Source organism: Rhipicephalus sanguineus, chromosome 11, assembly GCF_013339695.2.
Source record: "Rhipicephalus sanguineus isolate Rsan-2018 chromosome 11, BIME_Rsan_1.4, whole genome shotgun sequence".
Taxonomy (NCBI): Eukaryota; Metazoa; Arthropoda; class Arachnida; order Ixodida; family Ixodidae; genus Rhipicephalus; species Rhipicephalus sanguineus.
This window is the reverse complement of record NC_051186.1, coordinates 110238906-110310994: the sequence shown is the minus strand read 5'-3', so window position 1 is coordinate 110310994 and position 72089 is coordinate 110238906. Positions and strand designations below refer to the sequence as shown.

At 49.4% G+C, this 72089-nt stretch overlaps 1 protein-coding gene across 1 annotated transcript; it reads left to right on the top strand.

Annotated features, from left to right (window-relative positions):
• The first annotated feature begins 40590 nt into the window (after positions 1 to 40590).
• On the top strand, positions 40591 to 55960 carry LOC119375318 (uncharacterized). The gene is made up of 10 exons (XM_037645497.2): positions 40591 to 40773; positions 52707 to 52872; positions 53064 to 53132; positions 53207 to 53269; positions 53348 to 53398; positions 53720 to 53761; positions 53824 to 53883; positions 53964 to 54026; positions 54177 to 54242; positions 55121 to 55960. The coding sequence occupies exons 1-10, from the start codon at positions 40591 to 40593 to the stop codon at positions 55489 to 55491; spliced, it is 1134 nt and encodes a 377-aa protein (XP_037501425.1). The 3' UTR covers positions 55492 to 55960.
• Positions 55961 to 72089: the final 16129 nt, after the last annotated feature.

Here is a 72089-nt window from a genome sequence, read left to right as displayed (position 1 = left end):
AAGCTTGTTCCTAATGTAAAAATAAGTCCTTAAAGAGACCTCTAGTCTAAGCGATAAAGGTCCCGCCAAATTGACAAAGCTGTTCGCTGGTTGAGGTCATGAGTTTATGAACAGGAAAACCAAACACGAAGCCAGTCACGAGAGCATGAAGCAGGGTATTCGCCGCGAGATCGGGCTACAGATGGCAGCACCGTCGCCGCGCTAGTGTGGATAGGCGGTTGTTGGCGCTTATACAAACGCACACAACAGCGCTTTGTTGTGAGCGATTTGACCCGATTTCCGGCAAACAAAATGCGTTGACGGCAGTTTCTGGTAATGTGTGCGCTCTTCATTCCTGAGTTAATGCACGAAGCGCGCCGCACGTAACTATTACTTGTGAGAGAAGCGCATTCTGCCAATGAATGGTTTGATCGCCTTCGGAAACAGCCGGCGTTTTCGAAATGGACGACGTTTTCTTGATGTTTTATTTGGACATGTTTAGCTTGTGTTCTACCTACTACGCACTGCTGTAGTGCGACTGAATTAGGTATTTTCTTCTTGCTCATTTGGATACTCCCCCAACAAAAAGAAAGCCCGTATTCCTGCACGATGAGTTCAAAGCACTATGTGCACTGCGTGCTCAAATATTCATTCGCATTTCTTCTTCAGTTATTCATGACATGTGGGACACTTGATAAGTTTACTGAGGAAAGCCTGACAGCGCTTGATAGCTACGGAGACGTTTAGCGCGCACACGCTTGTTTTTATTCAAGTAACAGCACACAAAGGTAACATTACAGCACGGAACTATCTTCGATTGATTACTTGCACGACAGTAATGGAACAAAGACCCGGTTATCTCACGGGACCAAAGTACGTTTTTTTTCGTGCGAATAATGACCGCTGCCTTTCGTCAATCTCTAACAGCGCAACACAAACGCTCAAGAAAACAGATGCGGCTTCGCGTGAAATAATACGACATAAATGTAATGTACGCCGTTTGGATTAATTTTAACCATCAGGGCTCTTTAACGCGCACCTTAATCTAGGTACACGGCTGTCTTTGTATACATTACGCCACAAGTTATAATTGCGCAAGGTAACTCAATTTGGCGAGCCGTGCCATTCCATTTTCTGTTCTGTTTAGGGGCCAATTTAAGTACCGATGTGTCAGACGTGACTTGACAGAATTATTTCTCTGCAGTCGGACCAGGACCGTACACAACTGAAACTCGTCGCGTTACCTATAAACGACCGTCCGGAAGTTATACACCTAACCACAACGCGCAAGTGCATGAGAGCCCTTTTTTTACCACCGAGCCGCTAAAAGATAGTATTCACGTAAGATTTATTACTTCTCATCCTTTGGACAACACCAAGTGCACTTTGCAACGAGCTTGGACGGCAGAGCCCCCACTTCAAACTAAGAAGGTGCTTCCGCCCCCCACAAAAAAAAATTTCTGCCGATGCCCCTGCTGCACATGACTGAGGATGAACAGCGAATATTTTGTAAGTGCTTTGATGAAAAGTTGTAAAAATATTTCTGCCGATGCTCCTGCTGCACATGACTGAGGATACGTAGCGAATATTTGTAAGTGCTTTGATGAAAAGTTGTAAAAAAAATCTGCCGATGCCCCAGCTGCACATGACTGAGGATGCACAGCGAATATTTTGTGAGTGCTTTGGTAAAAAGTTGTAAAAAATATCTGCCGGTGCCCCTGCCGCACATGACTGAGAATGCACAGCAAATATTTTTGTAAGTGCTTTGATGAAAAGTTGTAAAAAATATCTGCCAATGCCCTGCTGCACATGAGTGAGGATGCACAGCAAATATTTTGTAAGTGTTTGATGAAAAAGTTGTAAAAATATTTCTGCCGATGCTCCTACTGCACATGACTGAGGATGCGCAGCGAATATTTGTAAGTGCTTTGATGAAAAGTTGTAAAAAAATAGCTGCCGATGCCCCTGCTGCACATGACTGAGGATGCACAGCAAATATTTTGTAAGTGCTTTGATTAAATGTTGTAAAAAGTATCTGCCGATGCCCCTGCTGCACATGACTGAGGATGCACGGCGAATATTTTGTAAGTGCTATGATGAAAACTTTAAAAAATCTACTGATGCCCCTGCTGCACATGACTGAGGATGCACAGCGAATGCTTTGTATGTGCGTTTATGAAAAGTTCTAAATAATGTTCCGTAAGATATCTTATGTGAAGGAATGCAATAGACGTAGGTGGTTCTAGTGAGTTCAGAATGTTTTCTGGAACTTTATTCACAAAACGAAGACGTTGTTTCCATCTTTCTGTCATGCCAGTTTTTACAGTCAAGTTTCTGAATAAATCAACTAAAAGAAGTGTCCCTGTGATCTCAAATTTGGATTTACGAATGTTCCTAGGTGTTCTTATACACTTGGCGCCACGAAGGCAGAAGAGGGCGCGCCATCGGGCCCTCGAACACCGGAGGGTGTATACTACGTTGATGTGGCAGGGCCATCGCCCACCGGATTCTACACGGCCGCCGTAGTTCACCAGGACCAACGCGGTAATGGGCTCTCCTATCGGGCTATCAACTCCGCGCCGGCAGAGGAGATAGCAATAGCGCTTTCCGTCTCGGACACGAACTCGAGGGTAATCATCACAGATTCGCGCAGAGCATGTGAAAACTACCTAGCGGGCGAGGTCTCACCTTTAGCCTACGAAATTCTAAAGCGAGCCGTGAGGGATTCGGACCCCTCACCTAAACGCATCATTTGGACTCCGGGCCACCAGGGCCTTAGAGGTAACGAGGCTGCGGACGCGGCCGCCCGCGCGCTTATCCCCCGGGCACCTCACCCCGGCTTTCCCGGCTCAGAGATGCAACCGCTTCTGTTTTAGGGGCGAGCTCCTCTTAGTCTAACCTTGTCACGTCTCCGTTGTCCGGCGTAAACGGATCTCCCGTACAGTACGTGATATGTATCGCCCTCTTTCTCCTCTCCTACGCTCCCCCCCCCCCCCCTATCTTGCCTCGCGGCGCAGCGGCGCCGACGCAGGCAGCGTCGCGAGGCAGCGTCGCGGCAGCGTCTTGATTGAAAAAACCGACCGCTCGCGCTGCACAACCGTTCACTGAACACCCCGTATATATCGGCACTGGATTTTGACCTCCAAGGTAGTGTGTGTGTGCGATTTCTCCTGTGCGTGATTAAACAATGAAAGTTCACAGCGTACATGTAAAGTTAAAGTGAGCTGCAAGTCGGCATAACTCTCATCGAACCTTTAGTATAAACGCGCCCGATCTCACGTCGGTGATGATGTACTGGGCAGAATTCACGGAAGATTCACGGTTTACCGATGAACCTCCGCAGCTTCGCCTACTCATTATCATTCACTCGGTGGATATGCTGTGATTTTTTTGAAAGAAATTATGGCTCACTATTGCGAACACTATTTCCCGGTCCCTGCAAAGGGCGTGAGTAAAGCCGATGAACGAACCTTAAGGCGCCTGCAGACCAACACCTTGCTGTGTCCTGCAATAGTAAAACATTTTGACCCTAAAGTTGATGGGTGGTGCCATCACTGTGGGGAAGTCTCCGATAACTTTCACATGGTTTAGGCATGCCAGTTGAATCCTTCAATTCCCCCTAACCTTTCCCCTACTAGAGAGGCATGGGAGGCGGCCCTACTCAATTGCTCAGGCCTGGAGTCTCAACGGGCTCTAGTCCAACGGGCGCGGTTAGCGGCGTTGTCCAGCGGAGTCCCGGAATAAGGACTGCCCCTATGTAAAGGGTCCGTTTGGGCCTGCAAACTCTCATTTTATTGAATACCAGTTTTTCACACACATACACTTGGCCCTACTTTTCAATGAACATAGTATTCTTGCATGTGAACTATATGTTTAAGGAAAAACGGCACAACTTTTCATTCACAATCATTTGCATTGGCTGTGCAATGGCAGTGGTTACGAGTGATAGAATAAAAGCCCTGGTGTACCATGAAAGCTTTTTTTGTTTTAATAAACAGGTCTCCCGCACGTCTGCATGAGATGAGAAAATTTGCGCGATATTGCTTTGCACAAGGTTCACAGATTAGTAGGTCTGAAACCTCTGTATGATGGTAAGGTGAAACGTTCACGAATACTTCGAACCACGGACGATGGTAGTACGTCTCGGTTATGGCGCCCGAGGTAATCCCATATCCAACCTCTTAAAATGGCGGTACGACGTGTACCTCCACTTCCTGAAAGAGATTTCTTTAAATCATATATATTTAAAATGGCCGATGTAATAACATATCACCCTCTTATATTGTCGGCAAGACGTGTACCTCCACTTCCCGAAATAAACATATATTTTTTTAAATCTTATGGAAGTAGGAATGCGCTTGAGAGAGGGCCGTACTTGTGGTCGTCCCCGATGCAATCGTCCTCGCCGTTGTGGTGCACATCGATAAACGCAATTCTAAGGACAACTTCGTCGAAACACAGTGTGCGGAAGATGGGCTGTATTGTGATGGACGCACAATCCTGATTGATTTCTGCGTATTCCCAGCAGTAAGTAGATTCGACGGCTGTGGGCATCACTATGCAGTAACGTCGGCGTCTGGGTCAGTTGGTACATGACGCTGAGGCAAAAACCAGTCAAAAAGACGCCGGACAAGGGGAAGAAGTGACACTTCTTCCCCTTGTCCGGAGTTTTTTTTACTGGTTTTTGCCTCAGCGTCACTATGCAGTTTTTGCATCTGCACCTGCATATAAATAAAACGATTGTAGGATAAGCTGATGAGAAGGTAGAATTACTTACCAATCTGCATTCTGTATGCGTGGCGCCTGCGGTGGAGGCGGTGGCCGTCCGTCGTATTCGTCGCTACCGCTGTCGTCTGTCGAAGCATGTCATTGTAGCGCTATTTGATAATGGTCCAAATTCTCAGCTCACATGCGAGCCAAAATATGTTTGTATAACTCGGTCAATTTATCAAGCGACGACACACCAAAACCATCCAACTACGGCGGCACATGAACTACCATACTTGAAATGTCGATCTCGTGTGAAAGCGTGATTTCGTTTTCGGAAGCTTAGCTAAAAGGAGAAAAACGACCTGTGTACAGACGAAGCACTTGCATTACAAGCCTCAAAAGAGCGCTATAACTATTGTAAAATAAATTAACAAGCTAGCAAGCAGCAGTCGCGGCAGCGTAGGCTTCATTTTCATCACTACTGCCGTCTAATCGCTATCGCGCTCACCTCCCACTGTTTGCGGCATGTGTATTTACCACTTCATAATCGCCGCAGATCGAAAAATTCAGAATATAAATGTTATGCGGCGTGTTCCGCGGTACCATTCCGTGATTAGAAGCACTGACCGGGAAGCTTTCCATTGCACTCATGAAACGGGTACCACCAAAATTTGTTGTCAGTTCCTTTAAGGAAACGCGGGCTGTGTAATTAAATGCAGTTTGCCTCAGAGCGGCGTGTTAGTCAAAGTGTGGCTTTATTGGAAAAGCTCTATTCCTCGGAGCTAGGTTATTTATATCTTCTGGTTGGTGCATCTGTTCTTCGCGCTTGTCAGTTTTTTTGCCCCCTCGTTTTAGTTTCCGCTGCTCACACCACTGTGGGTTTTTTTAAGAACGCCTTTCGCGGAGCTACTGTGCGCGTTAGGTACCTTCGAACACCGAAGGTGGGTAATGCCAACCATGTATATCATGCCTGAGTACACTGAGGAGACCGACCTTCCCCAGGCATGACGTGATTTCCGTTCAGGCTGCTAAACTAACGACATATTCCCTTTATCTCTGGAACCGATGATATAGATCTGAAGGGTTGGCCATGAGCGTACCGCAGAATGAATGCGCACAACAAATGGGATGACGCAGGCAATATCACTTCCATATAATCCATCTTGCGAGACAATGGTGTTTTGCTCACCAATCTTTTATTTGCTTTTTTTACCTACGCAGCATTTAAAGCGAGAATCGTCGGATGAAGCACGGGAGCTGTTGTGCTCAGTTGTCGAGGTCAATATCCGCGCGGTCGCGCAGAAACACTAAGGGTTCACTAGCTGCACTGAATACCTATTTGACCTTTCCCTGTGCATTGATGTGTTTATGCGAAGTGAAGAAAAAAAAGCTACGGACGTCATCAACGACGTAGAAAACGACGCTTCCCAAATGCTCATGGCAAACAACCCGCGCAGGTTCAGCGACTACATTACCCTTTACTCTGTAAAAAGGGTGGAAGAAACTATTGCATTCTATGCACAACGCTATCGCACCATGACGGCGCACAGTGGGGTCTGACCAACAACTCTCTCAATCGGTCCGCTGCGGTCGATAGGTGCGGTTCTTTTTTCGAGTAAGTCAAGCAATTTGTTAAAGACCCAGCGGAGCTTGAGGCATCAGTTATGGCAGTCTTGCATGCTTCCGAGTTCTATTGCTTCCCAAACCGCAGTGTGTCATACAAGACATAGTCGCTGGCGTAGATCTGCTCATTCCTCAGCCGCCTCTGTGACCCTTCACATTCACATACGCTATGGTCATTGCCATACCCCGACATCCTCCGCGTACAGGTGCAAACTGTGCGCAAACAAACAGTCACTGCCAGCAACTGCAGCCTTTGCGCTCAGCATGGCACCAATTTTCTCAGTTTCTGCCTCCAGTGGGAAACATGAAGCCAAACCTAGGCCAATCTCTCTTTGTCGCTATATTGTATTCCTCGCGCGCGACTTCGCTGCTGGCGGTCCTCGTGCCCTTCTGATCCTTTGAGGCGAGAATACAATAGTTTGACCTTTCCCTTCCGCTCTGCAGCTGCCTCTCAGAGCCTCAAAGCCTCGCCACCTGATCCCTAACCTTCCGTGCCCATCGCTCTCGTGCTATCCAATGATGTTTCTTTCTCAATTCACGCGCCGTCTGATACAACAGGAAAACTAAAGAAGTCAGTTCTAGAGGCAACAACTGTGCTCTCGATGAATTAGCTCGAGGCCCCATTTATTTACAGTGGCAGCGGTCATGAGATCACGGAACATCTGATTGGGGTGGCTGAGTTGTCGAACGCTATCCATCGCAGCTGTAACGCACAATGCGAAAAAAAAGGGAGTTCGAGCTGGATTTGAACAAACGTACTCCGCGTTTAATTCGAGTATTCTTTCACACAGTCACTCTTACGCTTAAAACAACATAGCGTAGACATCCATTACCAGGTATATTGTTGCGTGGCATAAGTAAAAAACAACCTCCAACGTCACCCAACCTGAAATGCGCAACAAGGATGCGCTGAAAGCTGTGTACCCATTACTAATGGCTCAGCAAAAATTCCACCTCAGCCACAGCATCCACAATGTACGCCGGTATGCAGGTGCTCATATTGCCTTAAACTGCAACCCCACGGCGCACGTTTTTGCTACCAAAAAGGCAACGCACGGCGAACGCCAGCGTTACAGTCGACGCAAAAGCAGCCACACGGAAGAAAAATTAGTTTTAGTTTGACGTACGTGGGAGTTCACGTACGTGGACTTTTCCACGTACATGGCTCTAGACGCGGGGCTCTCGTGCTCTCCTTCCCTCGCTGAAGAATCCCACGACGACACCAATGACATAGACTGCAGAGAGGCAGACGCATACGATCTTGCGATTTTGCGGGAGTCGAATACCTTGGACGCCGGCAGTTCCACGCAGCGGGAGCTGGATGGACACTGCAAGACAGTGCTGATTCTACGCCGGAGGAAGGCACAGGCTCGAGAACGCAAGAAAAAAAAAAATACACTATCTCCCGCTAAAGCTGACCATCTCCCCGCTACTTCGCATCCAAACATGGTTCCCTTTAGCGGGAGAATGTTTTTTTTTCATTCAACTAACCCAAACTAATGTTAAAGGATGTGCACCTTGACATTTCTGGGCTGCTCAAACGCAAAATATCACGTTTTTGTTTGTTCTTTTCAAAACATTGGAATAGACTACTTGTTATTGAAATGTCTTCCACAGCGTCAGAGAAACAACTGTCTTCGTTTCGCCTGCTACAGCTCCTTGGTTTCGGAAAACTTCCTCGCTCGAGCAGGTTACCCCAAACATGTCTTCCATTGGAACGATCCTTCAGAATCAGTCTCCGATCAGGTGACTTTTCCCATCTTTGGATAAAGCCAGGCATATGAGTCGAAGTCTGGATGAATCTGCTTGCATTTTTTGCTGGAACGTCAGCCGGAATGTGGAAATAATTAGTCTGGAAATTTGCACAGTTACTTTTTCGCCCTACACACTAGTCAAAAAGAAAAAAGCTTTGTCACAAATGTAACATCCCCATATATATCTCTCAATATAGACCCGCTTACCCTATTTCACATAGTTTTGCGACACATACACACACACACACACATATATATATATATATATATATATATAGACATAGGCACTTCTACAAGCTCCCTTAGTGTACACCCCCCCCCCCCACAAAAGTTGCGGAAAGGTGGGCCAACTTAAAATGCAAATTTCTGCTCTGCGCTTTCAAACTAATGGGTACATGTATAAGTCGCAGGCACTATTACAGGCTGCAACATTTTTTTGGAGTGTATGTTCTCAGACAAAGCGGTAATATAACTTTCTCTAAAATTTCGAGTTACCCAAGCTTTCTGGGGCGGGGGCACACTCCGTCGAAATGATACGTTACGTTTCCCATCTATTAAGAGCCGACATGTAAGTGAACATGTATATTCCTCAGAGATTAAGGCAAAAGCCCAAATATATGAGGATATGCTGTGCGACCGCGTTCGTCCCTGGCACGGTCCCAGCTGTGGCCGCTCCCCCTCACATCCTCTCAGCAATCACGTGATGGCACAGCGAGGCCTGGCAGCAGACACACACATATATATATATATATATATATATACATATATATATATATATATATATATATATATATATATTGTTACGCGCGAAGGCGACTGAGACGTTACAGCTGAAGGGCCGTTTATTAGGTCTCGAAGGTGAGCGCAGGAGCGGCCAACAGGTTGTCTCCCTCAGCGTCGTCGTCTTCTCTCTAGCTGCAGCGCGGGGCGGCCAGCACGTTTACTCTTCTTCGTTGTCCTCGCAGGTACGCGCAACATTCCTCTCCACGCAGACGAAGCCCGCCGGGCGAGTTCATTGATTCATCTTGGTGTGCACAACTTCAGGCGAGCGACATGAACGGCTTGGGTTTTAGCAGTTCTTCTACCACTTTTCGTGAGGCGAGCTACTATGTACGTGACCTCCGTGAGTTTCTTAATGACAACAAACGGTCCGTCATATGTGGCCAAGAACTTTTGGCATAACCCACGTCTCCGTACCGGAGTCCATAGCCACACTAAATCGCCGGGACGATAAGTAGCAGGACGATGGCGGATGTCGTAGCGTGCTTTGGATTTGTCTTGCGATGCCACAGTGCGTAGACGAGCAATACGACGCGCCTCTTCCGCAAGGCATAGTGTTTCGGCGACAGAGATGTTTTCGTGCGTAGAGAAAGGCAAAGCTGTGTCGAGTGTGTGCCGTGGCGGGCGTGCATACATCAAGAAGAAAGGACTATAACCAGTTGTCTCGTGCTTAGCGGTGTTGAACGCGTACGTTATGAATGGTAGCACGTCGTCCCAGTTCTTGTGGTCGGACGAGACATACATAGAGAGCATGTTTACAATTGTTCGATTGGTGCGCTCCGTGAGCCCGTTCGTTTGCGGGTGGTATGGAGACGAGTGACGTAGGTGGGATTCACACAGTCGAAGCAGCTCCTCTACGATATCCGCCGTAAATTGTCGTCCACGATCACTGATGATCACCTGAGGTGGGCCATGTCGGAGGATAACGTGTTGCAACAGGAACACCGAGACGTCGATGGCAGTTGCGGAGGGCACGGCTGCCGTCTCGCAGTAGCGTGTGAGGTAATCGACACATACAATTACCCAGCGATTGCCTTGCGCTGATTTTGGAAAAGGGCCCACGAGGTCAATGCCCACTTGTTGGAAAGGTGTGCTTGGAGGTGGCACCGGCTGTAGGAGACCAGCCGGAGCAGCAGATGGGCGTTTGTGGCGCTGACACTGCGTGCAACTGGCCACATACACCTCGATAGACTGTCGCATTCCAGGCCAATAAAAGCGTTCCTTGGTGCGGTAGAGCGTCCGCGCAGAACCTAGATGTCCGGACGTAGGATCGTCGTGCATAGCACTTAGAATCGCTGACCGAAGGCTTTCCGGCACCACCAGAAGGAAACGTGCGCCAGTGCTGGAAAAGTTCTTCTTATACAAAAGTCCATCGCGTACACAAAAACTGCGTGCTGTAGGAGCTGTGAAGAGCAGTGCTAATTTAGTGTCCTTTCGCTGTTCGTCCTTGAAAGTGCTGAGGTCTGGAAATTTCGGCGACACGGAAGCTACAAGGTGGTCGAAATCATCGGCATCACACTCGGTATTGCTGAGTGGCATACGTGAAAGGCAGTCCGCATCGGCGTGTCGTCGACCACTCTTATACGAGACGGTGAAACTATATTCTTGGAGCCGAAGCGCCCAGCGTGCTAGACGGCCACAAGGGTCACGAAGGTTCACAAGCCAACACAATGAGTGGTGGTCGGTGACGACTGTGAATGGGCGCCCATACAGGTAAGACCGAAAGCGCTGAATCGCAAATACTACCGCGAGGCATTCTTGTTCTGTAACAGTGTAATTCTGCTCTGGCCTACTCAGGGAGCGACTTGCGTATGCGATCACGTGTTCGCAGTTACCGTAGCGTTGAACTAGGACGGCGCCAATTCCTATGCCACTGGCATCTGTGTGAAGTTCTGTCGGAGCTGAAGGGTTGAAGTGTTGAAGAACAGGCCGTGACGTCAGGAGGAACTTCAGTTGACGAAAATAGGAGTCGCACTCCGGAGTCCACTCAAAGGGAATGTTCTTTCGTAGCAGACATGTCAGCGGATACGCGACGTCGGCAAACTTAGGTATAAAGCGACGGAAATAGGAGCAAAGCCCAAGAAAGCTACGGAGCTCCTTAACAGAGCGCGGTGCACTGAACGCTTCAACGGCTGCTGTCTTCTGAGGATCTGGGCGGATGCCATCCTGATCGACGAGGTGTCCGAGCACAAGGGTTTGGCGGTCTCCGAAGTGGGACTTCATTGAGTTTAGAACAAGGCCAGCGTTTCTGATACAGTTCAGTACAATATCCAGACGCGAATTGTGTTCGCTGAAGGTGCGGCCAAAGATGACGACGTCGTCGAGATAGCACATGCAGATGTTCCACTTCAAGCCGCGAAGGATAGTGTCCATAAATCTCTCGAAAGTCGCCGGAGCGTTGCACAGCCCAAATGGCATCACGTTGAATTCAAAAAGGCCATCAGGGGTTACAAAGGCAGTCTTTTCCTTATCCTCAGGATGCATCGGCATTTGCCAGTAGCCGGATCTTAAGTCTACGGAGGAAAAGTAAGAGGCCGAATGAAGGCAGTCGATGGCATCATCAATACGGGGAAGTGGGTACACGTCCTTTTTTGTTGCTGCATTCAATCGGCGATAGTCGACGCAAAATCTCCAAGATCCATCTTTCTTTTTATCAAGAATCACTGGAGCTGCCCATGGACTCGCCGACTCTTGTATGACTCCTTTTTTCATCATTTCTTGCACCTGCTCGTTAATAATCTGACGCTCCGTTGGTGAAACGCGGTATGGCTTCTGTCTAATCGGATTTGCCGAACCCGTGTTGATAGTATGACGTGTCCGAGAAGCAGGGATCGAGGGCACTTTGTCCTTCTGCGCTTGTCCTTCGAACGTTGGTGGATGTGCTTCGAAAGCACATCCACTAACGTTCGGCGTTCACTCGTACTCAGCGACTTATCCACCATTGACAGAAGAGCCGTTTCGGAACTGTGACTGCGATATCCTTCCGGCACATCTGTAAGCTCCGTCACCGATAAGGCCGCGTGTTTTCCGCTAACGACGGCTAACTTCAGGCCATCGGGAAGCATGACCGGCTCCGTGGAACAATTGACAGTCCATAAGCCAGCGCGTCCGCCTTTGATCGACACCACACAATGTGGAACCAGGACATTCTTCTTCATACAGTTGATGTGCATTGGTTCAACGTTGGCATCAAAGCTGGTGAAACGGCTGCCGCAGCAAACAACAGGAACACGAACGGTTGATGATGGAGGTATGATAGTGTCGCCACAGACACACAATGCCGTCTCGCCCTCCGCAGGGTTTTCCAGGAGTGCTGACGGTACGTGTCCACTTAAGAATATCGTCCCTTCGCGGCAGTCGACAGTGGTACCACACTCCCGCAAAAAGTCCATACCCAAAATAACATCATGTGTCGCCCGGGGAATAATCACGAACTCCGTCGTAATAACGTGGCCTCCCAAAAAAACACGTCAGCACTACACACACCAACAGCCTACAGCGGCTCACCACTCACTCCGCAAAACTTCGACGCTTCATCCCACTTAAATACAACCTTTCGTCCCAGCGTATTTTTAAAACAAGCACTCATGACCGAAATTGTTGCCCCCGTGTCTACCAAAGCCATCACAGGCACATCGTCAACAAAAACACGCACTTTGTTCTTGAGCATTAACACAGGAGGTATTTCTCGCATTAGCTCATCTCCGGCGACCTCACCTCCATCGGCCGCGCTTGCTAGTTTTCCGATGGCAAAGGAGTCGTGGTGCGACGCAGCGGTCAGGGTGAACGGGGAGCGCGAGGACGTGGTGGTGGCGTCAAACTCCTGTCAGATGTCGGGGAGCGACTCCGGAAGCTGCGTGCCCAATAATCGTCGCTAGGCGGAAGGTGTGTTGCTCGCGGGACGTCGTGAGGTCGTTCGGAAGGTCGTGTAAATTGCGGTGGTGGGCCATACCGTGGGGCTACGCGACGGTTACAAAACCGCGAGATGTGTCCTGGGACACCGCAGGAGTAGCAGACTGGGAGAGGTCGAAACCTTGATTGTTCTTCGATGAACCGAGCATCATCTTCTCTGGTGTAGTGGGCCGGTTCGTCTCGTACATCATAGCGATAGATGTCGCGTCGCGAGGAAGGCGGACGCTGAGCGCGCCGGTCATAGCTGGGAGCTGGAAACCGTGAGGTCCTTCTTGACTGTGGGGCTGCGTTGTACTCTACAGCCGCTGCGCTAACCATCGGTTGCCAAGGGGCCGGAGGGGTCGGAGCAGTCACAGCCTCCCGTGGCACATGGACGGAATGGTGGTCCACTGCTGAACGTGACAGCTCTTCATAGCGGGAAAGTTCTTCGCGGACAATCTGTCGGATCGTCGAAGACAGGTCTTGGCAGGAGCTCGTGTCGACGCTTGCAACCGTCGTAACGTTTGTCAGCCGGCCAAACTTTGGAGCAATCCTGCGCATTTTGAGCTGTTCAAAAGTACGGCAATGCCGAATGACCTCGGTCACAGAGCTCAGGTTTTCTTTTCCGATGAGGAAATTATAGACATCCTCGGCAATGCCTTTCAGCAAATGGCCGACTTTGTCTTCCTCTGACATTTGAGCATTGACCACCTTGCACAGCTTCAGCACATCTTCAATATACGTGGTGATTGTCTCACCTGGTAGCTGCGCGCGTTGCGACAGTGTCTGCTCCGCACGCTTCCCTTTGACGCCTGAGTCGCCGAAACACGCCTTTAGTTCTTGAACAAAACGGTCCCACGTCGTCAGCGTGTCCTCGTGGTTCTCGTACCACACGAGCGCAGTGTCGGTAAGGCAGAAGACCACATTGGTGAGCTGAGCGGCGGCATCCCAGCCGTTCGACTTGCTCACTCGCTTGTACTGGACGAGCCACGCGTCAACATCTTCTCCCGATTTTCCTCCGAAGGGCGGTGGAACTCGATAGTACTCGAGTGGACCGCAAGGCGCAGCCCTGGGGGCGTCGCCTTCTTCGGGCATGTCGCACACGGTTGTGGCAGATGGCGGGAGGCCGGCAAGTCGACGGCTTCGACGAAGGTGTAGCAATGGTGGTTCCGTCGTTGCAAACGCGTACCCCGCACCTCCACCACTCTGTTACGCGCGAAGGCGACTGAGACGTTACAGCTGAAGGGCCGTTTATTAGGTCTCGAAGGTGAGCGCAGGAGCGGCCAACAGGTTGTCTCCCTCAGCATCGTCGTCTTCTCTCTAGCTGCAGCGCGGGGCGGCCAGCACGTTTACTCTTTTTCGTTGTCCTCGCAGGTACGCGCAACAATATATATATATATGAGGAAGCTGGCGCAGATTAGAGGAAGACGACGCCTCTTACCGCCGCTTGGGCACCAGCTATATTTGTTGTAAATACACCACCTCTGCACTCGTCTGCCTGCTTTCTTCGTGCAATATATTTGGTGGAGGTGCGGGGTACCAGTACGGAACTTCGCAGCGGACGTCATCTGCCTGCCGCCACGATGGCACACCCACCGTCAACGTCCGTGCCGGCAGTATTCATCACCCATTCGCGGGACCCTGGGCCACGTTGCTTGTTGGGCGAGTTGGAACGAGTCAGTCATAGCGTTGTTCAGCGCAAAAAACAGGCAACAGACGAGTGAGAGGACAAGGACACAGCGCATTCTTCCAACTAAAGTTTATTGGATTGGGACGCATGTATATATACACGCAGGGAAAGCAAGAAAAGAAAAAAAAAACAGGAAGTAAAAACCGAAAGGTGAAAAGAAGAAAAGTGCCGATAAGTCACACACGTGTGCCAACACCGCCCCCCTTCCCATGTCTCGCCAAAAACAAAAGCTCTTTGTCAGAAAGATGCAAGGAAGGCGTGCTTACGCATGCGTCCCCAGACCGTTTAATTTCCTCAGCCTCGATGATTTCCCTCACCCTTTGGTCCCGACTGCGTGCAAGGACCGCAGTGTTATCAAAGAGGGGCCTACACTCACAATCCCGCACGTGGATGCCGAGGCGCCCCGATACTGTCGTTTGGACGCTGTAGTAGTGCTCACGGAGCCTCTCGTTCAGGCAACGTCCCGTCTGACCCACGTACTTTCTACCACACGTCAGAGGGATGGCGTACACAACGCCTTGAACGCATGGAACGAACTTTCGCTTATGGTCTGTGGTGCAGCCTCTTTTTTCTTTCATCCGAGAGGTCGAACTGCACAAGCCCGAAAGCTTTTCAGGGGCCGAAAAAACCACGCGAACCCCAGCGCTTTCCCCGATTTTCTTAAGCCTGTGCGAGACATCATGCACATAAGGCACCACAGCTGTCTTCTTCTTATCTTGCGCCCTCCATCTCGCTCTGCGCTCCTCCTTCCTCCTGGGGTCCCTGACATCCATAAGCAAGCCTTCAGTCACATACGACACCACGTCCGGCGTGTAACCTGCGACCCTAAGGCGGGACACCTGCTCCAGAAAGGCGTCATCCACCTTGTGGTGACACGACTTGCACAGGGCCTTCTGCAAGGCCGAGTGCGCTATTGCCCTTTTCACCAGCTTCGAGTGGCCCGACGAGAAGGGCAGCAATGGCTTCTGAGCACGAGGCTCATACCGCCAACAGGTGTGATGTCCCGAAAAAAACAGCCTCAAGTCTAGAAACTTGATGGTGTCACCTTCAGGGAGCTCATACGTGGCCTCAAGGGGTTGGAGCTCGTCCTGGAAGACCTTCAAGATAGACATGGCATTCAGTTCGCAACCTGCCAAATCTGCCGAGTGAAAAACCAAAAAAATCGTCCACATGCCGGACAACTTTCACAACGCTAGCCCCTTGTAACTGGTTTTCCAGTTTCCTATCAATGCGGGCCAAGAACAGGTCGCTAAGGATCGGAGCAATGCACGACCCTATAGAGATGCCCTGACGTTGCAAAAACACATCACCAGCCCAGGCAGAAAAGGTTGACTTAAGGTACAGTGTAAGAAGATCCAAACAACCCGCCACGGAAATACCCAACTTTCCAGAAAATGATACAGCACCATAGTCATCTATGGCGTCTTCGACACAATGTAATAGATCTTTGTGAGGAATTGAATAAAACAAATCCTTCACGTCAATGGAAAAAGCGGCAAGGGACATACTGGGAAGAGGTTTCAAAAATTCAATGACATCATCGGCGTTCTTGATCAAGAAAGGATCAGAAATTTTCAGCAATCACAGGCTCTCTAACAAAAACGACGCCACAAGCTTCTGCCACGAACCTCGTTCCGAAATAATGACTCTTAATGGGCACCCTTCTTTGTGGGTCTTTGCCGAAAAGAACAAGTCTAACGAGCATTTCTTGCACCTTTCAATACTGCGAGCCAAACTTTCCAAACCTATGTTCTCGCAGAGTTTCTTTGCTTGCCTTTTAACTTTCAACAAAGACACGTCATTCCTCCGGTTAAACGACGCATTAATGGCCTGAAGTGCCTTATCTTTGAAGCAAGCATAGGGCAAAACCATGAAACCACCCTCTTTATCAGACGTAAGCAAGCTTAAGTTATTTTCCAGAAAGAAACGCCTCACACGTGCCACAGGGGTAACAACGTTGACGTTCTGTTTCGGGCCAGGCCCTCGCGTGTTGTTGGTGTTCCGTGGTCACTTAGGAAGTCCATTCCAAGTATCACATCCCTGGAACAGTTTTGTAGGATTACAAAGCTCGCAGGGTAAGTCCGGTTATTGATGGTGACTCTCGCCGTGCAGACACCAATCGGCGTTATCAGATGGCCTCCAGCGGTCCGGATGTCGGGGCCTTCCCAAGCAGTCCCAAGTTTCTTCAACTTTGCTGCGAATGGCCCACTGATGACGGAATAGTCGGCTCCAGTATCGACGAGAGCGGTGACGTTGTGGCCGTCGATCAGAACGTCGAGGTCAATAGTTCGTCGTCTTGCGTTGCGGTTAGCTCGTGACGTCGGATCACGGCTGCATCGGTTTGTTCCGCTGCTTCTATGTCGCGTCGTCAGATCTTCGGTGCGCGAGGTTTCGTCATCAGGAGTCTGTCTGGTTCGCGTCGTGTTTTGAATGTTTCGCCGCGGCGTCGTCGTCGTCGGCGAAGGATCTTCGGTAGTTCTTCGTACAGCAACCGCACCTCCATCGGTTGCTGCCTTTAGTTTTCCGGATATGGGCTCGCGGAACGGCCCCGGTTAGGGCCGCTGTACATCTGTCGTCGCTGAGGGGACCGGTAGCGTGCAGGCGAAGGCGAACGCGAGCTACGTCGAGGTGGCCATTCAGTGGTGGCCAAGTAGTCGGCGATGTCGCGTGGGAGCTCACCACGCTGTGGTGGCGGTGTGTTGACGGCGAAGCCACGTAGGCCCTTCTGACGGTACTGGCAGCGGCTGTATGTGTGGCCGGCTTCCCCGCAGTGATAGCAGAGCGGTCGGTTGTCAGGGGTACGCCAAACGCCGGTCTTTCGGGAACGCAGCGTTGTCTTGTCGGCGGGCGGTATGGCGTCGGTGGTGGTGGCGGCGGGGCCTGGCGGCGGAACTGCTGCTGTGGCGTGGCATCTTGACGCGGGCGAGGAGTAGTGTTGCGACGGACTGCAGCGGCGTAGCTGATCCCTTGTGGCTGAGGCTGCACTAGTTGAGGTGCTCCCAGGGATTCCTGTATTTCCTGGCATACGACGTCAGTAATCGAGTCTACTTGAGGCTGCCAGGACGGCAACAGTTTTCGCAGCTCCTCACGCACGATCGTTCTGATCGTGCCTTGCAGGTCGTCGTATTGCAGCGCTTGAGCCTCCCCGTAGGTCTTCGTGGGAATGCGGCGGTTGTACTGCCTCGTACGCATTTCAAGCGCCTTTTCGATCGTTGTAGCTCCCGAGACGAATTCCGCTATCATCTTAGGTGGGTTACGAACAAGGCCGGCAAAGAGTTCCTGCTTGACTCCTCGCATTAGAAAGCGGAACTTCTCCTCGGACATAGCGGGGTCAGCATGGCGAAAAAGGGGGACCATTTCTTCACTGTACTATCGTGAGCAATACGAGCTCGAACACGCGAGCGTGTGGCGAATATCCTCAAAACCGAGATAACGTGATACGTGCATGGCGCTGCCGAAACCGGAGGGGAAAGGAGGGGCGCTTTTCCGCTGACTATTGGCACACCCGCTTCGCTAGCGTTGCTACAAAACGGCAGCTGACTGCGTGCCATCGGCCGCTAGCAATGAAAACGCAAGAAAAAAGATTGCACGAAAAATAATAATAAATAAAAGAGGCGTAGCAAAACGCTCAGCCAACACCACCTAGATATAATACAAGCATGGCCTGTGCATCACGGAAGGCTACGTCACAGCCGATATCTCAGCAGCTACATAGTCTGATGGGTTATTGGATGTGGTTGTGCGCGTTGACGTGAATTCATATCACCGTTAGCAGTCACTGACACGCTACAAGCTACAGTTTTTACTGCAACGATATTGAGGCGGGAGTGTCAACAGCTAGCGGAAGCGCGGCGCCCATTCCACTTTGTTTCCAACAGTGGCCGCTGCGAATCAGCCGATGTAGGGTTCGAGGCTACTCGCCACGCGCTCGCGCGTTCGAGCTCATATTGCCCACGATAGTACATGCCGATGTTCTCGTTCGGCAGCTGTACACAACTTTAAGCAGAGTTTCGGCTCTTTCCTTCCGGAAGAAGCTCGTGAAGGTGTCCAGGAAAGCGGCGCGAAAAAGGTCCCAGGTTGTGAGCGTGGCCTGTCAGTTCTCGAACCACGTTCGAGCAGCGTCTTCCAAGGCGAAGTACACGTGCCGTAGCTTCTCGGGATCAGTCCAGTTGTTGAGAACATCGACGCGGTCGTACCTTTCAAGCCAACTTTCCGGGTCTTCGAGCGGTGACCCGCGGAAGGTAGGTGGCTCCCTCGGTTGATGTAGCAGCACAGGTGCAGGCGCCATGGGTGCTGTTGCCGTCGTTGATGTGGTGGGCATGGTTGGGGTGTTCCTGGTCTTGTCACCCGTACTCCGGTGGTAGACATTGTTGCCTACGGCTAGCTCGCTGGTCGTAGCTGGCTTCGATGTCTTCTCCGTGACGTGGGCTGGGTTCACGTCCTGACGGGGCGTCCGGAACATGGACGAACACCACCTCCACCAGATGTCACGTGGTCATGACGTCGACGACGACCGCAGTCAGCACGTCCGAGATGGAGCTGTTTATTTGGCCGAACTTGTGGCAGGGAAACTGAAAGTCAAACTATATATATATATATATATATATATATATATATATATATATATATATATATATATTGTAATGCAGAGAAACAAGAGCCATACACACAACGCCTGTTCAATAGGCCGGCTGTTCTATTCTGCCTCGTCTTTCTCTTCCTCGCACAAGCCGATCGCGCGCTAGTTGTCTGTGCCGTTCTTCATCATTACACTCGGCCACGCTGCAAGTATGACATCCTGTCAACATTGTCTTGTCTGTAGCCGTCCTGGACACTTCACCGGCATCTGCAGCACTAATGTCTGGTGGTCTGCATTCGCTGCACCTCAGTGGTCGGTCTTTCCAACGCTGCAGCCTGTCAGGACGTTCTTTCAAAGACAACTCAGGAGGGCGGAATTGGCTGTGCCGTTGTGGTCGCTGCACGCTCAGCTGACAATTTTGTTGCAGCAGTTTAGGGCGCTGGTCTCCATCTACGTTTGCGCGCTGGCCAGGCAAATACTTGCACAGCGAAGCTTGCGTACAAGCTTGGACAAGCTGTGGAGCGTGGTCGTGTTTCGGCGTAGCAGCGTCTGCGTTGCTGTTTCTGCAATACTTAGTTCTGCGGTAACAAGGACAAAAAGTTGGTCTCTCGTGTCTCCCAACCGCGTCCGTACACGTGAACGCCCCCGTAGCTTCGTTCCACGTCGGAATTCTTGAAGTTTTTCGAAGGCATCTCACTACTTTGTCCGAGCTGGTCGCCGTCCGACCGGTCAGTGGCGGATCCCACGACGGCGAGAGCCACTTCGTCCTGATCCGCGCGGTGCTCAGGTGGTATACCAGGCGTCAGAGTAGAGCACTTGCCGTCGTCAGCAAACTCGCACGTGGGGCTGCCGGAACGGTCGATACTGGCTCCGTCAGCCTGGAGCGCAAGGCTTCCGGAATGGCCGATGCCGGCTACGTCTGCTCGGGTCGCATCGATAGTCTCCGTATTGGCTTTCTTGAGCGAAGCGTTCGCAGCCTCGGCCAGTGAATGCCGTGAAGCCAGCAGATGTTTGTCCGCCTGGTCACAGAAGGTGCTTTTGGTGTCAGCAGACACTTCGGGTTGTGGTCTGTCGACTTGGGAGCATTGGGATGATGCGGTACTTGGAGTCAAGCGGCTGAGGTTGACTCCAGAAGAATCTACGGTGAGCCGAACTTCGCCAGAGAGGAGGTAGTCAGCCCCTAGGATCATATAAGCGGGCAGGTCCTCGAAGACGGGAACGCCGGCAAGGAACCTGCTCCCGGCTTCGGTTTGGAGGTGCAGGTCTAGCGCCCCGACAGGAAATGCGCAACCACCGAGGCCACGTAGGGGTGCCTCAGGCCATGGTTCGAGGCTCGCTGGGGCGTGGCGTCGGTGCAGCGCCGTGCGTGGAGCGCCAGTTTGCACAAGAGCCGTAAGCTCGCCGATTCCGAGCACGTTGACCTGCACGGTTAGAAGTGGCCACGTTTGGTGGTGCGTGGCTTGATATCGTGGAGCTGGTGGTGTAACGTCGATCCGGCCGAAAACAGCAATGAGCCTGCCACTCCATTCGGTCCAGTAACGTTGCTTGACACCTTCGTACTTGTGCCATGCCTCGGCACCACCGCGAAGGCGCTCTATAGCCACCAGCCATTTTTGGTTGTCATGCCAGGCATGGCGAGAGCCGAAAGAATTGATGGCCTCAATCCACAGGGCAGCATCGTCCTGGAAGCCTCGGAACTGCGGCACTACCCAAACAGCCGATGATGAAGCGGTAGATGCGAACACGGAGTTGGTCGACGCCAGGACGTCGAGCTGCTTAGATAGTTGCGTGAAAGCATGCTAGACCTCCGCGACAAACAGCCGATGATGAAGCGGTAGATGCGAACACGGAGTTGGTCGACGCCAGGACGTCGAGCTGCTTAGATAGTTGCGTGAAAGCATGCTAGACCTCCGCGACTCTGTCAGGTGAGGCGCCCGATAAGCAGGAAATCACGTCCACGGAGTATGCGGCGGTCGCAGTACTCACGCCGGCGAGATCAACGGCCAAGGGAGCGTGGACCGCGTCTCTTGGCGGCTCAGATATTGGTAGACCCTTTGCTACTCGATCCACACTTTGGAAGCGTGAGCTGCGTTCTCAGAAAAGATCCCGGGCACCGTGAGGTCGTGAACCGGTAGCGCGGCGTCTGTAAACTGAAGTAAAGCCGCCGAGGAGGCCTGGACGCCGTCCCCAGACGGTGTTCTCAGCGCCGGCAGGTAGACAGGTACCGAGAAGGCATGGACGCCGTCGCGGAACAGCGCTTGGTGCGGCGGCAGGTAGGCCGGTTCCATGGCCGAGGAAGCGCGGACGGCTTTCCTTGGATGGCGGCTCTGGAACACCGATGACGCGCTAGCACAGGCGGTGTGGGCCTTAAGGCTTCGTTTTCGACGACTGTGCCATTGTAATGCAGAGAAATAAGAGACATAGACACAACGCCTGTTCAATAGGCCGGCTGTTCTATTCTGCCTCGTCTTTCTCTTCTTCGCACAAGCCGATCGCGCGCTAGTGCTCTGTGCCGTTCTTCATCATTACAATATATATATATATATATATTATATATATATATATATATATATATATATATATATATATATATATATATATATTGTAGCGAATCGTCCGAACTTGGTAATGGGTCGTCCTCTCGAGCATCTTCTAGTGGGTCGCGCTGAGAGTCGGCCCCGCCTTGACTATCGCTATATCGTCGAGTGTCGTCGCCGCTAATAAACCTCTTTATAATTTGGTGGAGAGTGATGGGCCTTCACAACAACTTCGGCCCTCATTCGATACCCCTGGCTCTTCGATCCCGTACCCTTCCGCCTACCATGCCTCAAGACGCCTCCCAGCAAACGCCCCCGCCCGCACCGACCTCATGTCCTGGTGTCCCTCGTATTCCCGACCCTCCCGTCTTCACTGGCGCCGATGGTACCGACGTGAAGGACTGGCTCGCGATTTACGACCGCGTGAGTGTCCCCAATAAATGGGACAAGGCAAGAAAAATGACTAACCTGGTTTTCTACGTCGCGGGTGTGGCGGGCCTGTGGTACAACAGCCACGCATCCGACTTTACGACGTGGTCCGACTTCAAGACCGCCATTATCCACGTGTTTGGCCGCCCTGCCGTTCGTAAGCTGCAGGCCGAACAGCGCTCACGTGAACGCGCTCAGTAGGCCGGCGTATCATTCACCAGTTACATTGAAGACGTCCTCGATTTCTGTAAGAAAGCCGACGCCACCATGTCCGAGTGTGACGAGATCAGGCACATCATGAAAGGCATCAATGACAACGCTTTCACCATGCTGCTCGCCAAGAACCCCAGCACAGTGGCAGAGGTCATAACGCTCTGCCAAAGCTATGAGGAGCTGCGCCGGCAGCGATCGATGACCCGTCGCTCTCCATCACGCAACGCCGAGCTCGCTGGCTTGTCGACCATACCCGACAACTCCGCGTTGCTCGCAGAGATCAAGACCTTCGTGCGCGAGGACCGATGCCCCACACATTTACGCCAAAGCCTCTGCTCGACCACACTCTTTCGAAGCGGATGTACCGTTCACCTACGCCGACGTCACGCACAGGCCACGACTGCAGCCCACCATGCAGTCCTATTAGTTGCCGCCCCGTCAATCCCGTCCTGCACCATGGGCGGGTCCTGCACCATGCGCGGGCCCTGCCCCAGCGAACCGATGGCGCACACCTGACAACCGCCCCATATGCTTCGCATGCGGTTACGCCGGCCACGTGGCGCGCTATTGCAACCGCGTGCCGCCGCCTAGAGACGTGTCGCCTGCCACTAGCCAGTCGAACCGCCCATATTACGACCCACCTACGCCTCCGTCGCCGACGTCTCGCCCAGCTGCATCTACCCGTCGTTCACCGTCACCACGACGCCGCTCGCTGTCGCCGATGCGGCCACGTCCGGTCCCACGCGACCAGGAAAACTAGTCGTCGCAGTCCAGGAGGCAAGGGCTGCGACTCTGTCGAACTGCGAAAGCCCTCAGCGAAGCCCGTCGAACGTGATAGGCGCTTTTGTGGACGGTGTTCGCGCATTTGCCCTTATCGATACTGGAGCCGCCGTATCCGCTATGGACGCTAAACTAAGCCACCTGCTACGAAAAGTGCTCTCACCATTCTCACATTTCACGCTCGCAGACAGTTCACCGGCTGCGACCAAGGTATTCGTCAAAGACGACATCACAATTCCTGCAAATTCGTCAACGGCTGTCTCAGTCTATTGCACCGGTCTCTGCGACGCCGTTGCACTCCTTTCTCCATGTGACCGCGTTTTCAATAGGAAATGCTTGCTGGTGCCATTTGTGACCGTGGAAATCACTCAGGGCGACACGGATATTTTAGATGCGAAGTATCTTATGGCGGAGTTCAATCCGGTGGTGGTGGTGGTGGTGGTGTACGGCGTGACCACCCTTACTGCGCATGCGCATACCCTCTCCCCTTCCCCTCTACCATCCCCCTTCCCCTTTCCCCCTTCCTCTCTCCCCTTTCCCTCTCTCCATCTTCCCTCTCCACTTTCCTTCTCCCCTCCCCCTTTCCACTCTTCCTCTGAAACGCGGGCTAGACATCCCGAAATTCTCTCCTGCGCAACGCCGCGATGAGCACCACCGTATGCGCGTATCCTCCCCCTCTCTCTCCTCTCCTACACTGCCCCCCTCTCGCATGCCTGCCGACTGCGTCCCCCGCTCGCCCTGTGAGAATTAACGGCCAGGCTAGAGGGAAGACAAGACGCGCGTAGCGTTCCTCTTCGCGTTCCACGACGCGAGGTCGGTAGCATGCCCAAAGAACGCCAACGGAGCGCGACCGTGCAAGTGCACCGGCTTCGCATCGCCTCATGGTCCCTTTTAGCGGGAAATCGTGTAATATTTTGTGTTCAACCCATCCCCGTTCATTGTTACGTTGGTGCGAGGGGAATGTCTCGGCAGAGTGGAAAACCTGGAAGACGCACAAGTTATGGACGCACCTGACGACACGCACTGTCCCAGTTCCCGTACGCTCAGTGCTGTTTCCACGTCCGATTCGTCACCTGCTGATGTGTTCAGTTACCCTTAATGACCACCGGTTATCCCGCCGACGTGCTACGTGCCCGGCCCATATCCATTTCTTCTTCCTAATTTCAACTATGATATCCCTAACTCCCGTTCGTTCCATGACTGGATTCCAAGAGATAGCAAACGCGTGAGGGGGAGACAGAAAATTAGGTGGGTAGATGAGATTAAGAAGTTTGTAGGTATAACGTGGCAGCAGAAAACACAGGCCCGGGTTGATTGGCGGAACATGGGAGAGGCCTTTGCCCTGCAGTGGGCGTAGACAGGCTGATGATGATGTGTTCAGGTCATCCATTGCTGACAACCTCACATCGGTCCAGCGTTCCCAACTTCTGTGCCTTCTGGAAGAATTTCGTTCTTCTTTCGATGTCGGGCAAACTTCTCTCGGCCGCACCTCCGTTGTTACGCATCGTATCGACACTGGCGCCCAACCACCACTGTGGCAGCGTCCTTATCCCGTGTCTCCCGCAGAACGTCGGGTCATTAATGAGCAAGTCGACGATATGCTTCGACGCGACGTGATTCGGCCCTCGGACAGCCCATGGGCGTCTCCCGTTGTCCTCGTTGCGAAGAAGGACGGTTCCGTGCGGTTCTGTGTGGACTACCGACGGCTCCACAAGATCACTCGCAAGGATGTCTATCGGCTGCCGCGAATCGACGACGCGAGTGACAGCCTTCAAGGAGCCGAATTCTTTTCATCTCTTGATTTGCGCTCGGCAAATCTGAAGAAGTGCCGATTTGCAGCACGGCAGCTGACAATCCTCGGCAACGTCGTGTCCAAGGACGGAATCCTTCCCGATACGACCAAGCTTCGGGCCGTGGCCGAATTTCCCAAACCTACGTCCGTCAAAGAACTGGGCAGTTTCGTAGGACTGTGTTCGTACTTTCGACGGTTCATACGAAACTTTACCACCATCATATCGCCGCTGACGAAGCTCCTTGGAGGTAACGGACCCCTAAGTTCGTGGTCGTCCGAGTGTGACGACGCGTTGTTTGTTGACGTCTCCTCCCATACTACGCCACTACGATCCTACGGCCCCAGCGGAGGTACACACGGATGCCAGTGGTGTAGGCCTCGGTGCTCTCCTTGCGCAGCGCAAACCAGGATCCCCCGAGTATGTCGTGGCATACGCAAGCCGTACGCTTACCAGAGCCGAGACCAATTACACGGTCACGGAAAAAGAGTGCCTGGCGATCATCTGGGCCCTTACAAAGTTTCGACCTTATTTGTATGGTCGCCCATTCGATGTCGTCACCGACCATCATGCACGATGCTGGCTGTCGTCCCTCAAGGATCCCTCAGGCCATCTCGCCCACTGGGCACTTCGCCTGCAAGACTACGACATCCGCGTGCTGTACCGCAACGGACGGCAGCATGCTGACGCCGACGCCCTCTCGCGTTCTCCCTTGCCTGACGACAATGCCCCCTGCTCAGTATCTCACATACACTGTTGCTTCAATCGATGTTCACACCATCGCTACCGAACAGCGCAAGAATAAATGGATTACCTCACTGATCGACTTGCTCACTGATCCCTCCGCAACACCATCCACTCGCGCGTTTCGTCGTCAAGCCCACCAATTCGCCGTTCGCGACGACCTACTGCGCCGACGCAATTACGACGCCGACGGCCGCCAGTGGCTACTAGTGATACCCCGCAGTCTGCGTTCTGAAAAATGCGAGGCCTTCCACTCTGACCCGCAATGCGCGCACTTTGGGGTCTCCAAAAATTACCACAGCAATCGACAACGATACTTCTGGCGGAGGGATGTACCGCTACGTGCAGAAGTTGCAGAAGAACCCAACGCCAAAAACCTGCAACGCACGTGTCGCCAGCAGGTGAACAACCATAAATTGCCCTAACCGTCCGTTTGGGCGCGCGGGCACCACTTCCTCTGACTTCGGCTGGTGACCGCTGGGACATCGTCGCTGCTGACCATCTAAAGCGATACGCCAAAACCGCCGCCCTCCCAGCGGTACCTCTTTATAATATATATATATATATATACACAGGCATGGTGGTGGAGTGGCCGTAGCGTTGCAAGTAGTCAAGTAGATCCTCCGTGAGAAGTCACAACGTTGTTTATTTCGACGTTTCAGCCAGAGTCTGGCCTTCATCAGGAATGAGGGTAGTTTGTTGGTGCTCAGTTTTATACAGTCTTAAATATATATATATATATATATATATATATATATATATATATATATATATATATATATATAATATATATATATATATATATATATATATATATATATATATATATATATATATATCTGTATGTTTGTGAGTGTGTGTGCTGCCATGCATTCGCTGTACCATCACGTGATTGCTGAGAGATTGTGAGGGGAGAGGTCACCAGCTGGCACCATGCTAGGGAGGGACGCGGTCGGACACCGCGTCCTCAGATATTAAGGCTTTCGTCTTAATATCTGGGGCATATACATGTTGACTTCCATGTCGGCTCTTAATAGATGTGAAACATACCGCATCATTTCTACGGAGTGTACCCCCGCCCCGGAAAGCTTGGGGAACGCGAACTTCTTGAGAAAGTTATATTACCGCTTTGTCTGAGAACACACCCCCCCAAAAAATGTTCCAGCCTTAATAGTGCCTACGACCTATATATCTACCCGTTAGGTTGGTAGCGCAGTGCACCAACGGAGCAGAAATACGCATTTTCAGTGGAGCCACCGTTCCGTAAACTTTTGATGGCGGGTGTACACAAAGGGAGTTTGTAGAAGTGACTAGCCTACTCTAAAAAGATGGGTTTATTTATCTAGTGTTTGGAGTGAAAATGCGGCGTCATGGTAGGTGGTACTAGCTTGAGCAACAGCCGACAAGCATTCCCTAAAACCGTGTTGAACTTTTCATCGTAATTCTCTGCAGGCACTATTCCCGAAATTTATATTTTCATTGAAAAATTCATTTTCATTGAAAATTCACTATTTTCACTGAAAAAAAAACTGCAGCAGAATTGGGGGCGTGATCCGTATATTCACTGCCTGCAGAGAATCTATGTATATTCATTCAGTTCAGGTGTGCAAACAAACACTACTGAAAGACGAGGAAGCTAGATATTCCGTGATAAGCATTCAAACTTCGACGAGAGCTCTTGTTAAAACTCTCGAAGCACCAATAAAAGAAGTGGCCTTTAGCGCTGTATGATGAATCATTTACTCCAGGAAGTGAAAGTGCAAATAAGAAAGGTTTTATTTTGAACTTTATTTGCTCGATTTTCCTCATTACCCAGAAGCGACGTTTCATGCTCTTTATTTTTGCGGGAATACATTTCCTGGAATACATTCAAGACGCATTTTCTATAAATTAACGCGCAGCGCAATGACCTCTATTATCGCGTGGAAAAGTTCGTAGTGAAGATTTGGAATATCATGAGTGACGGCATCAGCAATACTAACACATTTATGTGGTCCAGATAATTAGAGCTAATTAAATCCTTCTCTAGAATCCTGTGAAAATCACCAGCTTGTGCCTAATGTAAAAACAAATCTTTAAGAGAACACTTGTCGGTAAGCGATAAAGGCCCCGCGAAACTGATGAAGCTGTTTGCTGGTTCAGATCATCAAATTATGAAGAGGAAAACCAGACACGACAGCAAAACGCACAACAATAAAAAATCAGGGAATAGCTAATAAAGACGTCTTGTAACTAAAGACTGGTAGGTAGAGCCACATGTACACCAATTGGAAAACCGAGCAACGTGAATGATGCGAGGAGAAATTGCGAAGTAACGAGCAGTGCACGGGCAGCTTCGAACGCTTCAGCACCATCTTGCTTTGGCTTCTCAGGGTGTTCGATCTGTCATAATGCTAGGCGTTAGACGACGAACATAAATGCTATCGCGAAGGCTTTACCTTTACGTCACAGAACGCTTAGGGGCGGTCACCCGACTGAGCAGAATACCAAGCTCTGTCCTTCTCAGTCTTGTTTTGCTTCATTCCGTCCTGTTTTTAGGGGCGAAGCTCCTTAGGGTGTGGGTCGTTCCCTCCGTAGTAGTAGTACACTCTAAGAAAAAAAAGAGTATGCGTGACTCTTTTCGGAGAGTTCTGACTTGCCACGTATAGGACTCTCTTTAAATAGTCACGGTGACTCTCTTGGTGGGTCAGGGTCGGCTCGCTCTAGGAGAGTCCCCTGACCCTCTAGGAAGAGTGGAAAGACTCGCATCCGAAGGATAACGTTACCACTTATAGGGAGTCAGACGACTCTTGCCGGTAACACTCCTACGGGGGTCAAGTGACCCACACCGAAGCGTCAAGCGACTCCACGAGTATTTTAAGCTACTCATTTGACCCTTGCTCTACTTTTGCGCGACTACTGTTTAAAATAGTGGAGTATTCATTTTAAGCATGTCCAATAATACTTGCCGTTCTGCCCAGCGACTGCAAAAAGAGAATAGTTCAGTTTTAGCATTATTTTAGTAAAACTCGTCAAAACAACACATATTTTCCAGCAAAGTTATATAGAAAGCGGAAAAGATGGTATTTGATTTCCAATTAAGAAGCTTGGGTACTCCTCATTTACAAGCTCCTCTGAGTATAGGGAACCAGCTCTGGAGTTTCCGAGCCCCCCTGGCGGTCAAAGCGCGCACTTCTCAGCCGCTCCCGCGGACGACACGCACAAGGATGGCTACTAGCGAAGGCGGTGCGGGCACTGAACGCCGAACAAAAAAAAAGGAGGCCGACGGTACTGCAGCGTATATAAGTGTCATAACTGCGTAGGAATGAGAGGTGATATATCTTTCTACGTCTTTCCTGCGACACCATACGAGCAAGAACGGAGGCAACGTTGGATACAGGCTGTCAGGCGAGCGGGGCAAGTTCGGTCCTCTCTGGCGGCGTCGAGCTGGGGTCTAAAACGAATTTCGTGTGTTTCATTGTTTTATACACCAGTGAAGACGGCCAGCTATATGAGCACTTGAGGCACGTCAGTTGACGACGTCGCATCGGCTAAGTTATTGAGCTCGACTGCTACCGCTGCGACGTGCTTGCAGGCGCCGTCGCTGCCGGCCTTGCATGAACAGGTGGCCCCACTTATCAGGCGCTGAGACGACAGCTAGTGGCGAACACATAAAAACTGCATTAAGTAAACGTGCACACGTCTTCGTTCGAAATGAAAACATGTAGTGCCAACGCTGCGATCACGCACGGAAGTCAGCTCGCTGTACGATTAAACCAACTGTGCGATTTACTGCATACAGCGTCGCGCTTATTTTACACAACTACACGCGCCGTAAAGAAACAAGACAGGAACACGTGGTAATAACCGAGCTAGCATCAAATGCTCACTTACCTGAAGTGTGACATCGTAGCTGGCTTGGTGTACTTGCGATTGGCATTTCGCTGCAACTTTAGAATCGCTGTCACGGCAAGACACCGTCTCTTCCACATCATACACGTATTTCGCCTTTCACAGCTTCGCCCCGTTTTCAAGTGCCTTTCTGCAGAAGTGTTCCTCAGGCCATGTTATTTTACTAAAACCATAGCGGAGCACAACTGGCGCCATAGCTGCAGACAACTTTAACAAGCATGGGACCGCGAACCCGGGAACAACGCACGCGGGTTTACGCAGGCGCGCTCGCCGCGGCACACTGCGAAAAATATATAAAGCTTTGCAAATTTTCTTCAGTATTCTTTCGCTTGATGGCGCTAGCTGAATGAGTATTTGCAGAAGCTTGTTAATGTTTTATTTTCTCTCTCTCAGAAGCTTGAACCGAAGCGAAACGACGCGCACAGCCGAAACATATGCGAGCTGCAACAAATGTCCTCTGATCGAGCGGCGGACTTATGCCGCGACTTCCCACCAGGCGCATTTTATCGGCGCGCCACCTATCCAGCGCTGGTCTCCCATAGCCAACTAGAATGTGTGACTGATGTGCATAGTGTCATATAGTGCAAAATAAACTGCAGAAATTGGCATCATGTTTCAATCTTTATTCCTTATGATTAAGAATAAATCAAAAAGTGGTGACGGCTGGAGGTCTCAGACTTGTGGCTTGCTAGGTTGTCGCTCCTGTTCAGCGTGAGCACCATGCAAAACGGTATCTGAAAAGCAGAACGTGATATTATGATGAGAAAATGAAAGTGCAGTAATGGTTTGCAAAACCTACAAAATAAGTGGTTCACATAGACACAATGAAGGAACGAAAACAAATTTTCACGTAAAAGGCAGCGGAACCTCGTCTCGCAATAGGCACTGGCTATACACGAATGAAAACACTTCTTTTCTGAGAAATCGCTTCAAAATTTGGTTTCAGAATAAACACGGTTTTGCGCCGGCTTACCCCGACACCCAAACACATCCTCCGGCAGTCAGGGGCACGCCGTGAGCGGTTACTGACCGCATGTTTTACAAACGTAACCCATACTCAGATAAGCACATGCAAGTACGAGGGCCCGAACGACACCCAGCGCGTGCGGACGCCGTCTACGTCGAGATCAAACATGTCATATGCTAGAATTAGCACACATACCTCCCACAATCACGTACACTCACTTGATTCCGTTATAGCGTCATCGCAGATGTTGGCAAACCATGACAACAGCAAACAGAAACGAAGGAAAAAAGTGCACGGCGACGGCCGCAACAACGGGGGCCGTCGAAAGTCTAGCATTTTCGCCTTACCGGCGAGGCGTGTCCAACTTGAATGACTACCGCGTACGTTCTGGAAGCCACCGTACTATATCTGCACCTCAAGTTACCGTCTTTAAGCCAACAAAAACCATTATATATAGTGCGTCTGAGCGTTCTGCACGCAGACGTTTTTTTTTTTCACGTACCCACGCGCGAAAGCACGCAGCACACTCAAGGTCGATAGAAATGTTATTATGAAGTAGACTAAAGTGCATCTCAAAACGACATCTTGCACCTTCAGTAGTGCAGACACAACGTGCGATCAGCAAGAAATGACCCTTGATAATTGTTTGCATCGCTCACTTTATGGGAGCTTGTACAGCAACGCGCATAACGGTGGCAACTCGTTAACTGACAGCTTTAGTTGGGCATCCGCAACAGCCCCGCGGACACGGGCTGCTGTTGGAAATGGCTGGCTTCCGCAGAGCTGCTGCAGACGCCCAGCTAAAGCTGTATAATTAGTGCCTACGAAAGCAGTACACTCACCGTTAACTGGCGCCCGTTGTCCGTATCCGCAGCTCCATGAATATTTCGCCCTGCAAGCGTCACTTCGTGCGCGGTGCCGGCGTCAACACCACCGAAAACGCGCATGAACATGAAACTGATGAAACTTCAAGACACGCAACCCGCACTATCAACGCAACCATGCACGCAACGCATTCCAATAGACAAGGGGTCTGAGACTGACTGAGACGACTGAGAGAGAAGCCAGAAGCGGCGCGCCACCCCGGCGCCAACCCCGCCTCCGTTGGCGAGCAACGCGCCACAACGGCGCCAAAGGGCAAGCGCGCGATATGTATGGCGTATACGGTGGCTCTTTCATGACGGAAGCCAATCGAAACGCGCTTCAGGAGCGTCCAGTGACTCCTTCCGAACTGCGAACTCTTTTTCTCTGCCCTTACCTTCCAAAAGGGGTCACATGGACGCCCGAAGAGAGTCACGGTTCCATGACCCTCTTTTGACTCTTTTTTTTCTTAGAGTGTATGTAACCACCTCGCCCGATCGCCAACGGGCGCGGTGGATCGACAACGGGCAAGCGCCGATCGGCAACGGGGCGAGGACCCTGCCGTACGAAAGTTAAATCACACTAAAAGACATACTTTGCGGGCGATATACACTAATGAGCTTTCAATTTTTCGTCTTAATGTACATAATAAAGAAATTCTACCGAAAACGCAAAGCACACCTTGACCAAGATGTTTGGTTTTGGGACGCTAAATGGAACCATGAGGTGATGCGAAGCCGCAGCACTTGCGCGATTGCGTTCCATTGGCTTTCGTTGGGCATGCTACCGACCTCGCGTCGTGGAACGCGAAGAGGAACGCTATGCGCGTCGTGTCTTCCCTCTAGCCTTGTCGTTAATTCTCACAGGGCGAGCGGGGAACGCGGTCGCTCTTGGCACGCTTTCTCTTTCACTCGGAGTCGCGCTCGCTCTTGGCGCGTTTTCTCTTTCGATCGGGAGCGGACACTTTCCTTGCATTTCACCGATCACAAAGCGGTGATAATGAAGGAACCACGTAAACCAACAGTATAATAAAAGTTTGATGTTTAATATATACACGGTGTTTCACACTCTTTATATGATGTACTGGGCGAATTTCACGGCAGAGTTTCACGGTTTACCGTTGATTCGCTCTGGAACTTCGCCCCACTCATCATCATTCACCCCGTGTATATGCTGTGTTTTTTTTCCAGAGGAGCATTCATGCCTGCTGAGCAACCGCGATGACCTCCTGTTTATGATCTTGCTGGCCTATTGGTTACGCTGCTCACTAAGCTCTCCTCAAGTCACCGCAAGACTAGCCCACCGGCGTTACTATCTCTAGCATAGTGGCCCCGGCTACCGCGGCCTCACCACCCTGTATGGTTAGCGGCCACCAGCGTGTTCCGCTCCTGTGCGCTGGACTTCGAGGTAGAAGATGTGAAGTAGGAGACAAGCCGCGACTTGTCTCCTACTTCACGGCCAATGAGAGCACAAGGTTTTCAATGAGAGCACAATGTTTTCAAGTCAGAGCTTCGGCAAATTCTTCCTACTCTGATGGCTCGTTCAGCCCTTCTAAAAAGGCGCCGTACGCTAAGAAGAAACAGTTTGTCGTACAATATACATCATACATCGAGGACGTCCGTGCACTTTGTCGACGCGTAAACGCCTGGATGACCGCATTGATAAGAGCTCATCGCATATTCAACGGCATCGGTGCGATTGCATTCGATGCACCGGCCATAAAGTGTCCGACTACCATAAGAGATACATTTGATACGTGCCATCGCCTTCAGGAACTCGAATGGCACGGCGTTTTAGCGCGTGATGTTGAAAATCTTAAGCTTAACTAGAATTCCAGCTGCAAGGACAGCAGTGAAATGCCCACTATGCCAAAGCTCGTCATTTTTCGAATTAGCGATGTGTACACTACGGTACCGTATGGCAATGGGTACACCAAGTCCGCTGCTCACTTTTTTATGGTGTGGCTGGTGACCATGTTCAGTTGTGCCTGTGCGCTTAAAACACTCACTAGCCGCGTAGTTCATATGATGGTTAGATTCTGCGCTTGTACCACGCAATAATACATGTGTTAATGCTACTACTCGCAATACATGGTGCCGGAATAGGTTTCTTTTCCCAAAGCCCTTGCATACACTGGCGTGGCTTTGTGACAGACCACGTGCCTGTCACGCAAAACGGCTCGTCATTGATTCCAGGTCGAGCCCCTGGTTTCATTCCTTGTGTCCGCCACGATTATAGCTAACGCACAACGTCATCGACTCCGACACCAGAATTACTGCGTCACGAGATACGGTAAGCTACTGCTTTGAGACTATCAATAGCCAATAACTAACTGAATGCACCCCCCTTCTGGCCTTATCTACTGTCACATCACAAACAGGCATAATCAGTTTTTTGCACGTACATCACTTCTATAGAGTAGTGTACACATACGCTTTGAGAGCTCATGAAGTAGTTTACTCTGGATAAATTAAAAATATGGCGCATCATACCTGGCATAGGTGCGTTTTTTTCTAACCTGTGGCTGCCACTTTAGGACACGATGACAGCACTGAATCACTTAGGTATTGATGGTGGCTTCTATTATATCTCCTATGAAACCGTTTCCGTGCAATAGGGCACACAGCAGATGCAGTTACTCCGGAAAGACGTTTTAAATGCGAAGCATGTCTTAGCGAACCTCTGGCACTTTGAGCGTTTCTATCTACGTATCTATCTATCTATCTATCTATCTAGCCGCCCACGTCTGGGTGCTCTCATGATCGCCTCCTTAACTTGGTGAAGACCAAAATTTGCATGGGAGGGTAAGAGGATTTAACGAATACGATTGCCGGGTCATGACATGAATAAACGTTAAACTCCTGTCACGTACGTCGTCAAACCCTTTCCACTAGACACGTGTGACACATACCCGTTTACCACGGGCCGCGGTGTACTGGTATGCGCCACAGGTGATAGACAGTTTATATCTACCCAGGAACGGCGAGAACGGACATTGGTAACTTAAATGCTAGAGCGTTAAGGAAAACCAACAATGGCAGCGTTGACTCAACGAATGAAATGAATGAAAATTAGCATCCCTGCAGGAATCGAACCCAAGCATTCTGCGTGGCAATCAGGTATTCTACCACTGAGCCATGCCAGGTCTATAAACTGGTTTGGAAAAACAGCCTACGCAGGCATAATACCGGTGCGACGTAAATTGTGGTTGTGGTGCTGGCTATCTAATTTTACAGGAAAGCAATAAACACTACATGATACTCCTACGATATGTACAGTACTTTTACGATACAGGCGTCATATCAGATTAACGTCTGTAGTTCCAGTGTTGGCTCCGCTTTTATAGCAGTCTAATAAACATTACGTTTGTATTCCTATGATTCAGCAAGCTATGTTGAAGCATTGCTCGACCCCGGAGGAATACATTAACGAAAGGTACATATGATATCCACATCACCGCACGGTAAAGTGTACTTTGTCCACCAGAACGGCGCAGTGTCCTCTTCATTTCTTACGAGGCTGGGCGATGGCCTCATGCTGACCGAGGATGATGCCAGATTGAGTGACAGCCGCTTTGTAGACTAGGCTACCTAGGCCACATACGCCCAGGTAGTCTACGAATACGACAAACACCATCCACTGATGTTGGACCACGTAGCACTATCCAGGTCTACCAGCCTCGACGGCCTATACCTCACCAACGCGAAGGATGGCTTCAGGTTCCTACTTGTCGCCGGCTCTGTCGACAGCCGATTGTCGACGAAATGACCGAGGCATGAGGATGTAGATGCGGTCACTGTCCAAGTCAAGGTGAGAAACGCAGAGACGTTTCGGGACCCATATGGGTTCCTTGTTCACGCTAAGCAGGCAAGAGCTGTGTGTCGCTTTTTATGCTAAAATGTGACGTAATGAACCAGTGTAGGTGTAGGAACCGAGGCATCCTTGAATTCCAACAGCTCTACTATACCACATACTTCACTACACATGGACCCCTCGCACCACGATCACGACCGGATCCTATAACAAGTCATGACCAGCTGCTGGTGCTCACTGATCACGGTGATGATGCCCTTGTTCAAGAACTGTCAAGAACTTCTTCACACATGTACACGAGTTCGTGAAACGTGCGTGCGTTCTCGGGACACATATGCGGCTCTTCAACATGTATATATGTGCGTATAAAATTTAAACATATCTTTAGCGTGATTTTGTAACGTGTCGCTGAGTAAAAAAAGTTACGCCACAGTCACCTACCCGCCGCATGCTTCGCATTACATCGACTCCCACGGTACGTGGGATCTGCCGAATTTTTTTTATACATGGTATCATATAAAGGATTTAAAGGGCACGCGCCCAGATTTAAAAAGGAAACGCAGACTCGCAAAAGACCAACGCCGCATGTGAGAAGTGGCGGCCGCTGCCGGTCATAATCGAGAAGGTGCTTCCCCCTCGCATGAGGGTGCGTCGATCTGTGAAACACTCAAATGATGTTCCAATGCAATCTGGCTTCGTATAAATATTTTCGTGACCAAGAATACATCCGATAACAATATAGTATGCGTATTTCCACGTGCTTTTATTTCTGTTTTGCCGCCCGCACTTGAAATTCTTCATTTCATTCGAGACGCCAGCGCGCCTCTGGAACTTCAGGCCAAGCACGGTATAACTACGGAACAAAAACTTCGCTCTGGGTCAGTCTGACGCCCGCCGTTCGGCCATGCGGTTGCTCACCGTCCCCGAGCTTTTGCTTCTCTTACTTAAGGGCTCAATTTCGCCCATTAAAATCCGGAGTTTACTACCAACGTAGTCTCCCATTCTGTCTTTGGACATCGGCCAGCTGGCAGTCACCTACGTGACTGTATTTTGTTTGACGGAAGTCAGGGTAGCTCGGATTTCACATAATGCGTCGTTTTAAGAGACATCTAGTTTTGAATGCTTTTTTACGTCAAAAGGTGTGTTTAGATTATGTCAAGATGCTTTTATTGTTAACCTAGTTAGACAATGCCTAAATAAAGGCGTACATTTCTACATTATCATTGGCAATGATAATGCCACAGAAACTAAGCAATGTAACTACTTTACCATGTTCGGACACCTGGACATGCGTGTGTTCCTGGTCAAAAGCGCGTTCATGCGGAAATATGAGCCCCACCTTCCCGGCACCACCGGAAGGTCAGCCCGCAAAAGACAACGAAAAAGCGACAACAGTACTACTCACTTATACACAAACACACACACGTATGTACTACAGCATTTACAACTATCCTGCAGAACCTACCGTCCACCACAAGCTCAACTTATCCATGAAGATGTGTCCGCTTGGAAGCACACATTTTACCAAACCCAGTAAACATACTGATGTTATTTCTGTGGGAGACACAAAAACTTTGACCGACCATGTGGGAATGCACCAAACGAGCTGGCAAACCTAAAACACCCAAGCCAACCTCCTGACAGTGGGAAGGTGCTCTTTCCAGCACAATCATGGATACCCAGCGATGGATGACTGACCGGAACAGCCTGATTGCACCAGAAAATAGGCCCCAACATTATGAGAGCCCCCCCCCCCCCGCGCTCTGGTATTACATGAGTAAACGAATAGAAATGTTTTTTATTACTACTTCTACCACCTATGCTGCTTGTAAATCGATACTATACATGTGATTGATTTAGGTTGGTGCGCACTACACGCTGATGTTAGACCTAGTACATAGGCTTAACGCAGCTACCGCAGCAAAAGCCTCAGCTAAGAGGTCGTGATACGTATTCACTGGAAATATAACATCAAAACAGCGCACACCTTTTAAAAATGCCAACAATATTTCATATTTAAGAAATGATCCGTGCTTATGAATATTGAATGATCGAGTGTAATTTGCTGCCGAATAATAATGGGAAATACTTTTCTCTATAAGCGCCTGGTTCCGTGCACTGAAGCAGGATGGGAGCCTCCGTATGTACCTTACTTGACTTATCAGACATGGGTGGATCACTATCATACAGAATGTAACCATTTGTCCTGTGTTTGCGCTCAATCCTAAGTCTCCCAGGCGCTACTTCACTAGTACATGTCCTTGAGTCATGCTGGTAAATACAAATAGGATAACCTGCTGTTTCACCGTAAACGCTGCCAGTCGGCTCTGATCTTATTCCTAATGAAGGAGTTTCGGTCATTTGCTGAAGCTGCCACGGACGAGTTGGCAGCGCTTAAACGGACGGATGTGGCTACCTGGCAAACTGTCCCACTGCATCCGATATTGCGGCGCCCTTCACCCAGCATACCACGACATGCTGCTTAGACGCATGCGCGGTCCATAAGATTGATTAAAGTGATCCAGTTATAGGAGTTCTATGATACTGGGGCGAAGCGCCTTAGGGCGGAGCCTTGCGCCCCTCTCGTCATCGCCGTCCGTAGCTCTGGTTTGCATGGAGTCCGCTAGGGGCGCTACTTAGCACAAGCGCTCGTTCCCGACGCACGCTCTATTTCTCTCTTAAGCGATGGATGATAACGGTCGCTTCTGATAACGGCGCGCCCTCTATGGATGAAAAGGCGAGAGTGGCGGCTCAACTGCAGGCGGAGTCAAGGGCTCGCAAGGCTGCTGCAGCAGGGTGACGAAGACAACAGACGGACCCGGAGCCTACGGCCAATGCATGTCACCGCGCTTTGTCACCGCTTTCCGCGCTCTCGCCGCCACTCACTAATCAAGGGTTTGGGTTTTCCACCTTAAAGCGAGACTCGACGAATAGAGCATGAGCGCTGCTGTGCTCCATTCGCTTCGGAGTCAATTGCCGCGCAGAAAACACACTGAAGGTAAGCGAGCTGCCCTGAAGGAGTATTCGACCTTTCCCGGTGCATTGAGAAAAAAGGAATGGACGTCATCAAAGACGAAAAAAACGGTGTTTTCGAAATTTTCAGGGCAATGAACCGTCGGACTGTGAGCCCTTTACTCTGTACGAAGGCCTGAAAAAAAACTATTGCCTTCTATGCATAATTCCATTGCCCTCGACGGCGCATAGTGGGGCCATGACTAACAGCTCTCTCGATCGGTTAGATGCGGTCGACAGGTGCGGTTCTTTTCTCGAGCAAGTCAAGCAATTTGTTGAAGATGCAGTGAAGCATGACGTACCAGTTGTAACAGTCGTATATGCTCCCGACTTCCATTGCTTCCCCAACCGCATTGTTTCATACAAGTCCTGGTCGCTGGCGTCGAACTACTGGTTCCTGAGCCGCCTTGTGACAGTTCGGCTCACATACGCTGTAAACATTGTCATTTCTCCTTGTGCAGTTGTGTAGTAAACGCTTCCTGACCTCCGCTTGCAGCTGCGAACTATGTGCAAACAGAGTTGCTGCCAGCCTCCGCAGCCTTTGCGCCGAGCATGGCATCAATTTTCTCAGCTTGTGCCTCCCCTAGGAAACACTTAGCCAATCATAGGTCCATCTTATGTTCTCGCTATATTGTAGTCCTCGCGCACGCCTTCGATGCCGGCGGTGCTCATGCCCTCCTTATCCTTTGAGGCCACCGAAACAATAGTTTGGACTTTCTCTTCCGCTCTGCAGCTGTCCCTCAGAGCCTCGAGGCATCTCCTACTGATCCCTAGCCTTCCATTCCAGTCGCTCTCAATCCGCCCACTGGTGTTTCTGTGTTTCTGCTTCAAGTAACCTACCGTCTTATACAACACGAATACTAAAGAACGCACTTCGAGAGGCAATAAGTGCGCTGATGATGAACTTGCTCGAAGCCGTATTTTATTACAGCGACAGTCCTTAAGGGATACCCGAATTTCTGATTCTGGTGGCTGAATTGTCCATCGCAATTCGTCACAGCTATTTCGCACAATGCGAAATAAGAGAGGGAGAGTTCGACCTTGATTTGAACCCAGGGACGTTTCAGTCGAGTACTCTTCCACCCAGCCACGCTTCCGCTTGAAACATCTTAGCAAAAACATCCAATAGAGGCGACAAGTCGGGCGAGAGATCACGTTAACAAGTGTAATATTGCGTGACATACGTGATACCGCGTTGGTGCCGATGCGAGAGCGCGCGCGCGTAAAAAAGAATTAGGGCAGCTTTGTGGTGGTTGTGCCAAGCATGACGGAACAACGAAGCATGGCGACCTTCCTTTGCATAGCAGCCAAGCCTAGCCTAGACATAACCCGACATACAGCCACATGAGCACAGGGAGGGCCAGTTAAGCCTAGGAAAGCCAAATTGAGACTCTCTTCGCAAAGTATTTCCTTTTCTTCCTTTCTCCCTCTCTCTCTCTTTCTATATCTTTCTTTCTATCTTTCGTTCATTCTCCGTTGATTCCTTTATCTCTCAGCCTCTCTTCCGTGATGTGACGATCCATTTTTGATGGTCTCTTTTCCATAACAACGCAATTATATGACTCCCATAAAGCGTGTATGGTAGCTGAGTGGTTACCACGCTCGCCTTCGGAACGTGTGTACCCGGGTTCGACACCCGCCTCGCCGAAAAATTTTACTTATTTATTTATTCATCCTTCCTCCAAAGCGTTGCTACGCGACGCATGGTGATGTCATCGCTGGACGGAGTTTTAGATGCGAAGCACCTTATAGCGGCGGCATGTTCCGCAGCGTCGTCGGCGCCCGCACTCACACTGCGCATGCGCAACTATCGTCCTTCCCTCTCGCCAACAGCTGCGCGTTACTCTCTCCACTTCTCTCCTACCACCTGCTTGCGCTTCTCCTGCGTTCTCGCTTCTGCTCTCGCGACGCATGCGCTACTCTCCTCCTCTAGTCTCCTCTCCTTCAAGTGTGAATATTGCCACGCGCGTTTATTATTATCGCTTTCCCGGTATTTGGTTTTTGCCCACAAAGAATATCAGCAACGCTCAGCGCGAACCGCGCCTCATTGTTCGAGAAGCTTCCCGTATATTGTAAATCGTTTGGTTAAGATTGCGTGCGAGACGCGAACACTCGAGCTTATTCTAGAATTTGCGCGGTAACCAGCGATAACGCTGGAATATTCGACGGCACATGTATAAATACCGACGCGCTTCACCGGTTGTCAGGATTTCGACGGCCGACGCCCAGTTCGCCGCTATGAGTGTACAGCGTGCATTGCTGCAGTGTGAGTTTTCATTTCCCGGCCACAAGTTCGGCCAAATAAAGAGTTTCATCTCGACCACGCAGCTGTTGTCTTGGTCGACGTAACAACCCCGTGACATCTGGTGGAGGTGCTGTTCGTTCATGTTCCGGACGCCCCCGTCAAGCCGTGAACCTAGCCCACAGCGCAGAGAAGACATCGGCGCCAACAACGACCAGCGAGCTAGCCGTAGGCAACAAGGTCTACCACCGGAATACGGGCCTCTACCCGACAAGACTCGGAAGACCAAGGCCAGGGCCACAACGATGACAGCCACTGCGCCACCGCCCGCAATCGTGATGCATCAGCCAAAGGAGCCGCCGATCTTTCGGGGATTATCACGTGAGGACCCAGAGACGTGGCTAGAGTCGTACGAGAGGACTGCGGCCTTAAACGACTGGGACATCAGCGACAAGTCACGCTATGTGTACTTCGCTTTGCAAGACAGAGTCAGGACATGGTTCGAGAACAGGGAGTCTACCCTGACAACGTGGGACATCTTCCGGACCAGCTTCCTCACAGCGTTCACAAGCGTCCTGCGATAGGAAAGGGCCGCCGCATTACTGGAGACACGGGTCCAGCTCCCGAACGAAAAAGTGACAATCTTCGCGGAAGAAATGACCAGACTCTTCCGCCACACCAACTCTAACGTGACCGAGGAGAAGAAGGCCCGTTTCCTCATGCAAGGAGTAAGGCAAAAGCTCTTCGCTGGGCTTATGCGGAACCCACCCAAGACAATCCAGCAATTTGTCTCTGAGGCCACAACAGTCGAGAGCACGTTGGAAATGCGTAGCCGGCAATACCGCCGCGGCTTGATCCAAGACAGCGCAGTGGTTCAAGCTATCGGCTCCGACTGTCTGCGCGAGACCATAAGGGCCATATTGCGCGAAGAAATTCGTCGAATGTTCCCGTCGTGCCAGCCTCAAGATGCCTCGATCGCACACATCGTCCGACAGGAAAACCAGCAGTCGCTGGGTATCCCTGAGTCAGCGCAGCCGCGGCTGCAAGCAATGAGCTATGTTGCTGCAGCTCGACGCAACGCCCCCGCCTATCGTCCACGTCAAGACACCGCGCCGACCCAACAGTTCCGCCGCGAGGCACCACCGCCGCCACCACCGACGTTATATCGCCCGCCAACCAGCCAGCGATACATGCCGAGGAAGGCCGATGTTTGCTGCACCCCTGACAACCGCCCGCTCTGCTACCACTGCGGGGAGGCCAGCCACACGTACCGCCGCTGCCAGTACCGTCAGATGGGCTACCCGGATTCGCTGTCAACGCGCCGCGCCCGCAGCAAGGCGAACGGCCTCGCGACATCGACGACTATCTTACCGGAACACAGTGGCAAGAACGACGACCTTCCCGCTCGCCGTCGTCCGGCCGCTACATGTCACCGCACCGCCGGCAGTACACTGGCCCAAACCGGGGCCGGTCGCCAAGCCCGTATCCGGGAAACTAAGGGCAGCAACTGATGGAGGTGCATTTGCTGTACGACGAAATGCCGAAGATCATGCGCGGCCGCCAACGACTACAACGCGACGAGACCTGCAGAACACGACGCGAAGCAGACGGAACCCTGCCGACGAAACCTCGCGGACGAAAGAAGAGCTGACGAAGCAGCATGGAAGTACCGCAACAAATCGACGCAGCCGTGATCCTACGCCACGACCTAACCGCAACGCTAGGCCACGGACTAGCGACTTCGACGTTATCATCGACGGCCACAACATCACCGCTCTCGTCGACACTGGGACCGACTATTCCGTCGTCAGTGGGTCATTCGCCACGAAGCTTAAGAAAGTAAAGACCGCTTAGAGTGGACCCAAAATACGGACAGCTGGAGGCCACCTGATAACGCCGATGGGTGTCTGCACGGCGAGGGTCACCATCAATAACCGGACTTATCCTGCGAGCTTTGTAATCCTACAAAACTGCTCCAGGAATGTGATGCCTGGAATGGACTTCTTAAGTGACCATGGCGCCGTCATCGACCTGAGGTCTGAGTCGATAACACTAACCTCAAACAAAGCGCTCCCGCCCCACGCGACGCCAAGGAACCACGCATTGAATGTGACAGAAGAGCAGGTGACCGTCACACCACGCTCCAGCGTCATTATTTCCGTCGGCACCGAAAAACCTGCGAACTTTGAAAGTGTCATCGAGGGCGATCAGCACCTACTTCTGAACCGTCAAATTTGCGTCGAAAGAGGTATAACCGAGCTGCGTGACCGTAAAGCAAAGGTAGTGCTCACAAACTTCAGCCACGTATATAGGCACCTCAACATTGGTACAACAGTCGCCTACATCGACGAATGTGCAGCCGCCAGCAATGCATTCGCCCTCTTCGGTGCTGCCGAACCTGCTTCGACAAATCGAGGTCGCGAACCAGAATTCGACGTCAACCCGAGCCTTCCGAAGGTCAAGCAAGACCAGCTCTCTTGTCTTGACGACTGAGACCCCAGTCGCGAAACATCGTATCATAACAGAAGAAAGCGCCCGACCAGTCCGTCAGAGCCCGTACCGAGTTTTGACGCGAGAACGCGAGGCTATCAAGAAACATGTCGACGAAATGCTACGCGACGACATCATCCAGCCGTCCAAGAGTCCGTGGGCGTCACATGTGGTGTTAGTGAGGAAGAAGGATGGGACCCTACGTTTCTGCGTCGATTATCGTCGCCTGCACAAAATCACGAAAAAGGACGTGTACCCTCTCCCACGTATAGACGACGCCCCAGATCGACTCCACAAGGCGAAGTACTTTTCTCCGATGGACCTCAAGACCGGCTACTGGCAAATCGAAGTCGACGAGAGAGACCGAGAAAAGACTGCCTTCATAACACCGGACGGCCTGTCCGAGTTCAAGGTCATGCCCTTCGGTCTTTGCTCGGCACCTGCTGCTTTCCAACGAGTCATGGATACAGTATTAGCTGGCTTGAAGTGGCAAACTTGCCTTGTTTACTTGGGCGATGTCGTTGTGTTTTCCTCGTACTTCCACGAACACCTCCAGCGCCTTGAATCCGTACTTCAAGCAATCAAAAAGTCCGAGCTCACCCTGCAGCCAGAAAAGTGCCACTTCGCGTACGAGGAGCTCTTGTTTTTGGGTCACGTGTTCAGCAAGACTGAAGTGCGCCCTGACCCGCAGAAAACAGCTGTCGTCGCCGCTTTTTTTGCCACCCACCGACAAGAAGGTCGTGCGCCGATTTCTCGGCTTGTGCGCGTATTACAGGCGTTTGCCAAAGACTTTTCACGGATAGCCTATCCACTAACGCTGCTCACAAAGACCGACGTCAAATTCAGGTAGCAAACAGCGCAAGTCGAAGCATTTCATGAACTGAAACGACGCCTGCAGACGCCTCCGATACTTGCGCATTTCGACGAATACGCCGATACGGAGATTCACACCGATGCAAGCAGCCTAGGACTCGGCGCCGTCCTAGGACTGGAAAGGGTTATCACTTATGCTAGCCGCTAGCTGTCTAAGGCAGAGACCAACTATTCCACAACAGAAAAAGAGTGCCTCGCCATCATCTGGGCTACGTTAAAGTTTCTCCCCTACCTCTACGGCAGGCTCTTCAAAGTTGTGGGCGACCATCACGCCTTGTGTTGGCTAGCTAACTTGAAGGACCTTTCAGGTAGCCTCGCACGGTGGAGCATAAGATTTAAAGAATTCGACATTACCGTCGTGTACATGTCCGGAAGGAAACATTCCGACGCCGACAGCTTGTCTCGTGCCCCCGTCGACCCATCACCGCCCGACGACCAGGATGATGACAGCTTCTTGGGAGCCATAAGTGCCGATGACTTCGCCGAACGACAGCTAGCTTACGAGGAACTCAAGGGTGTAGTGGAATACCTGGATGGCAGTACCATCGTTGTCGCAAAAAAATTCAGGCGAGGATTGGCATCATTTTCCTTGCACAACAACGTCCTTGTAAAGAAGAACTTCTCTCCGGCCCGAAACAGCTACCTTATCTTTGTACCTTCGGGACTGCGACCAGAAAGTCTGCACGCCCTGCACGACGCCCCGACGGCTGGACACCTCGGACGTACACGCACGCTCGCACGAGTACAGGAAAAGTACTACTGGCCGTGCCTTGCCGCCGACGTCACAGGCTACGTAAGGACGTGTGGAGACTGTCAGCGACAGAAGACACCGCCCAGAAGGCCAGCAGGCTTCCTTCAGCCAATCATGCCTCCTCAGCGACCATTCCAGCAGATCGGGACGGACCTTCTGGGGCCGTTCCCAACGTGGACTTGCGGAAATAAATGGATCGTCATGGCTGCCGACTACCTCACCCGCTACGCCGAAACAAAAGCCCTCCCGAGAGGTAGTGCCGCTGAGGTAGCCAAGTTCTTCGTTCAGAGCATCGTCCTTCGACACGGCGCCCCTGAGGTTCTCATCACTGACAGAGGTACGGGGTTTACGGCTGACCTAACTCAGGCCATCTTGGAATACAGCCACACAAGCCACCGCACGACCGGCGCGTACCACCCTTAGACCAACGGCCCGACCGCGCGTCTAAATAAGACCATCGCCGACATGCTGGCCATGTACGTCGACGTCGAGCACAAGACGTGCGACGCCATCCTTCCGCACGTGACCTCCGCGTGCAGCACGGCCGTACAAGAAACGACGCAGGTGACGCCATACAAGTTGGTCTACGGACGGAGCCCGGCAACGATGCTCGATACCATGTTACCAAACGTGAGCGACGAGGAAAACATCGACGTGACCACCAACTTACAGCGCGCCGAAGACGCACGACAGCTCGGACGCCTACATATCAGGAACCAGCTGACGACTGAGAGCCGACGCTACAACCTCCGACGACGCCACATGCAATACCAACCCGGTGATCGGGTATGGGTATGGACGCCAATACGCCGACGGGCGTCGGAACTTAGTGAGAAGCTTTTTCGACGATACTTCGGACCGTACAGGGTACTTCGACGCCTCGGCGCACTCGACTACGAGGTTGTCACTGACGGCATTACGATCTCTCAGCGGCGCCGTGTGCGACCTGAAGTCGTCCATGTCGTGCGCCTCAAGCCATATTACGCGCGTTAGTCAAACTGAGGACTGTACTTTTGCTTTATTATTGCTTTTTTGCTCGTGCTTATTGTTTATTTTACTTTCTTGCTCTATTGTTGTTATTTTTGCATGCATTGGACACCCCCGCCCCCCTTGTTCTGTTTTAAGCATCGGGACGACGCTTTTTCAGACGGGGCCATTGCCACGTGCGTTTCTTATTATTCATTTCCTTCCTGATAGCGATTTCACGAGCTGCATGGTTACATCTTCAGATGACCGCAGCAGTTTTACCAAGACATCATCTTACTTTAACCCCTTAAGTGCCGATTGAATTACAAAAAAATGTTCCAAAATTTCCAAATTTTTACGACATGAAATGCTTCAGTAACATGTTCAAAACAGAAAAGAACTTGCGAAAATGATTTACAGCTTATACAAATGCTTCATTCATCATATTTCGCACCGTCATGTAATACCCAGACCCGTAGCCAGGAAAAGTGACAATTTCTCATGACGAGCTCAGCTGGTCATAAGCCTTTAAGGGGTTAAAAAGGAGAAATTCGTGGAACTGCGGCGAAAGTGACTTAAGGAGCGCTTTGCACACGATTGGTAAAGGCCAGACAATTTTAGAATCACTGTACTTTGTTGGCGGTATTTTTCTATTGCGGTAGTGTTGGGGCTGCTTTTCGGGAGATTTATGGCCATGCCCGCACAATCGGGAGGTTTGCTCCAAAACTGGGGAATCTCCCGTGCAAATCTGAAAGTTGGCATGTGTGCACGTACGTTACGAGGCCTAGATCCTTCGCCAAGGTCGTCGGCTTCGTGTCTTGGGGTCTTCGTCCACCTTTTATGGGCCTTCATGATGGACCCGCAGCCCAAGTTTCAGTCTTGTTTCATAGAACGTGCAATTACGAGGACATGGCTTGCATCGACGGGGCAGTCACGTGTTAACACAGTACCAAGACGCTACTGCCTCGAGCACAGCAGCACGCGTCAACGCCTGGTAAAAAAACGCGACGGTAACACCATTGGTGGCCTAAACGCGAAGGCGCATCAAGGCCTCCAAGATTCGCGCGGACAGTCTCGGAGGCGACGACGCACGACGGTGATGGTCGCGCAGCGTGCATGCCCGCACCCGCGCGTGACTGCCGCGTCTTCCGCGACAGTGCGGGCAGCACCTGTGCGTACCTGTTCGCTAGCGTACGTTCGTATCAAACGTCGCGGAGTGAAAATCGGTTCGCAAGAACCATACTCCAATATATTGCAGCTAATGAGCCTTGGACGGGGCCACAGAAAAATTTTATCATCGCGAAATTCATACGAGCTGTGATCATATGACCGAGGTTTTACTGTATCTCCTTGTTGGTGGCACACTAACGTAGCTTTCTGGGCAAGTTGGTTCATAGTAATCGGAAGATGAAACCTGTGAAAAACCACACGAAGAGAGCGAAGAAGAACAACCAGACAGGACAAGCGCTGGACTTGAAGAATTGCACACACCCCCCCACATGAGTCAGCAGCACATGCGTAAAAAGTCACCTGAGCCATGTCAATGCTACACAGCTAACAGTACTGAGCATGCAACGTGTGAAACACCAAAAGATATTCAACGCGAAACTTGCCACCTAACCAGAAAATCGAATTCTTTATCTGTGAGGAAAACCGAGGATTCGCTCTAACATGGCGGTTAGCCGTGCTTCCTGACTTCGAAGGTCTCACCGGTTTCATGTTCACTCTTGTTTCTTCCTTTGTCAATGACAGTCGCTGACTTGAAATATGGGGCGCAGCCGCAGCCTTCGCAATGCAGGGGCAAGTTTCCACTAGTGCCTGTTTGGAGGAGATAGCGGTGTTCCCGTAGCCTGTCATTCAGACATCGGCCCGTCTGACCAATGTAGACACGGTCACATGACAAGGGAATTCGGTATACTACCAAAACAGCACATTTCGTGAACACGTTTGCGCGCTTCTTTCCACATATGCTGCTCGAATAATTTTTTTCGTGCCTATGCGCTTGCAAAGACTGGATAGCTTGCATGGTGCAGTCAACACGAGCCTGACTCCATTCTATGTGGCCACCATTTTGAGGCTGTGTGGGATTCCATGCAAATATGCATCACCGCCTGGTTACATGCTTTGATACACCACCTGCTGAATTTCGTGTGTTCTTAGTTTTTCCTTTCAGCTTTTTAAAGCATGAATCTCCCCCTCAAAGCAGCAAGGATTCTGGGTAGCCTGCGGACATCAGCCTGGCCACTTGCTCCTGGAGATTAAGGTGCATCGAATGCACCTTTTTTAAAGTGTTCACATGGTACAAAGAAACAATACCTCTTTTCAGAAGCTTTGAGGGGCATGACTCAAAGGGTAGTAATGCCTTTTACAGCGAAAGCTGTTATGAGATCATTTCACCGGCCGTTTTTGGCGCCGTAGTTGTCCGCCGCCGCCGCCGGTGTCCGTAACCAGTATCGCTCGAAATAAGAAAAAAAAAACGAAATAAGAAAAAAAATTCCAGGATGGAACGAGGTTCGAACCTGCGCCCTCTGCGTGGGAGCCCAGTATTCAACCTCTGAGCCATGCCGGGGCTTGACACTGCTTTGCAAAAAGGTGCTATACAGGCTTCATGTCGGGAAGGAACCACATTAGCATATGCAATATAGCGTGGTCGAAGAGTCAAATAAACACCAAGCGTCGCACAACGCGAATTCTGTAACCAGGCGTCACACAATGCGAATTGCGCAACGAGTAGGTTGTTGAATGCTTCCAACCCATTACAAAGGGCTCTGCCATAATTCTTCGTCGTCATCAGGCACAGCATCGACAAAGTGCGCATAATGCCTTACATGCGTTTAGCAGGTACCACGGCTCTCCGTAGAATGACGAAAAATGGCACAGTGCCTGCTGCCCTACCTCTAAAAGATTACAATGACTTATAGCGTAGTGGGTTCCTCGCAAGTGCACTTGTATTGGTTGCCAAGGAAGCCCATAAGCGCATGATCCATTTCCTCGGGATGGATGGATGGATGAATAAACTTTATTTCGGTCTCAGTAAAATTGCAATAATTTACAGCGTAGTGGGCTCCTCGCAAGTGCACTTGTACGGGTTGCCAAGGAAGCCCGTAAGCGCATGATCTATTTCCTCGGGGTCTCAGTAAAGTTCTTCGCCCCCCCCCCCCTCCGTATCTCTCCCACGTCAGCCTATGTTATACAGCATGACAGGAGAGAGAAATAGCGAGCGAGCGTCACCCAATGCAAATTACATAACTGGTGGGCCGTTTAAAGCTTCCAATTCATTAGAAAGGGCTGAGCCATAATTCTTCATCGTCATCAGTCGTCGCGTCAACAAAGTGCACATAATACCTTAGAGACGTGTAGCTGGTGCCTCGCTTCTCCGCAGAATGACGAATAATGGCTTAGTAGGTGCTTCCCAACATCACAAGAATTGTGATTTACTGCGTAGTGGGTACATTTCTAGTGTACTTGTATTGTAGCCCCAAGAGAGCTGACAAGGGGCTCTAGAAACGCCGCTCTTCTAGCTTTCGCTGTGACTGTGCTGCGATTTCAGCGCAGGCCTGGCGTTTTTTTGTCCTTGATGCGTAGCGCCAACAGGCATGATTGTCCCTTCTAAAATCTACCACTTGGTCAAGAAAGCAAACAGAGCGATCTTGGCGAAATTTCCAAGTGAACTTTAAGTCTTGAGAACATGCGGCAAAGGTCGTTATATTTCTGCAGCGAAAGATTCAATGTTGTCGCCTTCATTATGTTTAGAAGTACTACAAAAAATCCTAGACATAACGAAGAATGCGGATTATCCTATTTATGCGCAAAGGGAAGATATATGCATTGGCTCAAGCGTGGCTCCAGCGCTTTGCCAGAGCTTCTAATCATTGACAATGTAGTTAACAGCTGTTTACAAGATGACAGTATAGTCCGCATTTTTCGCTATGTCGATGATTTTTTAGTACTTCTAAAGAATAATGAAGGCGACAACATTGAATCGTTTGCTACAGAAATTCTAACGACACTTGCCGCATGTTCTCAAGACTTAAAAGTTCACTTAGGGAACCTTGCCAAGATCGCTCGATTCACTTTCTTTGCTTAGTGATACATTTTAAAGGGGGTGGTCATGCCTCTTGGTGTAACGCACCAAAAACAAGAAAACAATTACTGCCCTTTTAATCATGCCACTCAAAGCTTGTGAAGAAAGGTATTGTTTCTTTGTGCCTTTCAACTCTTTAACATTAAAAAGAGTTGTCTGCATTCAATGCAGCTTAGTGTCCAGGACCAATCACAGATCATTCTTCTGGTAGCGAAGCAGAAAAGAATGTACAGGAAGGCGATGCAGAAGAGGATGAAGATGGCGCATGCCGGTTTGTGATAATGATAATTTTCGATCTACGACACACGGTCAACGTCGACCTTAACAGCACTGATGTAAAAAAATAAAAATAACATTTTGTGAAACCCAGATTTTACAGGTTTCGCATACAATTAGGAGTACAAGAGGTTCAAAGAATAAACCATTGCGTAAAGATGACAAGACAGAAATAAAATTCAAAAATCTTGCAGATTTCGCGCGTTCTCGATCGAAAGCTGTTACCAGATCACAACGGCCGTGGGGTAGTATTTGTCGCCGCTGATGTCCGCAACCGCTATCGCGCGAAATAGGAAAGAAAATGAAATAAATAAAAAATTTCGAGAGGGCAGAAGCGTGCAGGGAAGGGTAGTTGAGCTCCACTAGCGTGAAACCTGTGGATGGGTGAAGCATGCAATGTACTCCGATGCTTCCCACAGTAAAATCACTGATAATGGGCCATGAGAGACAAAAGAAAGATTAGACACACAGACCCGCAGTCCGCTTTTAGTTAACGTGCATGCCAAGAATCTTTCTTGTTGAACTACGCACAAAAGAAATCTCCGAGCAGCACTACATTGCAGGTCAAGATCCAGTGCCCATATATATATACGGGGTGGCCGGTGAGCGGCTGTCCAGCGCGAGCAGTCGGTTTTTTTTTCAAGAAACTCGCTAGCAGACTCTCCTGCGTCGGCGCTGTCTCTCGCGGGCGAGGGCGCGCTGTCGTGCCTCGCGAGCTGGTAGTTCAGCATTTATCGCACGCAGAAAAAGCGTTTTCTTATTCAACGCGTGCCTTTGTCTCTTTCTCGCCACACGGGGAGCGCTCAGGCCGTGGCGCCCTCTCTTGCGCTCAAGCATATCGACAGGACAGGACGATGCACGCAAGCAAATGGGTCACGACTATGCACGCTGCGACAGCAGACGACGATGCTCCGCCGACCAGCCGCGACCCTGAGGTGCTTCGCCCCTAAAAATGTCCATGATCAGATATGATTTGAACCCGGGCCCTATGTGTGGTAGCCGAGTATTCTACCACAGAGCCACGCTGGTTCTTGAAGCTCCTTTGCCAGAAGACCATATACAGGGGTCATGTCGGGAAAGGAGTCGCGTTAAAATGTGTATTATAGCATGGCAGAAGAGTAATATGACCACCAGGCGTCACACAATGCTAACTGCGCAATGAGCGTGCCGTTTAAAAGTTCGCACGCACTAGAAACGGCTCAACCATAATTCTCCATCGTTGTAAGCCATAGGCAGCATCAACAAAGTGCATAAAATGCCTTACAGATGTATAGCAGATACCTTACAGATGTGTAGCGGATACCACCCACTCCTCTCGTCTTTTCCTACTCTACCCCGTCGGATAGCCATCAGGCCTCATTTGCGTTCATGGGAGAGAGTACCCTTGAGGTGGTCTCTCACGACGGAAGTGAGATGAGGTAATTTCTTATTCAGTGTTCAGTTGTGTTTCTATCCGTGCGGTCAAGTCTTGCATCCCTCATGAATTAAGTCCCCGAAAAAAACTAAAGTAGCGCCATTCGTGTCAATGTGCGGGCTCATCTCCCCTCGCGTGCATTGCAGATAGTAAACGACGCTAGTTGAGGGGCTGTATGGCTCCTGGCCGCAAAGATGGGCGTGTGCTCATCGTTCCGTTAAAGCACATCTTGGCGCTGAGGTTCTAGGCGATGCACCGAAAGAGTGATCGAGAAAGAAAAAATATGAAAAGTAACGTTAAATATGACGATGTGACGTGTAGATAAGCAAGTGGCACGCAGTGGCGAAAGACATCACCGCAAGCACGCAATACTCAACGCGATAGCCCACCGTTTGCATGCAGACGCGCTCAGCGGTGACGCTCATGAGGCTCTCGATGGCAGCGCCACTGCTGTCCGTGAAAACTCGGCGGTGCTAAGAATCTGCAGCATAACGCACTAGCTTTTGTGAAGGTATCGCAAACGCCATTTTGTTTGTCCACTTTCGCGGTGTTTGTTTGTGGTTAGGCGTGTGTGCTTGGTAGTGTTGTGTGGCGGGAGTTCGACCGCGCATGAGTTTGTGTGCACTGTGATCCTGCACGTTTCGGGATGCCGACATGCTGTGCCTGCGGTTGCAAAAGCAGGTACAGCAGATGAAAGAAGCTATTCTCGCTTCCGCGAGGAAAAGACAATGCCGCTCGGCAAGAATTGTGGCTCCAGCGTATCGGACGGACTGACTTGGACCCTGTGTCGTCGTGGTTTTGTGAGGTGAGTACCGGCGAGCTAAACTCTATCGTTTCGCGTGTATTCGTGTTTACAGTGTTGTGGTGCTGTCAAGCTCGAACATAACACAACGAGAGTAACCACGTCGATGGTAAACGTGCATGGCAGTTGAAACGCGTGGCGCGTTTAGTGCCGTGTAAACGTTGCGTCTCTGACTTGATCCATGCCGACCGCGGCAGCTGCATTTTCAATAGAGGCGGAAAGGTTGTGGCCTGTGACTTAGCATTATATGTACGTTAATGAATACCAGGTGGTCGAAATTTCCCTAGCCCTCCAAGAGGGCGTCCCTCATAATCAAATTGTGGTTTTGGCACGTTAAACGCCAGATGTTATTATTATTATTATTATTATTATTATTATTATTATTATTATTATTATTACTCGCTCGATCCGGAAATAATCGTCGAGTATGTTACAAAGTAAATGTAATGGAAACATTCAAGTGCTAAAGTTTGTTTATTCGCCGGCGTATAGTTAAATGACTCCCGTGTGTACGTGTGTATGGGTGTAAGGACGTAATTTATAAAGCGTGGGCAGCGACCTGAATGTCGCATCATTTAGTTTAAGCATGTACTCCTGCGCGCTCAGTATTCAGAAGATCTGTGGTTGCAATAACGACACGCAAGGCTAAATATTGCGTATTTCTACGTACTGTATGCATCGTGTGCTAGTCTGGTGGGAAGAGAATGTGGCAAACAGTGAGTAGTCGTGTATGTGTTGACACTAAAGGTTATTTTTTTCTTTTAGAGCGTGCTGTTTCATTATTATGTAACAGTAGCCGCGAATATTTCCTTACCTACGACCACTTCTGTGCGGACCAATTCGAGCCGATACTGCTGCGCAAGTTTGGTATTAAAAAGTTGGAGAGACGCGACGCCTACGATCTTCAGTCAACAGCGTTTGCAAACGTCAGGTAAGCCAATCGCGTTAAAAAACCGGTGAATGTTTACTCCGTCTTCATTGTTTTCAGCATCACCCATAGCTACTTCTCAGGCTTCCACTAACCTGAAACATGTCGTCTTTCATATAGGTGTCGTGCACTGTTTGTGTATAGCTAATCGCTTTTCTTTGTTATAATTAATGCATTTCTTTTTCATTCTTCAGAATGCAATGATTCAGCCCACTCATCTTGTGGCCTTAATCGGCTACTAACAGCAGCTGCTGTTGTTGATGGTGAGTTGACAGTTAAGCACATCTCACGCCGTTTCCCTGTTCGTTATTCTATAGTACATGTTTGGATTATGCAGAAGCCAAAGGGACACACTGCCCGTCTGCTGCGAATGTGCTTCTGACACCAGCTGCTGTTGATGGTAAGTTCTTACTGCATTTATTACTTACCGTAGTCACAAACGTGCTTTATGCTTTCATTGATGTTTTATAATTTGCAGGCTATGAAGCCAACACTGATGCCACTCAAGCACGGTTAGGTTCTTCACAAGGTAACGTAGCTAACACGCATGCTGCATGTAGTCAAAGCATTGTAACTGCTTGTAACTTGCATCCATTGGCTTATATATTTTACAATCATGTCCGTAGGGGTGTGCTGCAGATCCACAACGTTTTGCTCCGCAGTATGGTGTTCAGCACATTGCAAGCATTGAAAGCATTGTCGCTTGCGTTTTGGCATGCATTCTTATTACTGAAAAATTGTAATGCACCTGTGCGTATTGTAAATGCTTCAAGTAGTGTTCATGCTTGTTTGTCAAAATGCGATGTAACAGATATGACGGTCTTCTTCATTTTGTCTTTATCTTCTTTAGGTCACACTGCCACTGATTCAGCACCATCGTATTTTCCAGAAGGTAATGGCAGTGACATGTTGCTTTGAAATTTCACATAATTTATCGTTGATCTCATGTTGCAGACGCACCTTCAAGTTCCGAATGTGACGCACTGCCAGCTTGTTCAACAGCTTGTTCAGCAGGTGAGTGCTACTTTGCATGATTTGTATAGGCATGTGTCTGCCAGATGTTTTTGTTGGTTCCAACTATCATATGTGCGCAGGTGTGGAAACCACCCATGAACCGAGCTGCCAGCCAATTCAAGCTTTGACGGTGCCTGTTGAGTGTGAGTGAAATTTCTTTTCAGTATCATATACATTTTTCAAATTTAGTCACTGGCCATCCCTCATTGCCTGTGCAGCAATTGTGCTAATTTAAAGCTTTCGGGACCGTACCAGTCTTCAGTACTACTAATATGATTATCCGTCATTTACAGCTCAGCAGAACTTTTGTGCTGCCTGTGGAGAACTTCTGTCTGCTGAGGGCACAGCTGATGTCACTGGTAAGTTTTCAGTGCTACTGTTCTCACACACTATGCAATATATACTTGAGTGTGACACATTGCCGCTTACAGGAAATTACGTGCACGCTCTTAACAGATTGATATATTGGTGCATTTAATACTGCGGATGCGCTCCTAGTACTGGTGCCTTGTTTTGTTTCTTTTGCTGTATGCGCATTCTTGTAAAGCGAGAGTAGTCGCACACAACATAATTTTATTGCAGAAACATGCAAGCTGTGTTTTGTGTGCAGTAATGCATAGCACATTGCTACGCACTGCGCAACATCATCACTCTATCACTTGTGACACGCAATCAGCTACCGTCTTGTAGCAGCTCTGTCAAAAAAAAGCTGCAACAGTGGAACCATGGCACTCTCCCCAGTTTGTTTGAAATAGCCACCGCCATTGATAACTCTAAGTCATAACCGAGCGTACGTGCCATGTAATAATGTCTTTACTCATTACTAACTATTGGTATAGCTAGGAGGTGGTACACCGGACACTTGCTGCTCCCAAAATGTCTTTCTGCCTTCGCACGCAGAGTACAAAGAGAGGCGTGACCACACTTGACTGTCCTGCCCCTATTTCGGAACAAGGGCACGCCCCCACCAAAAAGCTAGTTCAGCTGCATGCATTGCGGGTTCTGCGCAGCTCCATTTGTCCCTCTTCATTGAGCAACAGTGTCAGCTTTTGCTCTTTGTTAAAACCATTGTTGTGTTCTCAAAAAGTTACGCTTACATTTTTCTGCTGAATAATATAGAGTGGCACTGATTTTTTTGTTTCTTTAAATCCTTATGGGTTCTCCCTCACTTGCTAGTCTGGGTAAATAGTGAAATTTTCAAACTCTTGTCACTTCCTGTTCAATCTGTGCTTTGCAGGATCCAGTTCAAGTAGTTGGGATGCTGATCAAGCAGTAGTAGCTGCCCTTCACAAAAGAATAGCTACATTGAAAGAGTGCTTGAACAACATGAAGCGGAAAGTTGCTACACTGCAACAACAGAAAAGCCGAGCAAATCGTAGAAACCATGAACTCACGCGAAACATCAAGAAGTACCTGTCACCAGATCAACTGCAAGGCATGCGGACTTCCAGTATGCGAGAGAAGCAATGGTCTACAGAGACTATACAGAAAGGCCTCAAGCTCCGTTTGGCCTGCGGATCCAGAGGCTACAATGCTGTCAGGGAGCTTGCTGTACCCCTTCCGAGTGAAAGAACTTTACAACGTCGTGTTGAAAACTACATGTTCTGACCAGGAATTTTACACGAGGCTCTGCAGTTCCTTGCTTTGAAGGTGAAAGAATTGTGTAGCTGAATATATTTGTTACATTAATTCTCGTGAGCATCTCTTTCAGCAGTACACCTTGCGCAAAAGGTGATACCTTTTCCAAAGCCTTCTACTATGGCATGTCTCATGATCGTATCATCGTTTTCGCACGTAAACCATAACATTACGTTTTCATGCGTTGTTAGTGCCAGTGTTAGTGCCTGCCACTGCGCTCTTTGTCGTGCACGTTTTAGCGGCCATTCATAAAGTTTCCACACCATATTCTGACCTTTCCTTCACTTATCACTTCAGGTCATCTAACTAGGCACAATTCCTCATAAATTTCAATAGGTGATAATATTCTTGCATGCAAAAATCGAAATACAGCTTGCACTGTGCACTGCCTGTTTATTCTTGAAAATTATTGTATTTTAAATGTCTTTATTAATGCCTTTGTTGCCTAATGCATGTTGCATATTTCAGGTAACCACCATGAAGGAGCATGAGAGGCATGCAGTTTTTATGCTCGATGAAATTCAGTTGAGCTCAGGGCTTGCGTTCGACCAAACGACTGGCACTGTTTTTGGAAGGCCAACTTTACCTTTGGCCGACGGTTCTCTGCCACATGCTGCAGTGGCAAAGCATGGAGTTGTTTTCATGCTGGGTGGGGTTACACAAAGATGCAAGCAGGCAGTTGCTTATCATTTTACTAGAAACTCGTTCAGCAGTGCTGCAGTTCGAGAAAACTTGATTCAAATTATTCAGGAATGTCAAAAAATCGGGGTTCGTATAGATGCAGTCGTTAGCGACATGGGGGGTGGGAATATGGCGCTCTGGAGAGAATTTGGCATAGTTGTGGGAAAGCAATCTGTGTCGAGGGTTTCTTGTTGTCAGCCTGCTGACCAAAATAGCAAGCTTTATTTTATGACATACACCGCACATGTGCTAAAAAACTTGAGAAACCACCTCACACGTGGTCAATCGATTTTCCTTCCCGAAGATGTGGTCGAAAAGCACAAGCTGCCTTCGAGTGAGGTTAACCTTGTGCCGATTCAGAAGCTGGTAGAAATAGACTCTGAACTGCAATTAAACGTAGCACCACACATTAAACTATCCTTCTTGGACCCAGGACACTAGAGAAAGTGAAAGTGGGACCTGCATTTTCGTTGCTAAATCACGATACTGCAGCTGCACTACGTGTCCTGGTCCGAAGGGGAGATTCGCCCCAAGAAGTGTTGGCAACAGCATGGTTCATAGAAACCATTTATAGGTGATTCAAAGTACTGACATCACGTACAACGAAGCTTGCCATCAGGAGGTTAATGATCAGAAATATGAGGACACCATATTTAAAGAATATAGTGACTCTTTTTACAGACCTGAAGATAGGCTCTCCATCGAAACACGGGTGAAAACCTGTGCAGACGGGCATAATTTTGGTGTGTAAAGTTGCATTGGAACTACAGCATTGTTATCTTAATGAGAAGGGCTTCTTTCTTGTTTTGCTCAGCTGATTTGGCCAAGATGCTCTTGAGAATTTGTTCTCCACTCTGAGGGCGAAGAATGCAGTACCAAAAGCTCTGCGATTTCGTAGTGCTAATCGAGCTGCTACTTTGGCACAGTTCTTTCGGCCCAGTAGAAGTGGAAGCTATGCAATCGACGATGCTGCTTCCCTAGTTGGCATCGAAAATTGCCACGCAAGAGCTCCTAACAGCTATGATACAGAAGCTGTTGAATATCCCAGTGATTTCTGGACATACGCATGATGGAGCATGAGACTTTTATTTAGCTTGCTGGGTTTGTGGTAAAGAGTGTTGCAAAGCACACAGGGATTTGTGAGCAGTGCAAAACTGCCACAGTGTCGAACGAAGCTAGTGTGCTCACAATGTTAAAATCCTACATTGATGACAGCAAGCTCGTACCACCAGCACCAGCAGTACTTCATTTGCTCGAAACAGCTGAGAATATGTTTAGAGTGAAAGCAACAAGTTTCTGTGCAACGAAGTTACGATTGGTCCACTTGTGTCCATCACTAATGACAGTGTGCAAGCTGTCAATTGTTTTCCACCTGGCCACAACATTCAGGAGAGTTTGCTGAGAGCATTTTTAAAACCAGAATTAACATTCTTCTGCGGAAAGAGAATAGGCGTTTGGCTGCTGATGAAGCTAAAAATGCAAAAACTAGTAGTCGTAGCATTGGAAAGCAGGCTGCTACAACCAATGCAAAATAGTGTGTATGCCTCGTTTCTTTCGTGTTTTCCTCCCGTTTTTCTATGATGCATATGTGGTATGGCCTCTTAACCTTGTCTGTAGGTACAGTACTCACGGATTGAAATGCAGGAATTATGGTCTCAGTAAAGCACATACTTTTGGTGACACTGTCTTAAGTTCGGGTCACATTGGCTTAATTTCGACTAGAACGTGTATACCGGAGCCAACATTATTCTTAGAGACTATATTTATCACGACATCACGTGGTTATTTCGAGCAGGTATGCATACCAGTTATCCTCAAAAAATTGATGTTGCGTTTGAATCCCCAAGTACCGTACATGCGAAACTGCAGTGTTTTGTCCTGCTGTGATTTCATTTCAACAGTAATTACTTATGTACTGGAAATAATGGGTAGGGGGGATATGGCTAAAGAAGAGAAAAAGACGACGACCGAGTATTCATCTACGTTTCGGTGTTGTCCCGAGTGTCATCTCTCGCTGCTCGGCTCTACCGCCTGAGGACTTGGTCACCCAGAACACCTCGTGACGTTTGGTGGAGCTGCGGGGTACTTCCAGACCTGGAACTCCGAAACCGGACGGCATTCAAGGCAAGACTTCAAGAAGTATTCGATCGCCCCGCCGCCCGCAAGCTTCGGGCTGAGCAACAGCTGCGCAGTCGTGCTCAACAAAAAGGTGAAAACTTCACCAGCTACGTAGAAGATGTAGTTGACATTTGCCGGCGCATTAACCCGTCCATGACCGAAGACGAGAAAATAAGGAACATCATAAAAGGCATAGAGGACGACGCCTTCCAAATGCTCTTGGCGAAAAACCCTCAGACAGTCAACGAAGTGATTACTCTTTGCCAGAGCTACGAAGAACTGCGCAAACAACGGCTTTCCACATGATGAGCTCTGATACCAGACGGCATGCTTTCGGCTTTAACCAACAGTTCATGTGCTGTTGCTTCCGACTCGTCGTTCCTCGACCAGCTCAAGCGATTTGTTCGGGAAGAAGTCGCGCGCCAGCTGTCTCTTCTGCCAGCCGCCCAAGCGTCTGAATCGCTCCTGACTCCCGAGATCCGTCAGGTCATACACGAACAAGTCGCAGGCATCGTGCCACTTGCTCACCGGCCGGCTCCAGTAATAGTTCCGCTTACGTACGCTGCCGCTGCCACCAAGCCGCGGCCTCCGTCTGCGGCTGTACAATACGCGCCTATGCCAACCTTCTCGTCACCTGTACCCGCGACTGCAAACTATTTGCCGACACGAAACTATGATCCGCCATCGCAGCCCCTTCGCCCAGCTCGGCAATACCTCGCTGAATCTGCGGCCCCTGTTTTCAATCCGTGGCGCACCCAAGACAACCGGCCCATCTGTTTCTCATGCGGATGTGCTGGCCATGTAGCACGATTCTGCCGCCGCCGTGCTTGGTATTCAGACTCTGCACGGCCACACTTCACGAATGGTCCGGACTACACCTACCGTTCTGCTCCTGCCGGTCCACACTTCGACGCCGCGCCTTCTTCTTCCCGAGGCTACAGCACCCGTCGGTCTCCATCCCCTCGTCGACGTTCTGTCTCCCCTCATCCGCCGACCTGAAGATGTCCACGAGGAAAACTGAATGACGCAGTCCCAGAGGCAAGAACTGCGATATCAGCGAACTGCTCAAGACCTCATTTATTTCCTACCAATGTAATTGTAGTTTATGCCGAAGGTATTGCCGTTCATGCGCTTGTCGATACGGGAGCAGCGGTGTGAGTGATTTCTGACCAGCTTCGTCTTAAGCTACGAACAGTCACGACGCCGTTTTCCGCGATTTCGCTACGTACAGCAAGCGCCGAGCCGATTGAACCATTGGGAGCGTGCACCGTCCGGGTTTGTATAGACGACGCCCTGTACCACATTGAGTTTGTCGTTCTGCCTCGCTGCTCTCATGCCATGATTTTAATATGGAACTTCCTGTCATCTCGTGATGCCGTAATCGATTGCGCCCGTGCTGAACTTTCGCTGTCTCCATTCGGCGACATCATTTTCGAAGATTCCTCTGGCGCCTCTGGTCGAGTGTTAGTCGCCACCGACACCGACGTTCCTCCTTTCTCTTCCACCCTTGTACCCGTATCCTGCGCTGCATTTTCGGACTCCACCGTTCTTTTCACACCGTCGAAGCTTGCTACTCACCGTCATCCTTTCTTGCTTCCTTTTGCCCTTCTTACCGTTCGACAGGGTGTCAGCGCACTTTATATTGTTAACATGTTTTCTTGTCCTGCTACGTTGCACCACGATGAGTGTCTCGGTTATGCTGACGAACTTGACCCAAGCCTTGTTTATACTGTGCCTGACAACCCGGCTCCTGTAGAGGTTGATGCCGTCGATGTTGAGGCCCCTCCTGCGGAGCCGTCTCGTGAAGTGACGTTTTCTCGATGCATTGACCCCAACCTCACTTCGAGTCAGCATGCCCAGATTGTCGACCTCCTTCACCACTTTCGGAGATCATTCGACCTACAACGAGCTCGTTTAGGCCGCACTTCCACAGTTGTCCACCACATCGACACCGGCGACCACGCGCCATTTCGCCAACGGCCGTATCGTGTGCCTGCAACGGAGCGCCGAGTCATCGACGAGCACGTGAGAGACATGCTCAAACGCGGCGTCATACAACCTTCGCACAGTCCCTGGGCCTCTCCTGTAGTGCTGGTAAAGAAGAAGAATGGCACCATTTGATTTTGTGTAGACTACCGTCGACTCAAAAAGATAACCCGTAAGGACGTTTATCCTCTCCCACGTATTGACGACGCGCTAGACTGCCTCCAAGGCGCCGAATCATTCTCGTCCATCGACTTACGGTCCGGATACTGGCAGGTCCCTATGCCTGAGCCAGACCGCCCGAAGACTGCGTTCGTCACCCCTGACGGTCTATATGAGTTTACCGTCATGCCCTTCGGCCTATGTAATGCGCCTGCAACATTTCAAAGAATGATGGATAACATCCTACGAGGACTCAAGTGGCAGGTCTGCCTCTGTTATCGCGACGGCGTTGTCATATTTTCACCGGACTTTCCATCCCACCCACTTCGACTTGAACGCGTCCTGACATGCATCGCCGACGCGCGCCTCCAGCTCAGTTTGAAGAAGTGTCGCTTTGCCACTCGGCAGCTAGTCATCCTCGGCCATGTCGTGTCAAAGAATGGGGTGCTCCCTGATCCGTCGAAACTTCAAGCTGTAGCTGAGTTCCCACGACCAAAGACCTTGAAAGAACTTCGCAGCTTCATCGGGTTAAGCTCGTACTTTCGCCGGTTCATCCGCAACTTCGCGACCATCATAGATACTTTGACAAAGCTTCTTCGTGCTGACCACAACCTTTCAACCTGGTCACCAAGTTGCGAGGCCGCGCTTACAACGCTGCGTCGTCTCCTGACCTCTCCTCCGATTCTACGGCATTTCGACCCCAGTGCTTCGACAGAAGTTCACACGGACGCCAGCGGTGTTGGCCTTGGCGCCGTTCTTGCCCAACGAAAGGCTGGCTTCGATGAATACGTCGTTGCTTTCGCCAGTCGCGCACTCACGAAGGCTGAAACCAACTATTCTCTCACAGAAAAGGAATGCTTGGCTATATTTTGGGCCATAACTAAATTTCGACCTTATCTCTACGGCCGCCCATTTGACGTGATAACTGACCACCATTCCCTGTGCTGGCTTTCTTCTTTAAAGGAACCTTCCGGTCGTCTAGCTCGATTGGCGCTCCGACTCTAAAAGTACAACATTCGAGTACTCTACCGTTCCGGCAGAAAACACTCCGACGCAGACGCCTTGTCTCGCTCTCCACTACAAAGCGAGACTAATTCCCCTAACGTGCCATTATCCGAGTCGTCCATCTCTGCCACGAACATGCTTTTGGAGCAGAAGAAGGACCCATGGATTGTTTCTCTGCTGAACTTCCTGCAACACCCATCGGCCGTGCCGGCCGTGCCCGTCAGCCGTGCGTTACGTCGCCAAGCACACCACTTCTCCGTTCGCGATGGGCTGCTATACCGCCGTAACTACCTCCAGGACGGTCGCAAATGGTTACTTGTGGTCCCTCGGCCTCTTCGTTCGGATCTCTGTGCGGTGTTTCACGATGATCCACAGTGCGCACATGCAGGAGTGCTCAAAACTTACACACGTCTCCGCCTTCGTTATTATTGGCGCGGGATGTACCGATTCGTCCATCATTATGTACGCTCCTGCCTCGCGTGCCAACGCTGCAAGGATCCTCCTCGTCGTTCAGCTGCACCGCTGCAACCTCTGCCTTGCCCAGGACGTGCATTTGATCGCGTAGGCATCGATCTGTATGGCCCTCTACCAAGCACATCACATGGCAACCGCTGGGTGATTGTGGCCATCGGCCATCTTACGCGTTATGCGGAAACTTCACCTTTGCCCAGCGCCTCTGCGCGTGATGTTGCCTCGTTTCTTCTGCGCCACATCATACTTCGCCATGGAGCCCCAAGAGAATTACTCAGTGATAGAGGCCGTATATTTCTCTCCGACGTTATAGAAGCTCTTCTCAAAGAATGTCGTATCATTCACCGTACCACAACTGCGTATCACCCGCAGACTACTGGGATGACTGAGCGGCTCAATCGCACCCTTGGTGACATGATGGCCAAGTACCTTGCATCTGACCATACCAATTGGGACCATGTTCTCCCATTTGTCACATATGCTTATAATACCGCCACGCAGGCCACCACAGGATTTTCCCCCTTCTTCCTACTTTATGGGCACGAACCATCCTCCACCATAGATACAATTCTTCCGTATCGCCCTGATGCCTCGGAATCTACTACCCTGTCCCAGGCTGCTGCACACGCAGAAGAATGTCGAAAGCTCTCCCGTATGCTGACGTCAGAGGACCAGCAGCGCCAGAAGCACCACCGTGACCCTGCCGTCGCGCCTGCATTCTATGCTCCTGGCTCGCTTGTGTGGCTTTGGGTGCCTGCCTCGACCCCTGGGTTGTCCACGAAACTAATGTCAAAGTACCAGGGTCCCTACCGTGTAGTGAACCAAACATCTCCCGTGAACTATATCGTGGAGCCTCTTGAACCACCTTCGGATAAGCGCCGTCGCAACCGAGAAATTGTGCATGTCGAACGTTTAAGGCGATACTATGATCCCCCTGTGCTATCGTACCCCTAGGTAGCGGGGACGGCTTCTTTCACCGGGGGGAGATAACTGTACTGGAAATAATGGGTAGTGGGGATATGGCTAAAGAGGAGAAAAAGACGACGACGGAGTATTCATCTACGTTTCGGTGTTGTCCCGAGTGTCATCTCTCGCTGCTCGGCTCTACCGCCTGAGGACTTGGTCACCCAGAACACCTCGTGACACTTATATTTGATCCGTGCAGTTCAGAGCAGATGTTTTCAGTCGCCGTCATAATGTCATTGAAATTGCTAACACGTTTGCCCTGTTTGTTTCAGTGTGTACATTTTGGTCCTTTATAAGCAGTTTCCTTTAAGTAGTTTGGGTGGTGTCTCGATCTCACTTACGTTGTAATTCTGTGTGACTAGTTTTTGATGAAAAGTATTGTTAACTTAGCTAAGCCTATTTTAATATTGTGTGTCAAGTGTTCCTGTTTTTCATTGTTGCTCGTCACTCGGAAAATTTCGCTTACTTTCTGCCTTAGTGGTTTACCGCCCTAAATTTCTGCTTCAGATGTCAGTGTAGTGATGGTCTTGTTCATTGCCTCTGTGTCTGTTTTCTTGTTTTTCCTGTCTTTGCTTTGCATTTCTTGCCAACGGCAATTCTAAGCAAGTGTATTTTTATTTTGACTTCTGCTAGGTTGGCCTGTGGCTGATTTTCCTCTTGTTGCCTTGAGGCTGAAGCTATTGTTGCCCTATGATTTTACAGCTTTGGAATTGTTGTTGAAGGCAAATATAAGCTCGTGTGTTTTTATTCCAACTACATCTGGGTTGGCCTCTATTTTAGCGGCTAATTTCGCTCTTCTTCTCTTCAGATATAGGGCTGTTGTTACCCTCACTAGTCTATGATTTGGTCCGTGGTTTTGCTGTGCCTATTGCTATGTTGTATTATGTCTTTTACGTGTATGTCCTGTTTCATGCCTACATATCTCTATAATATGTTTTGCATATCCCCAGTAGGGACCGTCCATGTCTACTACCATATCCTCTGCTTTCAAAAGTTCAATATGTGTAGTTCATTTCATTCGCTAAATTCCACATGTGTAGTGTTAATCTTGATAAAGGTGTTTGGCACAAATTGCGTCCACTTGTCGCTAGTTGTGAATGCACCACGAATGCCATTGCTTTTATTTACTCTTGTCAGTGTGATGTGCACGTATAGCAACAAGTCATGTTAACACATATTTCATTTGATTTATTGTGTACACTGCATAATGTTCATGTATGATTGAGGCAGTCCTGCATTTTCATGAAATGTTGAATAAATATCATGTTCTGTGCCCTTCATTCAGTTTTTGTATAGAATTAACTGTACTTGAACTTTTGGTGTTTAGCAATAAAGTGACATTACGGAATGGGGTTTCCTAATGAATACCAGGACCTTTTGTTCGCCCGACATATTGCATGTTATTATGATGGCATATGCATAAAGATGTCATGCCATGAACATCCCAAGTATACGTGTGCACTCAATGCTGCCTTCTCAGACGCAGTCATTCTTATGTATCATGCCAGCGAAGACCGAGGTGTGATGGATGTTGAGTGGCCTAGAGCCGGTATGTAAGTGTAAATCATTATTCTAAGAGAGATGTATTCTGCTTAAAGAATGGGAACAATCATATGTGCAAAGAAGGAACTTCATGGATCAATGGAGAAAAACGATATGGACCTCACCAGAACACAGAGGAGAAACACTATGCACATTATCGCACTACCCCAACCCTTGGCCTTGTGAAATGCGAGCTGTTCGTACCTTATAGTAATAACCAACTAGCTTGAGATGTGTTATTCCTTATGGAGCCAGCTATGCTTACTCATTTTATTCATTGTATTTCAACACACCTATTAAAAGAATAAAGGCATGGACGAGAACATAGGTAGAAAATTTCATTGGACACATGTGGACTAGCAACTGCAAGTCTCCAATTGGAATATGATGTTTTACAGCAATCGCAAATGTTAGTATGGTCGGGCTGCATGCACCTCTTGTATACAGATTTTCAGGTTCTGTCGAAGAGGTTAAACTCAAACACGTTGGCAGATAGAAAACAAATGCAGGGAAAAAGGACAAAGTTCACTCTTCACATTTTGTTTGTTGGGTTGCGCATTAAGCTGCTAGAGAGATATGCTAAAAAGCACTATGCATGCGCGAACGCTACCCTTTTTCGTATTCTTCAGATAGTATTTCGTTTGTTTACCGCCTGTCTTACGTAATACTTCTATGCGCTCTATTGCCTCCTCAGCTGCGCTTTCTTTTTTTTTCAATATGAGCGAACTCACCCAGTCTTACACTAGTTTACATTTCAATAAACCTTCTATGCGGACTGTAACAAGCCACGTCTGTCAATATACGCGCACGATGTGCAGTAGTTGTTTAAATTACTGTACATCGAATAATGCGAGCAGCATATAACCTCACAGACCGAAGAAAGAATCAGCATGACCATGTGACCTGATTTTGTCAGCACTTGCCAGTGGTATCATATGGCCTAACTCGGCCGCGCAGTCGCTTCATGCAATTGACGGTGAACTCAAACTGGTGTGCCCCGCGCCGACAACGTATATCTGAGTCTTTCCTTCGGCTGCGCACGGCGCTGTTTTAAATGTCGCTGCGGCGACCTTTTAAAGCTTTCGGTACCAACGGTACAAGAAGAGCGTGCCAAAGTCATAGTTGCTTTCGCAGTTTTTTTTACTGTAGAAAGGTTGGCTTCCTCGCACAAAACGCTTGCTTTGAAAACGTAGAACGATCCATTGCCTGTTTTGCGAGGAGTAGTTAGCTTTCTATTCCTTCGAATTGACCAACGAACGAACGAGTAATGTCACCACACTCTAATGATACAAAGAACTGTTCAGCGACGAATGAAATGCAAAGCAAGTGTACCGAATACGAAATACTGGCAACGCCGCAGACACGCTGGGGCAACGATGCAGAATCCCGGAACGATGGCCGCCGTAGACTTTGCTTCTGTGAAGTCAGCGCGCGCTCCACGAACAGACGCCACTGGCGTACCCTTTCAGCATACCCGAGGCACGGCCGCTCGATGAAGAACACACGGCGCAGCAGTGCCCGAGCTGCCCAAGCGTCTGGCACATCCAGTGCGCCCGCGTGCTTTCGCATTCGTATTTTCCTGGTGGACACTCTAGAGGCGCTGCTGTGGTTGCTGGGAGAGGAGGTAGAGGCGAAGGGGTGCGGTTGGCGCTACTTTAGTTTTTTTTTTTCAGGGACTTTACTCATGATCGCTATGTTAGCTGCCACCCTGGCTCTCTAAGAGACACGGTGTTTTGAGATGGTACGTCTCCGTTCATGGCGCTTTGCGGGCTACCAACGGGGACGCATCACTGCGAGGCTACAGCATGCGGTGGTTTTAAAATGCGTCACACGAGCGCTGAAACGCAGCGCGGCATTTTTTTGAACCACAAAGGAAAGAGTACGACGGGACAAACTGACAGACGCTTTATATGAGAGAGGGACGGCGAGTATACTGCATCTCCGCGAGAACGCACTCAGACACGCGTGTAACGCAAGCAGTCTTAACCTTTAGATGGCGTCGCACCACGAGAACACCCTGAACTAAGGCAGACCTTAGATTCCCGTTGAGGAGCGAGTGTTTGCACTGACACTGAAAAAATAGAGGAGGCGCTGCTCTCACGTAACTTGTTCACTCACGTTAAAGCGCATACGCGCGTTTTATTGCAACTACGTGCACGCCTCGGTGCGATCACGTGCATAACATAAGTGGTGGTTGTCAATTTAAATAGCAATGCTAGAATGTAGCTCATGTAGTCATAGGTTTAAACTTGTAATGTTTATAACATTTTATAGACGCTGATAACCAACACTGCAACCACAATTTTCGTTGTGTGACACCACACCTGTCTAAGGTTTTGTGCTAAGCAGTTGGAAGCACTGTCGTGGCCATGTAGTAGAATGCTTCGGAGGCATGCAGAATGCCTGGGTTCGATACCGGCTAAAGCCGTTGTTTCTATTATTTGCTTCAATTGGTATTTTTGACCCAGTACCAATTCCACCAACGCCGGCACAGCATTTTCCGCGGCACGAGCCCCTTTAAGATTGGTGAATTCTTGGTTGGTATGAACTGTGAATAATCTGAGGCGCATACTCGCATACCACGTGTCGCGGTATGCGGGTATGTGTCACACGTGCCTGGTGGAAAGGATTTCATGATGTACGCGACAGGCAAGTCGCGTTATTCATGTCATGATCTGGTAGTCATGCTCTTCGTACACTGTTATCCTCATATGCCAATTTCCGGTATCTAGCACGTTAAGGAGAAGACCATGAGAGCGCCGAAACGTAGGCGGCTAGATACATGCATAGAAACGGTCACAGTACAATCGATTAGCTAAAAACTGCTTCTCATGTAATAAGAACAAGATAAGTTAAATACTGCACAAAGAGTGTGGTATGAAGGGGCAAATGATGACACTCCTAGAGAAATGGCTGTGCTAGAGAGACGATTTTGAATTTAAAACAAAGCAAACAGCTTCTCGTGGCCAACTGGAAGGGCTCGCACTTTTGATACTGCTAATGTGACACTGGTCTTTGCTGCCCTGCCAGGCTCTGTCGCTGAAGGCACCGATGCATTGGGCAGGCCTAGCGACGGCGGCTTAATAGTAAATTATTATTATTATTATTATTATTATTATTATTATTATTATTATTATTATTATTATTATTATTATTATTATTATTTCTACTTGCTTATATTACAGTGACGCTATGCCCCTAGAAAGGAGATAATGTATTGCTTTGTCATTTCGATAGCCCCTTATTATTTTCGAAATTTGATGATTTCTCTACAAAATGTTATGCCATAACAATCATGCAATCATGCCATAACAATGCGGGTCTATATCAAGTTTATGAAACGGTGAAGAAATCCCTCTGTTTTTACCGTCAAGATGAACAAATACCAACTAGCCCATTTGTCCGTTTTGCCGGAAGCACCAACACCGTTTCATGCAAATCACGGCATATTAAACATGCATTTCTATACTGACACCTTACGACCCCTCATTTATGCTCGTTATACACTCATGGCATACCATACCAACTTTGGTATATATAAAGTAAACGGGGACGACCTCGAGAGCACCAAGACCGTGGCAAATAAATCATGACATACATGAACTGCATCTCATGACTGTTATGCTGAGACCTGTTCTTTATGTTCGTCATGCACTCATGTCATCCGATACCAATTTTAGTTTATATCAAGTTAATAACACAGCCGCGAGAGCACCAATAGCATCTCATGTAAATCATGACGCACATGACATGCATGCTAAGATTTTCATATTACTGTAATTGAATTTTGCCTAAGTCTCATCTGATACCATACCAATTCTAGTATTTATCAGGTAAAGGAAATGGCCACCAGAACACAAAGTCGTAGGCGTCTAAGCAGCTAGCTAGCTAGCTATCAAGATAGATAGATAGATAGATAGATAGATAGATAGATAGATAGATAGATAGATAGATAGATAGATAGATAGATAGATAGATAGATAGATAGATAGATAGATAGATAGATAGATAGATAGATAGATAGATAGATAGATAGACAGACAGACAGACAGATTTACCGTGACGACGAAATGACAGGCCGGCAAGCCGAGGCCCTAAGATGATTCGCCCCTAAAACGGTCCAAACTTGTATCATCCGCACACGTCCCAGCTACAATCATTCCGCACCATGCGATAAACAGGTGTCGTGGTGTTGTCTCTGATGACAGCCTTTTAGGACTAAGTAAGGCTGAGCTTCTTGAGGACTGCGGTTGTTGATGACTGGGGATGTCCCAGTGACACTCACAACTGAAGACTGTGAACTGGAACTCCACGAATGATTGCGACTACAGTCCCGACTGAGGACTGTGGACGTCCCAGTAACAGTCACTTCGCACAGTGCGATAATCATGTGTTGTGGTGTGTCTCTGATGATGACCTCATGGGACTAACTTAGGCCGAGCTTGTGCAGCACTGGAGTGACCATAATGTTCTACATTGGAAGAAAATTAGCCTGAAGCGTGGTGGAAAGAAAATTCCGAGAAAGTACTGATCAAATATTACGTTTGGTTCATGTGTCCTGTCCGAACCTATCGGGGCAGGATCATCAAAATAAAAGTGAGACCATACATTCCGAATCCTCTCCAATATTTCACACGGCAGCCATTAGGCCACAACCCACAGAACTGCCGCGGCCCGCCATTCTGTGAGAATTGTAGTTCAATTGAACATCTGCCCGAGTGGTGCGAAAATGCTCCACATTATGCGAACTGTGATAGGAACCATGCCGTGTACTCTAGATCACGCCCATCATGGAAGAGAGAAAAATAAATAGTGACAAATAAAATCAAGCAGGACATCTAGTAGGCACGTGGGCGTATCACGTACCTACCTAATAGTACATTAAGAGGACGGACCAAAACTGGATTTGTCGTGAACGCGGACAGCTAGTCCGCGGACTAGCTGTTCGCGTACCGCCTGCAGGCGCATCCAGGACAAGGTCCTAGCAGGCAACATCACCAGTAAGTGGATCTATTCAAACTGGCCCAGCTATCTACACATCTGCAATAATCAGCCAGCCGAATTGCTCTCTAGCGCAGCCTCTTCACTCACTTGCGCTCGCTGCCAGCAGACCGGTTTGACTGCATTCAACAACGTGGAAGCGGACGGAACGCGAAGCTCGCCGAGCATTTTCGAGCGTCCACCACTGTCGAGTCTTTAATTTGTTTCAATGAAAACAGTGTTGTTGACGGAATAGCTGGATGGGAAGAAAAATTTGCTGTACAGAGAGCTGCTGAAGACTGACCTCACTGTTGTCGCGCGTGGGGCCCCGAATATGAAGGGAGGATACAGTGGTGCGACAATATCGGCTGTATTTTTATTCTTTTTGGGGATAACAGGTACCGAGAATGCACCATTCATTGCTGCACATTCTGTTTCCGCCTCTGTGGTCGCATCTTAAACTGTAAATTCAGTGTTCAAGCACAGGCGGAATCATATGCGTATATATATATATATATATATATATATATATATATATATATATATATACATATATATATAAGGCTTAAATGCGGAAGAGTAACTTCGGTTGCCGCGAGGTTATAAGTATAAAAGTATATTCGCCTTCATAAAAAACAACTGTTTATTTTGTCTAAGTTTCGACGAATGAACAGTTGTTTTTTATGCAGGTGCATATAGTTGATATATATATATATATATATATATATATATATATATATATATCAAAGTTGATTATCTTAGAGCGCGGCCCCACAAATAAACTGAACAAAGCGCCAGCAAGCGATGAGCTGAGATTGACTGTGAGTTCATCCTGACGGCTTGAGCAGAACAAAAATGCACTGCTTCCCACCAACTGCTGGTATGGCCGCTAAAGCTGCAGCGCTCGGCCACCAGAATCCCGATGTAAACAGAAACAATTCTTCCTTCTCTTTTTGTATTCGTGGGCGAGCGCAGTTTTATGATAAAGGTGAACAACTCGCCCAAATAGCTACCTCGGTAAAAAAAGAGGTTCGGACTATCCGTCCGCGAGCGGCGCGGATGAGGAGAATCTTTTATGTGAGGTGATGTGACGCGCCGTCCGCCCCTCCAAATCCAGATTCGGGCCGTCGTCTGAATGCACTATAAGGGTTGGCTTGCCGATGTGGCGCGTTAAGCGGCGGCGTTAAATCGGCTTCCGGCGGCTGTTCAGCCAACATGTAGTGAGCTCGCAATAACGCCTACGGCACTCTCGTTGCAGCTCTGCTGTAAGCAGAGCTGAATTGCCATTTCTCATGAAGGACTCACCAGCCTCTGGGTCCGTCAGGTGACAAGTTGTGTCACTTGACGTCGTTTATTGTAGGAACATGTCACGTCACTACCTGTTACATTATGTTACTTGATTTTTAGACACATGAGTAGTTGTTATGTGTTTCGGGAATTTAGTCATGTGATTAGTTACGTAATGTCAAGTGAGTTTTACTCGTATGACAAGTTCTTACGTATTGTTGCGTGATTTATTCACGCGAAATCTTACGTCGCGTGACTAGTTTCAGTCGCGTGACTAGTTGTTTCTTGATATGTGATTTTAGTCTCGTGACTAGTTGTTACGGGATGTCTCGGGATTTTTCGTCACGCAACCGGCTCGACCATCATAGTTTTTCATTCCATGGCAGGGCAAATCGGTGCGGGTGTTGTGCAGAAGATGAAGAACTGAACGAAGCAAGCACGTGCCGGTTAATTTTTGTTCGAACTACCCCACACAACGAAGAACTTTAAAAGTTACACTGTTAAAATTATTAACAAGCCGGGGCTACCCCCGCACCCGCGATCCGAAGCCGAGCATCGTAACTACGAGGCTATCCAAGCAAGCCAGCAGAGCATAACATAGCCTTGAATAGTACAGTATACAAGGAGGGTGAAAAAGGGAAGAGAGGGTGAGGCGCAAAGCTATGAGGAGAAGGCGAAGGGAAAGAAAAGAGAAAGAAAGATAAAAAAAGCGAGAAACGGTATATATATATATATATATATATAATATATATATATATATATATATATATATATATATATATATATATATAGATATTAAAGGCACAAAAAAGGACAAAAATAGAAGAGAGACAGAGAAATAAGAACAAACAAAGACCGCCCAGCTCCGCACCTATTTCAGGTTTCGCCCTGTACGTGGCAACCTCACTTAATAGGGAATATTCATAACGCATGGCGCTCCGGCAACACTGGGCACTTCCGCCATTTTTGTTGGGCGCCGTCGCGTAATTGTCCGCCAGAGGCTCCGTAAGCAAAGACAAGGGATAAGTTGTCCAATTCCTCAGGCGCATACCCACCTGAGCAGTTTTAGACGCGAAGCAGCTTTTGCGCTGGGCTTTGTCCGTAGTGCCATTGGCGACCGTCCGCTTTCTAAAACGTACCATAGCCATCTGTAACATATCGAGCGCGCGGTCGCGCCAAGAAGAAGTCTTCTTCGTCTTGTTCTTCCACCACCTTGATGATGATACGTGCAGAGCACTTTAGGGGCCCGTGCTGCCGTGTGCTGTCCTACCTCGGCGTAACGCGCACAAAACCACGCGTGCTGGCACGCGCTAGCGCGTTCGGGCCTGTGTAAGAAGCTGGGTAAGACGCTGTGGCCTCTCCCCCTTACACTC

What these genes read in the sequence shown, in the direction of transcription:
- LOC119375318 (XM_037645497.2), top strand. Translation starts at nt 40,591, where the DNA reads ATGACAGCCACTGCGCCACCGCCCGCAATCGTGATGCATCAGCCAAAG. An exon ending in GACACCAGCTGCTGTTGATG is followed by an intron (nt 53,270 to 53,347) that starts GTAAGTTCTTAC and finishes TATAATTTGCAG; the next exon opens with GCTATGAAGCCAACACTGAT. An exon ending in ACCATCGTATTTTCCAGAAG is followed by an intron (nt 53,762 to 53,823) that starts GTAATGGCAGTG and finishes CTCATGTTGCAG; the next exon opens with ACGCACCTTCAAGTTCCGAA.